Source organism: Oncorhynchus keta, chromosome 28 (genome assembly GCF_023373465.1).
Source record: "Oncorhynchus keta strain PuntledgeMale-10-30-2019 chromosome 28, Oket_V2, whole genome shotgun sequence".
NCBI classification, from domain to species: Eukaryota; Metazoa; Chordata; class Actinopteri; order Salmoniformes; family Salmonidae; genus Oncorhynchus; species Oncorhynchus keta.
Genome location: NC_068448.1, coordinates 48,593,359 through 48,665,447, shown reverse-complemented (window position 1 = coordinate 48,665,447; position 72,089 = coordinate 48,593,359). Strand labels below are relative to the sequence as shown.

General features: G+C 43.3%; 1 protein-coding gene across 1 annotated transcript; it reads right to left on the bottom strand.

Annotated features, from left to right (window-relative positions):
• Positions 1-17,174: 17,174 nt before the first annotated feature.
• Positions 17,175-65,706, bottom strand: LOC118360481 (5-hydroxytryptamine receptor 5A-like). Its single transcript, XM_035739730.2, has 3 exons — positions 65,599-65,706; positions 33,774-34,584; positions 17,175-19,909 (listed from the first exon to the last, which is right to left on the bottom strand). The coding sequence occupies exons 2-3, from the start codon at positions 34,497-34,499 to the stop codon at positions 19,577-19,579; spliced, it is 1,059 nt and encodes a 352-aa protein (XP_035595623.1). The 5' UTR covers positions 34,500-34,584; positions 65,599-65,706; the 3' UTR covers positions 17,175-19,576.
• Between the last annotated feature and the right edge of the window lie 6,383 nt (positions 65,707-72,089).

Sequence of the window (72,089 nt, the reverse complement as noted above, 5' to 3'; positions counted from 1 at the left end):
ACAACTGGTACAGGGGCTGAAAATGATTTTCAAGTCCGGACGCGGGGGAAGAAGGCAGGTGGGGGCGCCGAGAACGATTCTGCTCCTTCTTTTTGGTTCTGTTACGCATCTGTTTACGCTCACCTGGAGTCAAACACACATTTAACCCCTTATTTTTGGCACTAAACAGTCTCCATTTACTGCATACTTCCATAAATGTTTTCAACTGGTACCGGGGGACCTGTAGAGGGGAGCAGTGGCAGAAATGTATCATAGTCCAGGAAGGTCTCATTATGATCCTTTTGGATGATTTGATAGGAAGCATTTAAAGATGCCGATAGTCTCATGGAATCCTTATTCAGTTCAAGGCGCTTGGTCATTTTTTACATTTCTTCATGAAGAGTAATTATCCTTTCTTTAGCTGCATCAAGTTCAATACGTTTTTCACAAATTAAGGTATCCATCTGAGCTTTCCCCTGTGACAACTACGAACATGTCACAGATTATACACTTATTAGCATGCGAGTCCCCAGCAGTGTTATCACTGCTGAATGCCCACAGTCCAAGGGAATAAACATTTCCCGGTGTCGCTGGGGAATTAGAAGCACCCTCCATGGCCACGGATGCCCCCACCAGCGCCTCGCACAACTGTGTTGTTGTCTGTCTCTCGTTAAATGTGAAGAGTGAGATTGAAGTGCAGGGGGGCGGGTGATGGCTGGGTTGGTTGTCAGTGGCAGGGCACCGGCTGTTTCTTGCTACGCACCGGCTGGGCTGCGTGTTAGCGTTTGGTGTAGCCTCTCAGAGCTGTGTCGGGCGTGTCCCAAGTGTCTGTAGCAGTATATGACCGGGATGAACCCAGGAGCGATGACCTGCTACGATGACCTGCTACAATCCAATGAGGAGGCTGCCAAGGGCGGAGACCCCAATTGCCGGGGATCAGCAGGAGCAGCAGCAACAACATCAACCGCCAGATCAGAAACCATGAGGGCAGTTCAGCAGGGCAGTTCTCCAGAGAAGTATGGGCTTTGTGCCATCTGACTTGAACAGGAACAATTTGAAGCCTGTTTCAAAACCTCTAAGTTACTAGAAAAGTTTTGGTTAAATTTCAGAAATTGCAACGATTCAGCCCTTTAACAGATTCAGGGCATACCCCCTTTCTGAAACAGAATCCAAGGTAGTTACAGTACAGCTTTACAACGAATGCATCCAGGACTATGACATATAAGTTTGGTTAAGCAGGTTTGCCACGCTCAAGTCAGCTGCTAGGTAGGTCCTGGACAAAGATAATGTCTGGACTGGGGTACGAAAATGGCTGGTCCAGTTAATTAAGACTGGACCCGACCTGAGGCGGAGTCCAACAACTCCCCAGTCCATTACTACTGCATGCCCAAACTGTGCAGGAACTGCGGCCGCAGCCTGCACAGCCATCATTTGTAAGATCTGTAAAGACAGCCATCCCACCTTGGACTGTACCTCCATACGACCCTGTAACCTGTGCGGGAAAGGGGTACACTCTTCAGAACATGTCCCAGTTCCTACGCTGGCAGGGCAAGGGCCAACGCCAATGCCACCGAATGCCCAACACCAACACCCCACCCCTCCACCAAACAACAACGAAAACCCAGAACCAGTCCCAGAACCAGACCCAGACCTTTCCACAGTCACAGTTTCCAAACCCACCACCCAAGATGCCCCAGAAATGACCCCCACCCATGTCGGCACCTCCACCAGCACCCCCTTCCTGGCCACCTACATGCTCACCTCCATACTCTGATCTCTACCTGTGACCCCCCACAGCCCCTGATCCTCGAAACCGCATTCACCCCTTCTAGCATACCCCATCCCACCACCTAGAAAGTTCAGGGGGCCACCAGGCAGTTAGCCAAGACCTGTGAACAGCCAGGAACCACCCAACAACACAAATGACATGCTAGAGGCCCTCATCCACCTCTGAAACAAAATGATCAAACCCGGACCCCCCAATAACTCATCACCTGGCAACGTAGCACTCACAAACAGTTGGTAGGTGTGTTCCGTGTGACTGCTACGTGGCCAGGTGGGCCCTCTCCATCCCTCTACCCCTTCCTCACTCTACACACATCCCTCTCACAGAACCAGAACCAGAACAAAACCAGGAACCATTCATCACCTCACCAGAGAAGGTGTGGAGGAAGGGCCAAAGATCTGCACCCGGTGTGAGAAGGCAACAGGGGAGCACCATCACTGACCTCTGGGTCATGAGCTTTCCAAGTGTGTCTGCTGGCTCTTCAGGTTGTCCATTCTCTACCCTGTAGATGAAACACAAGTCCCAGTGCCAGCACCAGCACCAGCCCCAGAGCACCAGACGAGGTGTGCAGGAAGGACCAATGGTTTACTCATTGATCTCTGGGTCAAGGGCTTCCTTGTGTGACTGCTTGCTCCTCAGGTTTTACTTCCTCCCCTCTACAGACCCAGATCCTGACCAGGTACCTGCAGCAGCCCCAGTTTCCTGGTTCCTGGTTTCCAGTCCCCAGTCCCAATACCAGACCCAGCACCAACCCATGGTTTACAATCCCGGCCGGGCACCAACAAATTTCTCAGTTTCCAGTGCCAGCACCAATCCCTCTCTCAACCCTGGGCAAAGCAGCAACCAGCACAACTGCCACCCCATCAAACTGCTGCCAGCCCAGACGGAAGCCCTCCACCAACAAAAGGACACAGACAGATCATCAACCATTCCACCAGACCAACCACTCAAACAAAAACCCCCAAACAGGCAAGGGAGTTGCTCAATTGGGAGACTGCTGCTTGTGTTGTCCCTATCCCAAATGAAGCTGAAATGTAATATAGTTCAGGTAAGGTTTAGCTGGTTTTGAGAGAGTGTGCTTGTTAGAAATGGAAAAAAGCGTTGTGGTCGCTTTTGATATAAAAAAATATAAAAAAAAACATCAAGACGAAGCAGATGCTTTATAAGTGGGAGGCATTGTTGAGTGCTACATCCCAAGGGGTTTGTGCTGATTGAATGGAGATTGTGACAGCTGGTTAAATGGATCCCTTGAGAAGGCAAGAACAAGATGTATGCCAGAAGTGCAGCATAATCACAAGGAGACGTATACTTAGAATACGGAGGAGGAATGGAGGGAAAAAGAGAGGCAAAGGAGAGAGGGAGATGGATTGTTAAAGAAGAATGGTAGAAAGTGTAAGCAGAGCGAGCTGAAGACAGAAGGAGAAATTGATATTAATGAGGTGTTGGGTGCTGTGGAATCGGTGAGGGTAACCAGATGTGGTCTTGTGATAATTGTTTGTGTTTCTGCTGGTCAGAGGGAGCAGGCGCTCCGTGTTAAATGAATGGGGACAACAGATGTGAATTGTTTGCTCTCAAGAAAAGAGTGCCATTGAAAGGAGTGATTACCGGGGTAGCGGTAAATGTGAGAGTTGACCATCTAAAGGGATCCTGAAGTTTGTGATGCTTGTCATTTGGTCGATGCAGACAGGGTGGCGTGAGTAGTGAAACAGAAGAGTTGTTGTTTGTTCTTTTAAGTTTTGATTATGTTAGGATATGTAAGTTATTCCATACAAGCTTTTGTGACGGATACATTACGTTGTTACAGGTGTCAAGCTCATGGGCATTGGTTACCTATTATTAAATTAAATTAAATTGATTGAATACCCCACTTTAATTTTTTTTTAACTTGATTGCAATTTGAATGATGATTTATGCATAATCAAATAAAATTACATTTGTAAGAGCTTGTGACAATCAAGAGCTGCACTGTTAAAGGTCATGAACAGTCAAAGTCAGGAAATTGGACGATATTTGGATAAAACCAGATCAAAGAATGATGACCAAAGTATGAAAAATGACTGTTGCTTCTTCATTGATGAAGTTTAATTATAAAGTTACTAGTCCCCTCCTCATATCAAACACTTGGATTCAGGAGGTGGGATTATTAGGGGGATAGGGTGACATCACCCTAGCTCTAATTTGAATACACCAATGGTAACATGATATTCTCTTACCTAATTTAAATAAGTACCACCTTGTAACCAAAATCAGCGAAGGCTTGTTTGCTGAGGGGTGTAGTTAAAATACCTAGATAGTTACTCTACTGGTGCCAAAATTTGACTGTAGGATGTCAGCAAATATAATTAAAAGTGTACACTATTCATCTATGGCAAAGATACTTACTATACAGTTGAAGTTGTAAGTTTACATACACCTTAGCCAAAAACATTTAAACTCAGTTTAACAAATCCTGACATTTAATCCTAGTAAAAATTCCCTGTCTCAGGTCAGTTAGGAGCACCGCCTTAATTTAAGAATGTGAAATGTCAGAATAATAGTAGAAAGAATGATTTATTTCAGCTTTTATTTCTTTCATCACATTCCCAGCTGGTCAGAAGTTTGCATACACTAAAATAGTATTGGGTAGCAGTGCCTTTAAATTGTTTAATTTGGGTCAAACGTTTCGGATACGCTTCCTCCTCCAAACTTTTCCTCCTGACAGAGCTGGTGTAACAGAGTCAGGTTTGTAGGCCTCCATGTTCGCACACGTTTTTTGAGTTCTGCCCACACATTTTCTATAGGATTGAGGTTAGGAATTTGTGATGGCAACTCCAATACCTTGACTTTGTTGTTCATAAGCCATTTTGCCACAACTTGCTTGGGGTCATTGTCCATTTGGAAGAAATATTTACGACCAAGCTTTAACTTCCTGACTGATGTCTTGAGATTTTGATTCAATATATCCACATAATTTTTCGTCCTCATGATGCCATCTATTTTGTGAAGTGCACCAGTACCTCCTGCAGCAAAGCACCTCCAAAACATGATGCTGCCACCCCCGTGCTTCATGGTTGGGATGGTGTTCTTCAGCTTGCAAGCCTCCCCCTTTTTCCTCCAAACATAACGATGGTCGTCATGGCCAAACAGTTCTATTTTGTTTCATCAGACCAGAGGACATTTCTCCAAAAAATAATGATCTTTGTCCCCACGTGCAGTTGCAAACAAGCTTTTCTTTGTCGGTTTTGGAGCAGTGTCTGCTTCCTTGCTGAGCGGCCTTTCAGGTTATGTCGATATATGACTCGTTTTACTGTGGATAAACAGTGGGGAGAACAAGTATTTGATACACTGCTGATATTGCAGGTTTTCCTAATTACAAAGCATGTAGAGGTGTGAATTTCTTTTATCATAGGTACACTTCAACTGTGAGAGACGGAATCTAAAACGAAAATCCAGAAAATCACATTGTATAATTTTTAAGTAATTCATTTGCATTTGACATAAGTATTTGATACTTCAGAAAAGCATAACTTAATAATGGGTACAGAATCCTTTGTATGCAGTTACAGAGATCATACGTTTCCTGTAGTTCTTGACCAGGTTTGCACACACTGCAGCAGGGATTTTGGCCCACTCCTCCATACAGACCTTCTCCAGATCCTTCAGGTTTCGGGGCTGTCGCTGGGCAATATGGACTTTCAGCTCCCTCCAAAGATGTTCTATTGGGTTCAGGTCTGGAGACTGGCTAGGCCACTCCAGGACCTTGAGATGCTTCTTACGGAGCCACTCCTTAGTTGCCCTGGCTGTGTGTTTCGGGTCATTGTCATGATGGAAGACCCAGCCATGAGCCATCTTCAATGCTCTTACTGAGGGAAGGAGGTTGTTGGCCAAGCTCTCGCGATACCTGGCCCCATCCATCCTCCCCTCAATACGGTGCAGTCATCCTGTCCCCTTTGCAGAAAAGCATCCCCAAAGAATAATGTTTCCACCTCCATGCTTCACGGTTGGGATGGTGTTCTTGGGATTGTACTCATCCTTCTTTTTCCTCCAAACAAGAGTTTAGACCAAAAAGCTCTATTTTTGTCTCATCAGACCACATGACCTTCTCCCATTCCTCCTCTGGATCATCCAGATGGTTGTTGGCAAACTTCAGATGGGCCTGGACATGCTCTGGCTTGAGCAGGGGGACCTTGCGTGCGCTGCTGGATTTTACTAATGGTTTTCTTTGAGACCGTGGTCCCAGCTCTCTTCAGGTCATTGACCAGGTCCTGCCGTGTAGTTCTGGGCTGATCCCCCACCTTTCATGGAGCCACAGACTGAGGGTGATTGACCGTCATCTTGAACTTCTTCCATTTTCTAATAATTGCGCCAACAGTTGTTGCCTTCTCACCAAGCGGCTTGCCTATTGTCCTGTAGCCCATCCCAGCTTTGTGCAGGTCTACAATTTTACCCCTGATGTCCATACAAAGCTCTCTGGTCTTGGCCATTGTGGAGAGGTTGGAGTCTGTTTGATTGAGTGTGTGGACAGGTGTCTTTTATACTGCTGACGAGTTCAAACAGGTGCAGTTAATACAGGTAAATATCAGGTCTGTGAGAGATGGAATTCTTACTGGTTAGTAGGTGATCAAATACTTATGTCATGCAATAAAATGCTAATTGATTACTTAAAAATCATACAATGTGATTTTCTGGATTTTTGTTTTAGATTCCGTCTCTCACAGTTGAAGTGTAACTATGATAAAAAAATCACAGACCTCTACATGCTTTGTAAGTAGGAAAACATGCAAAATCGGCAGTGTATCAAATACTTGTTCTCCCCACTGTAGATACTTTTGTACCTGTTTCATCCAGCATCTTCACAATGTCCTTTTCTGTTTTTCTGAGATTGATTTGCACTTTTCGCACCAAAGTATGTTCATCTCTGGGAGACAGACCACGTTTCCTTCCTGAGTGGTATGACAGCTGCGTGGTCCCATGGTGTTTATACTTGCGTACCATTGTCTACACCAGAAGTTAATGGTTATCTGTAGGAGGAATGTATATGGTGGATGCAATTAAGCTTGGAATGTACTGAGTGAAGGAAAGATGTAGCAGAAACATGTAGCAGACACTGATAAGGATGGAGAGATCTGGATTAGTGAGGAAGGGGTTTGAGGTTAGGTCAGGTCACCTTATGGGAGAAGCAACAGTTTGTGGAGTGGTACCTTCCTGAGCGGTATGACGGCTGCGTGGTCCCATGGTGTTTATACTTGCGTACTATTGTTTGTACAGATCGCATTCACAGGTAGTATCACATTTTCATTTCATTACAGTACAACGGTTTGATTTGTTTGATCGTAGCTAGCTACATAGCTAGCTACATAGCCGTCTTTGTTTCAAAGATAATTGTGTAGTCTAGACCGATTTCCTAGGTTAGCTAGCCAGCTATTGTCGTTCTTTTAACTCAACGTAACGTAAACAACACTGCTAGCTAGCCAGCTAGCCCCCGAATAGCAGCACTGTAGAAATTATTACACTCAACGGAACGACTTGATTAGTGTAGTGTCAAACGCAGCTACTGCCAGCTAGCCTACTTTAGCAGTACTGTATCATTTTAATCATTTTAGTCAATAAGATTCTTGCTACGTAAGCTTAACTTTCTGAACATTCGAGACGTGTAGTCCGCTTGTCATTCCAATTTCCTTGCATTAGCGTAGCCTTTTCTGTAGCCTGTCAACTATGTGTCTGTCTATCCCTGTTCTCTCCTCTCTGCACAGACCATACAAACGCTCCACACCGCGTGCCGCGACCACCCTAACCTGGTGGTCCCAGCGCGTACGACCCACGTGGAGTTCCAGGTCTCTGGTAGCCTCTGGAACTGCCAATCTGCGGCCAACAAGGCAGAGTTCATCTCAGCCTATGCCTCCCTCCAGTCCCTTGACTTCTTGGCACTGACGGAAACATGGATCACCACAGATAACACTGCTACTCCTACTGCTCTCTCCTCGTCCGCCCACGTGTTCTCGCACACCCCGAGAGCTTCTGGTCAGCGGGGTGGTGGCACCGGGATCCTCATCTCTCCCAAGTGGTCTTTCTCTCTTTCTCCCCTTACCCATCTGTCTATTGCCTCCTTTGAATTCCATGCTGTCACAGTTACCAGCCCTTTCAAGCTTAACATCCTTATCATTTATCGTCCTCCAGGTTCCCTCGGAGAGTTCATCAATGAGCTTGATGCCTTGATAAGCTCCTTTCCTGAGGACGGCTCACCTCTCACAGTTCTGGGCGACTTTAACCTCCCCACGTCTACCTTTGACTCATTCCTCTCTGCCTCCTTCTTTCCACTCCTCTCCTCTTTTGACCTCACCCTCTCACCTTCCCCCTACTCACAAGGCAGGCAATACGCTTGACCTCATCTTTACTAGATGCTGTTCTTCCACTAACCTCATTGCAACTCCCCTCCAAGTCTCCGACCACTACCTTGTATCCTTTTCCCTCTCGCTCTCATCCAACACTTCCCACACTGCCCCTACTCGGATGGTATCGCGCCGTCCCAACCTTCGCTCTCTCCCCCGCTACTCTCTCCTCTTCCATCCTATCTCTCTTCCCTCTGCTCAAACTTTCTCCAACCTATCTCCTGATTCTGCCTCCTCAACCCTCCTCTCCTCCCTTTCTGCATCCTTTGACTCTCTATGTCCCCTTTCCTCCAGGCCGGCTCGGTCCTCCCTCCCGCTCCGTGGCTCGACGACTCATTGCGAGCTCACAGAACAGGGCTCCGGGCAGCCGAGCGGAAATGGAGGAAAACTCGCCTCCCTCCCTGCGGACCTGGCATCCTTTCACTCCCTCCTCTCTACATTTTCCTCCTCTGTCTCTGCTGCTAAAGCCACTTTCTACCATTCTAAATTCCAAGCATCTGCCTCTAACCCTAGGAAGCTCTTTGCCACCTTCTCCTCCCTCCTGAATCCTCCCCCCTCCCTCCTCCCTCTCTGCAGATGACTTCGTCAACCATTTTGAAAAGAAGGTCGATGACATCCGATCCTCGTTTGCTAAGTCAAACGACACTGCTGGTTCTGCTCACACTGCCCTACCCTATGCTCTGACCTCTTTCTCCCCTCTCTCTCCAGATGAAATCTCGCGTCTTGTGACGGCCGGCCGCCCAACAACCTGCCCGCTTGACCCTATCCCCTCCTCTCTTCTCCAGACCATTTCCGGAGACCTTCTCCCTTACCTCACCTCGCTCATCAACTCATCCCTGACCGCTGGCTACGTCCCTCCCGTCTTCAAGAGAGCGAGAGTTGCACCCCTTCTGAAAAAACCTACACTCGATCCCTCCGATGTCAACAACTACAGACCAGTATCCCTTCTCTCTTTTCTCTCCAAAACTCTTGAGCGTGCCGTCCTTGGCCAGCTCTACCGCTATCTCTCTCAGAATGACCTTCTTGATCCAAATCAGTCAGGTTTCAAGACTAGTCATTCAACTGAGACTGCTCTTCTCTGTATCACGGAGGCGCTCCGCACTGCTAAAGCTAACTCTCTCTCCTCTGCTCTCATCCTTCTAGACCTATCGGCTGCCTTCGATACTGTGAACCATCAGATCCTCCTCTCCACCCTCTCCGAGTTGGGCATCTCCGGCGCGGCCCACGCTTGGATTGCGTCCTACCTGACAGGTCGCTCCTACCAGGTGGCGTGGCGAGAATCTGTCTCCTCACCACGCGCTCTCACCACTGGTGTCCCCAGGGCTCTGTTCTAGGCCCTCTCTTATTCTCGCTATACACCAAGTCACTTGGCTCTGTCATAACCTCACATGGTCTCTCCTATCATTGCTATGCAGACGACACACAATTAATCTTCTCCTTTCCCCTTCTGATGACCAGGTGGCGAATCGCATCTCTGCATGTCTGGCAGACATATCAGTGTGGATGACGGATCACCACCTCAAGCTGAACCTCAGCAAGACGGAGCTCCTCTTCCTCCCGGGGAAGGACTGCCCGTTCCATGATCTCGCCATCACGGTTGACAACTCCATTGTGTCCTCCTCCCAGAGCGCTAAGAACCTTGGCGTGATCCTGGACAACACCCTGACGTTCTCAACTAACATCAAGGCGGTGTCCCGTTCCTGTAGGTTCATGCTCTACAACATCCGCAGAGTACGACCCTGCCTCACACAGGAAGCGGCGCAGGTCCTAATCCAGGCACTTGTCATCTCCCGTCTTGATTACTGCAACTCGCTGTTGGCTGGGCTCCTGCCTGTGCCATTAAACCCCTACAACTCATCCAGAACGCCGCAGCCCGTCTGGTGTTCAACCTTCCCAAGTTCTCTCACGTCACCCCGCTCCTCCGCTCTCTCCACTGGCTTCCAGTTGAAGCTCGCATCCGCTACAAGACCATGGTGCTCGCCTACGGAGCTGTGAGGGGAACGGCACCTCAGTACCTCCAGGCTCTGATCAGGCCCTACACCCAAACAAGGGCACTGCGTTCATCCACCTCTGGCCTGCTCGCCTCCCTACCACTGAGGAAGTACAGTTCCCGCTCAGCCCAGTCAAAACTGTTCGCTGCTCTGGCCCCCAATGGTGGAACAAACTCCCTCACGACGCCAGGACAGCGGAGTCAATCACCACCTTCCGGAGACACCTGAAACCCCACCTCTTCAAGGAATACCTAGGATAGGGTAAGTAATCCTTCTCACCCCCCTTCTCACCCCCAACAAGATTTAGATGCAAGTGGCTGTTCCACTGGTTGTCATAAGGTGTATGCACCAATTTGTAAGTCGCTCTGGATAAGAGCGTCTGCTAAATGACTTAAATGTAAATGTAAATGAACGTGGTACCTTCCTGCATTTGGAAATTGCTCCCAAGGATGAACCAGACTTGACGAGGTCTACTTTTTTTCTGAGGTTTTGATTTCTTTTGATTTTCCCATGATGTCAAGGAAAGAGGCTGTGAGTTTGAAGGTAGGCCTTGCACTCCCTTCACAGGTACAGCTCCAATTGACTCAAACGATGTCAATTAGTCTATCAGAACTTCTAAAGCCATGACATAATTTTCTGGAATTTTCCAAGCTGTTTAAAGGCACAGTCAACTTAGTGTATGTTAACTTATGACCCACTGGAATGGTGATACAGTGAATTATAAGTGAAATAATATGTCTGTAAACAATTGTTGGAAAAACGACTTGTGTCATGCACAAAGTAGATGGTCTAACCGACTTGCCAAAACTATAGTTTGTTAACAAGAAATTTGTGGAGTGATTGAAAAACAAGTTTTAATGACTCCAACCTAAGTGTATGTAAACTTCCCACTTCAACAGTATGTCTCCCCTTTCATCTGTGTCTGGTGTTAGATAGAACTAGCTAGCCAGTAACTTCAGCCTACCAAAAGGGGGGAGGTTCGTTCAAAACTCTGACGCAGTTTATATTGTGCTGCTATGAACAGCATCACAACAGATGTTCCAAACAGGAGCTGGCATGAAAAAAAAATGACATCATTGATGCAATTGCGATGTTGTTTGAGTTGCTGTGTGTATCATCAAATTTGATTGAGAGGATTGTACTGCGGCACAGTGCATCCAAGTTTCATCACATAGGTGTTTCCAAGAGCTGTCAGTCAAGATCATCAATACAACCTCCCCATCCACCTAGCCTGTATTTTCAAACTTCCTGGTAGTTAGTCATGAGAGAAAAAATAATTTTTTGAAAATGTTGAGCAATTCTATCCCCCCCAAAAATATAATGGGGGATATTTTATACACTCAAAAGTAAATTTTTACCTGGGAATCAATGTGACATTTCAGGATCTTTAACGAGTTACTGTGTATTTTCCCGCAACTTTATGGTGATTGGTCGCCGGGAAGTTCTTGTTTACATTTCAGTAATTTACGGTCAGCTTGCTGCAAGTAGTTATTGTAGAATTCACAGTAACTTACTGTGGCTGAACTCTGTCACGCTCACTGACCTGATGGTGTGGCAGGAAGGTCAGTTTGCTGCCAACCTAGAGGTTGAGGCCAAGTGAGACTGAGTTCCAAGCGTTTTCACCACAAAGTATGATTACTAGTTGAAGGTAGTGAGCTACTGGCAGCTAGTTGCAAGTATGTTACTGTGCATTTTGCAATAACTTATTGGCAGTTAGTTGTCGGTGAGTTACTAGCAGTTACTGGCTGAGCAGCTAACTTCAAAGCAACGTGCCAAAGTGTGTATCACTGTATCAGAAGTACGTCATCAATGATGCGAGAAAATGCGAGATCCCACTGATTTCTCTGTAGTTACGGTACTTTCCAAGCTGATTTCAAACACTGACCTCTACTGGACACCGTACTTACATATATATAGTTAGGATTTTGTAAGAAAAGTTTATCCAAACCAGTAATTTATCAAGGAGAGTAGGGAACTGTAGAATATTCAGGGATGTGAGGGTATGAGAATCCTGTTGAAGGCACACTATTTTGAAAAATGTTTAATGTGCAACTTCACTTCATGCACTGTTGTTTAAATAATTGTTTTTATTTAGTATAGTATAGCATCCTAAATAATGCCATAGATTCCATTTAAAAAAATAGTCAACTTGAAGGCTATAAAGGGAAGCATGATGTAAGATGCAAACCTGGTATTCCTATTGATTATAGACAACTACAGCCAACAACTTACCACTGCGCCACAGAGTTTTGACAGAAACAGTGGAGAAAAAAACATCTATCTAATAATCACATGCTGCTATTTATTGCTGACCAGCAGATGTCACTAATGTGCATTGTGAACAGATAGTGATAATGAGTTTTGAATCATTTTTCAGTGCAATTTGGTTAAAGCCTCAAGTTCTCATCACTACTGGCTATTAAGTTACTGTGACTTTTACTTACCGACAGCTGGTTTCCATTCAGTAATGCAACATTCAGGCAACTAACTTCCATTAAGTTAGTGAGACATGCACAGTAATGTCTTAACTGTGCTGCTCTTTATTGACACACCAATTGAACAACAACAATGTTAAAATAGATACTCAACCATTAATAACATAACCAGCAAGCACTTAAATTGGTACTACACTTCAGCTGACGGTTGGCACAAATACATATATTAGACAATGGCCCCAAATATGCAAATGAGCACCACCGGTACATTGCCCCCACCTACATTTCAAAGCCCAGTGATGATTGTACCTTATATTCAAAATATTGGGTAGACAAATGTACCATTATACTATATTGTCTGCACATGTACACTGAAAGAAACTGACCAGTACCATCTCAGTTCCTGAAGGTGTCTTATGTGTACCTTTGACCTTTTTGAATCCCAGGGAGCAACAGTGACCCTACACTACTTTTGAGACTGTTCTTGGTAATAAAGATGCACCTGGTGGTGCTGCTGAAATGTTAACTCCCTTCTGCCCAAAAGCTGGCAAGTTCAAATCCCCAAGGAATTTATGCACATTTTATGTCAAGTGTCCCTGAGCGCTGCTATTTTGACTTTGGTGTTGTCAGATAATCAGACAATCATTGACTTGATTATGGCAAATTTGATAAAAGTTCAGAACTGCATTCTTGCCATTAAATCTGTGGCCAAACTCTATCATGCCCACAGACCTGATGGTGTAGCAGGAAATTCAGGTCATAAGGAAACAAGAGGTTGTGAGTTCAACCCCAAGTGAGGTATAGTTTCAATTAAACGGTGTACTATCCTTTAACAGCAGTAACACCTTCATTCAGTTGTAAAAATTCAGGAACTTATTGTTGTGTTAGGTTCTAAATATCAGAGTAAGAAATTGACTGACACTATGAAAGCTCCAACCAATTGTATTCACCCATTGGGTCAATACAGCTGCATAAGACAAAGACATGGTTCCAACAGTGGTAGTATATATACCCCAATTTGGGTGGAGTTTCCTTCTCTCTAAACATTGAATCTTTATTACTAGGCAGGAAGTTAAGTGATGCGGGCCACAAACTGTTCCTTCTCCCTTAACTTCTTTGAGATAGGGGGCGCTCTTTTAATTTTTGGATAAAAAACGTTCCCGTTTTAAATAAGATATTTTGTCACGAAAAGATGCTCGACTATGCATGGAATTGACAGCTTTGGAAAGAAAAAACTCTGACGTTTCCAAAACTGCAAATATATTATCTGTGAGTGCCCCAGAACTAATGCTACAGGCGAAACCAAGATGAAGTTTCATACAGGAAATGCCCCAGATTCTGAAGGCGCTGTGTTCCAATGTCTCCTTATATGGCTGTGAATGCGCCAGGAATGAGCCTGCCCTTTGTGTCGTTTCTCCAAGGTGTCTCCAGCATTGTGACGTATTTGTAGGCATATCATTGGAAGATTGACCATAAGAGACTACATTTACCAGGTGTCTGCCCGGTGTCCTGTGTCGAAATTATTGCGTAATCTTTAGGTCAATGCGCCGTTCCATTTCTTCAGAAGAGAAAGTCAACTGCCACGATGGATTTATCGTCGATAGATATGTGAAAAACACCTTGAGGATTGATTCTAAACACTGCAGCTGGAAAAAGTTTGCGTTTTAATTACTTAATTTTCATTTTTTTTCTTACCCAAACGTGATGAAGAAAACGGAGCAATTTGTCAACACAAATAATATTTTTGTAAAAACTGAACATTTGCTATCTAACTGAGAGTCTCCTCATTGAAAACATCTAAAGTTCTTCAAAGGTAAATGATTTTATTTGAATGCTTTTCTGGTTTTTGTGAAAATGTTGCATGCTGAATGTCAGCTATGCTATGCTAGGCTATCAATACTGTTACACAAATGCTTGTTTTGCTATGGTTGAGAAGCATATTTTTGAAAATCTGAGATGACAGTGTTGTTAACAAAAGGCTAAGCTTGAGAGCAAATAGATTTATTTCATTTCATTTGCGATTTTCATGAATAGTTAACGTTGCGTTATGCTAATGAGCTTATAGATTATAGATAGATTTACACAATCCTGGATACAGGTTTTTTTCGTAGCTAAACGTGACGCAGAAAACGGAGCGATTTGTCCCAAACAAATAATCTTTCAGGAAAAACTGAACATTTGCTATCTAACTGAGAGTCTCCTCATTGAAAACATCCGAAGTTCTTCAAAGGTAAATGATTTTATAGGAATGCTTTTCTGGTTTTTGTGAAAATGTTGCCTGCTGAATGCTAATGCTAAATGCTATGCTAAATGCTACGCTAGCTATCAATACTGTTACACAAATGCTTGTTTTGCTATGGTTGAGAAGCATATTTTGAAAATCTGAGATGACATTGTTGTTAACAAAAGGCTACGCTTGAGAGCTAGCATATTGATTTAATTTCATTTGCGATTTTCATGAATAGTTAACGTTGCGTTATGGTAATGTAATTGAGGCTGTAGTCACGATCCCGGATCCGGGATGGCTCGATGCAAGAAGTTAAGGTGACCTGACCTAACCTCAAACCCCTTCCTCACTAATCCAGATCTCTCCATCCTTATCACTGTCTGCCACATGTGGTTATATTTCCTTCACTCAGTACCTTCCAAGCTTAATTACATCCACCATATACATTCCTCCTACAGATAACCATTCACGTCTGGTGTAGACCCTTGAGACTATGGCCCTCCTCATGTCTCTAGCATAACTAATGATTCATAATATTTCAAGTTTAGAAATCCACATCCATCACCTTTAGTCTCTTAGTGTACAGTACAATTACAGGAACCTTTTAACAGTGTAGCATTTCATGGCACAAAAGGAAAACATCACAGCATTAAAGAACTCTTCCGGATATGCAAAAATGAAATATGCTTCCACATATATGCTTACACATATCAACCTCAACCCTCAACCCTTTTTTTACTATAGAGCCTTCAATCTCAACTCTGGACCTCGAATCCAGTTCCAATGCATTTTGTCATTGTTCCCCTCTAATCAGGGACAGATTTAGACCTGGGACACCAGGTGTATGCAATTAATTATCAAGTAGAACAGAAAACCAGCAGGCTCTGGACCGCTTAGGGTAAGAGTTGAATACCCTTGCTGTAGAGTGTATGCTGGTCTAGCATGGTCCAGCTCAGAGGTGTCAAACTCATTCCACGGAGGGCCTAGTGTCTGATGGTTTTTGTTTTTTCCTTTCAATGAAGACCTAGACGGCCAAGTGAGTGGAGTTCCTTACTAATCAATGGCCTTATTCATCAATTAAGTCCAAGGGAGGAGCAAAACCCGCAGACACTTGCCCCTCTGTGGAATTAGTTTGACACGTGGTCAAGCTGGTCTGCAAAACCATGCCCATCATTATCCTTGACTTGTTTAGAGTTTGGCACATTCTCTTCCTTTACTGAACAGTTTGTATTGACCAAGACCAGAGAGTAACTCTCTGGATCCCCTCTCTTTAATAGTCTACTGTTCTGTTCGGAAATGCCTGAGTAGTAGAGGACACAAATACCCCGGTACAGGATTTAGACAACCCAGACATCTCTCCCGTCCGTCATTCCACTTTACCCAAGGAGGAAGTGCCGTATCCCCTTTGAAGTGATGTGAGGGAGTGTTGTCGGAAGGAAGGGCCAGTGGTGGGTCACCCCTTATTCCTCTCTTTGTCACTCTCACTCTCGCATGCGCCCACACATACACACCCACCATGCAGCTAATATTAACCCGCCCCCATACTATGAGAATCGGTTGTAGCTGGGATGGCTCACTCGGCTGACTGAGGTGTTTTGCATTTTCAACTGGGGATCGGAGAGGAGACATGGGAAGTGAATTATCAGCCATCCCGGCGCAATGTGTGGAGCCCCTGAGACGTTTGCTTCCCCTCTCTCCATCAACAATGGCTCACTCACACCTATTAAAATGGAACTAGCTCAACCAATTCATCGGTGGAGGACAGGGTCAAAGACAACAGAGTACAATGACTGTCATATTCAATATCATATGTTATAATCCATTAAGATCCAGAATAGATATCTCTATAACACGAAGAAACCTTTTTTATTCATTCGGTAGGGAGACTAAATACTGTTTAGTTTAAATGACACTATGGTGCCTAGAAATACATTGCTAAAGTAGTCAAATATTTAGTAGGAAACGACTTTGCCAGCATTATCATGTTGTCAAATTCACTTTAGACAGATGACAATGTTGTCATTAGCTAGCAAAGTTTGTCAAACATAGCTGGCAATGCTAACGTTAGCTGGCTAAAATCTGGCGTCCTCCCTTCAATCTTAGTTAACTAATTTAACGTTGCACTGCATCTAAAGTCAATCTGGCGACATCAAAATGAAGACAAATGTCATTGTATTTCCAAGCCACTGTAATGCACTTTTTATGAAATCTTCATCAGCGCTCATTGATGATGCATTGAGTAGAAGGCTTAGTCGGGCATCCGTCCAAAGCGAAGGTTCAAAACAATATTGTTTTGAAACAAGCAATCCGGGAATAGTCTCAAACAAGTGAGAGTAAAGATTATGAACACCCCCCTTTTATTTTCATGCATTTATTTCAATTTGATACAGTATAATCTTATTTGGATACAGCAACCTAAATCTGTACTTTCTCAAAATGGTGTAGTCAATTACAAGATGATCACAGTTATGTTTGATAACTTCGGTTTGAGGACAACAATCTTTTCTATTCATGTGGTGAATCTATGGTTGTTAAAAAGCTTCAGAGTGAATTGATGGTTGTTAAATCCACGGATTGTAATGTAGTCCCTAGATTGTTATCTACTTGTACAATGTAGTCCACAGTTTTGTTGGTTATATGCATGCGAAAACACAATGAAGGCTGGAGAATGGCGTCGGAGGGGATGGCTGCTGTTAAACGGGCTCCTAACCAATTGTGGGTTTTGTAGATGTCTATTTACCACCACAAACCGATGTAGGCACTAAGACCAAACTCAATGAGCTATGTAATGCCATTCACAATCAAGTGAATGCTCACACAGAAGTGGCGCTCCTAGTGACCGGGGACTTTAATGCAGGAACATTTAAATCCGTTTTTACCTAATTTCTACCAGCATGAATGAGGTAAAAAGGCTGGTCATGGTTCACATCAACACCATCATCCCAGAAACCCTAGACCCACTACAATGTGCGTACCGGCCCAACAGATCCACAGTTGATGCAACCTCTATAGCATTCCGCACTGCCATTTCCCACCTGAACAAAAGGAACACCTACGTGAGAATGCTGTTCCTTGACTACAGCTCAGCGTTCAACATCATAGTGCCCTCAAAACTCATCACTAAGCTAAGAACCCTGAGACTAAACACCTCTGTCTGCAATTCGTTCCTGGACTTCCTGATGGGCCACCCCTAGGTGGTAAGGATAGGCAACAACACATCTGCAGGGGATCAACACTGATCCTCAACTGCCACAATGATCCTCAGGGGTGCATGCTTAGTCCCCTGCTGTACTCTCTGTTCACCCACAACTGCGTGCCAAGCACGACTCCAACACCATCATTAAGTTTGCTGACGACACAACAGTGGTAGTCATGGACACTGACAATGATGAAACAGCCTATAGGGAGGAGGTCAGAGACCTGGCGGTGTGGTTCCAGGACAGCAACCTCACTCCTAATGTGAGCAAGACAAAGGAGCTGATCGTGGAGTTTAGGAATTGGAGGGCCAAACAGGCCACATTAACATCGACGGAACTGAAGTGGAGCGGGTTGAGAGTTTGAAGTTCCTTGGTGTCCACATCACCAACAAACAATCATGGTCCAAACACACCAAGATAGTTGTGAAGAGGGCACAACAACTTTTTCCCTCAGGAGACTGAAACATTTGGAATGGGTCGCATATCCTCAAAAAGTTCTACAGCTGCACCATCGAGAGCATCCTGACCTGTTGACTGGTATGGCAACTGCTCGGCATCCAACCATAAGGCGCTAGGGTAGTGCACACTGCCCAGTACATCACTGGGGCCAAGCTTCCTGACATCCAGAACCTATATACTAGGCGGTGTCAGAGAAAGATTGTCAAAGACTCCAGTCACCCAAGTCCTAGACTGTTCTCTCTGCTACCGCATGGCAAGTGGTTCTGCGACGTGGAGTCTAGGACCAAAAGGCTCCTTAACAGCTTCTACAACCAAAGCCATAAGACTGCTGAACAACTAAACAAATGGCCACCCGGACTATTTACATTGACCCCCCTCCTTTGTTTCTACATTGCTGCTACTTACTGTTTATTATCTATGCATAGTCACTTTACAAATTACCTCGACTAACCTGTACCCCTGCATATTGGCTCGGTACCCCCTGTATATAGCCTCATTATTGTTATGTAAATTAACTTTTTGATAGCTTTTTCAAATTTGTGACAAATAAAACTTGATTTGATGTAAAAACATCGTAAAAGTTCTGAAAGTCTTTCAACAAGCTGATTCGCAAGAACTTGGTTGATGCAGAGTTGGGAAAGGAGACGCTAATAGAGCCTGTGCTGGTTTGTCAGATTTGCTCTCTAGCTCTGATTGAACTAGCCTCCTGGTGAAGTGGCTGTTCGTGTGGTTCAGCTTGAGCCTGAGCCTCAGCCCCATTCTCTGCCTCTGCCTTATCCCCAACCTTAGTCTCGGCCACAGGAGCCTGCTGAGGGGAGCATGGCTCATAATTATGGCTGGAATGGCACGAATGTAAGGGCATCAAACACGTGGACACCATTTGTTTGATGTATTTGATACCATTCCACTTATTCTGCTCCAGCCATTAACCACAAGCTCGTCCTCCTCAATTAAGGTGCCACCAAACTCCTGTGGTCTCAGCCTTAGTCTCTGCCCTGGCCTCAGTGTTAAATGAAACAAAAATTATGGCCAATGTTCTGTGGTCAGAGACGATAGGACCCGCTGATTTTAACCGTTATTTTACACTGTCAGTTTTGTCCTCCAGCCCTCGTCCTCCAGCCCTCATCCCCAGGCTTAGTGTTGGCGGGAGAACAGGTTCTTCAGGGCGTTGTTGTAGTTCTTGTTGAAAGCTGTGTATATTAGTGGGTTGAAGAAGGAGTTGGAGTAGCCCAGCCACAGGAAGATGCTCTTCCAGATGGGCGGAATGTCGCAGTGGCACAGTGGGATGATGAGCTCTGTGAGGAAGAAGGGGATCCAGCAGAGGACGAAGACACCGATCAGTATGCCCACCATCAGCGCCGCCTTCTTCTCCTTCTGCTCGCGCCACGTGTCGCCGTCCATCTGAAAGGTCACCGTAGCGTGGCGCACAGTAAACACCATCTGGGGCTGCCCCGATGCCTCCTTCACCTGTCAATCAAACAGTCAGCCAATCAGTTAGTCAATCCAATCAGTCAACCAATTAAGAAATTAAAGAACCGACCAATCAATCTGTTTTTAATAGCAGGCGTTCAGTTTTACATCTGTTCATTTTACATAAGCCATAACTTATTTTTTTCTCAGTCAATTAGTCACTTAGTCAATCAAACAGTCATCAAATTGATACTCATCAGTAAAAGAACAAGCCAATGAATTAGATAATTGAACCTTGTGGGCAAGACAATAAACGTATCAATCAAAAACAAGCAAAATAGTGTCTGATGAATCAATCAGCCACGCTACAGGTCATAAACTACAAGCCCTGGCAGAACTCAAGCAGCAAACCTGGTTTCAAAAACAAATAAAGAAACACCTCATGGCACAACGCCTCTCCCCCATGTGACCTACTTGTTGTCTGTATGTAAAGTATTTTGTCTGTAATGTGTTTTCGTTATATGTCGGAGCCCAGTAAGACTAGCTGTCGCCATTGGCGTCTGCTAATGGGGATCCTAATAAATCAAATGAAATCAAAAGCCATCAGCCTCACACAGAATAAATGGAATGAAAACACCATCCTTCAATCTTTCCGCCCATTTCTCCTCTCCAGGCACCCGCCCTGTTATAAGGAGCCTGATGAAATAGTGATTGTCTCTACACCTGACCGCTGCAGGTCATCATGCATGAGCTGTTTACAAACCTACACTTTCCTCCCAGCAGATCACATCTGGGTTGCGCGTCCCAAATGGCCCTCTATGGGCCGTGGTCAAAAGAAGTGCACTAAATAGGGACGCGGTCCCTGGTATATTAAAACTAGAGTGGCAGGTAGGCCGGCAGCCTATTGGCAGCAACAACACCAGGTGCTCTAAGACTGAAATGTAGAGATGTATAGAGCTTAGTCAGAATTAGTTGTCGTCGGTGTGAAAAAGTACATTCTTACAGAAATCAATAAGGGTCAGGAGGCCAGGGAGACAAATGGAGAGATTCATTCCATTTGCAGGAGAGGATATGGGTTAAAAGCACAGGGTCTAGGGGGAAGTTGCTGAGGCCAAATTGAAGGGTAGTGTATAATGAACCCTGAGGTACTGTGGAAAAAGGGGTTGCAGTTTGAAGGGGAATCTGGGCCAATTAGTGTGCTTTGATGAAATATAGCCATTCATTCTTGAAAAATATAATTTATGCCTCACAAACTTAGTTCAACTGTCTTACCACATCACCACACAAGATACATTGTGTACTTTTATCTCATTCATGGCCAGTCCTTGCATCCATAGATCTGTCTGTGAATTTGATATTGGTTACATTTCTCTAGTCCCATCCCTCAGTGTACACTTTGTTGTTGTTTGAATCCAAGATTGCCTCTTTGACAGTGTATATGGATGTAATACTTTAAGTACAGATTTCGGGCCCAATAATTCAATGGACACAGAAGAGAGAGAAAGAGAGAGCAATAACGTGGTGCACATAACCGCACATACAGTGCCTTCGGAAAGTATTCAGACCCCTTGACTTTTCCCACATTTTGTTACATTAGAGAATTATTCTTAATAGTTTATATATTTTTTTTAAATCCTCAGCAATCTACACACAATACCCCATAAAGTTTTTTTTTTTTTAGATATTTAGCAAATGTATTATAAATAAATAACAGAAATACATTATTTACATAAGTATTCAGACCCTATATTATGAGACTCGAAATTGAGCTCAGAGTGCATCCTGTTTCCACTGATTGTCCTTGAGATGTTTCTACAACTTGATTGGAGTCCACCTGTAAGGGTTTTCTCCTCTTCGTCTAAAGAGGAGGTGTAGCAAGGATCGGACCAAAATGCGGCGTGGTAAGTGTTCATGGTTGTTTATTTAAACACTCAATGAATACAAAACAATAAACGTGAACAAAACCGAAACAGTACCGTGTGGCGAACAAACACAACAAACACTAACGACACCTGCCTCTGATTGAGAACCATACTAGGCCGAACACAGAAAACCAACCTAGAAACACAAAACATAGAATGCCCACCCAACTCACGTCCTGACCAACTAAAACAAACAAATAACCCAAGAACTAGGGTCAGAACGTGACACCACCTGTGGTAAATTCAATTGTTTGGACATCATTTGGAAAGACACACACCTAAGGTCCCACAGTTAACAGTGCATGTCAGAGGAAAAACTAAGCCATGAGGTTGAAGGAATTGTCTGCAGAGCTTGGATTGTGTCAAGGCACAGATCTGGGGAAGGAGACCAAAAAAATTCTGCCGCATGGAAGGTCCCCAAGAACACAGTTACCATCCATCTCTTCCTAGAGCTGGCCGCCCAGCCAAACTGAGCAATTGGGAGAGAAGGGCCTTGGTCAGGGAGGTGGTCAACCCCAATGGTCAACCTGACAGAGCTCTAGAGTTCCTCTGTGGAGATGGGAGAACCTTCCAGAAGGACAACCATCTCTGCAGCATTCCACCAATCAGGCCTTTATGGTAGAGTGGCCAGACGGAAGCCACTCCTCAATAAAAGGTACATGACAGCCTTCATGGAGTTTGCCAAAAGGCACCTAAAGACTCTCCGACCATGAGAAACAAGCTTCTTTGAATGCCAAGTGCCACATCTGGAGGAAACCATCCCTGCGGTGAAGCATGGTTGTGGCAGCATCTTGCTGTGGGGATGTTTTTCAGTGGCAGGGACTGGGAGACTAGACAGGATCGAGGGAAATATGAACGGAGCAAAGTACAAAGCGATCCTTGAGGAAAACCTGCTCCAGTGTGCTCAGGACGACAGACTGGGGCAAAGGTTCACCTTCCAACAGGACAACGACCCCAAGTACACAGCCAAGACATAGCAGGAGTGGCTTCGGGGACAATGAATGTCCAATGAATGTCTCTGAATGTCCCTGAGTGTCCCAGCCTGAGCCCGGAACACCCAATCTAAAGACCAACTTTACCTATTAACGAACTAAGAGGAAATGTTCCTGGTAAACCTCAAAATGTCTCCTGAATTCTGAAAACTCTCAGGAATTAGCTTTAAAATTTTAAATATATATAGAAAAATACAATAAGATGCTTTTCATATTAAAACATATAATCATAAAGATGTAAAACATTATCCCAAGAAACTCATCCAATTATTGAATATCATTGATAAGCTAAAGCTGTTTAATGCTTTCTTCTTCTCATATGGTTTGAAACAATGCTCAATGCTCTAAAAACCATTACACAAATGAACAAACCGAATCGAACATCTCTGGAGAGACCGGAAAATAGCTGTGCGTCCAACCTGACAAAGCTTGAGAGGATCTGTAGAGAAGAATGGGAGAAACACCCAAATACAGGTGTGCCAAGCTTGTAGCGTCATACCTAAGACTGTAATTGCTGCCAAATGTGCTTCAACAAAGTACTGAGTAAAGGGTCTGAATACTTATGTCAATGTGATATTTCAGTTTTGTAATGCTCCGGGTGTCGTGGGTGTGGAGTCAAAATGCAGGAGACAGAGTTCAATGCTGTGCGTCTTTTACTAGCACCAACGCACCACAGGGTGCTCACAAAAGTAACGTTCCCAAACACAGGGGAAAAAATACAATGGAAAAATACACGACTAGGCACGAAACACGTACCTCTACAACAGAGCCGAAGGTTACAAAGAAAATAATCCCGCACAACAACCAGGCGGGCCGGCTGTCTAATAAAGAAAAACTAATTAAACATGAACAGGTGCTACCACTAAACATACAAGGAGGGAGAGGAAAAACAATCAGTGGCAGCTAATAGGCCCGGTGATGACGACCGCCGAGCGCCACCCGCCCGGGAAGGGGAAACACCCTCGGTCGGACTCGTGACAAGTTTTTAATTTTTAATACATTTTCTAGTATTTCTAAAAACCTGTTTTTGCATTGTCATTATGGGGTATTATGTGTCGATTAGGATAAAAAAAAAATTATATAAAAAACAAAAACAATTTTAGAATAAAGCTGTAACGTAACAAAATGTTGAAAAAGTCAAGGTGTCTGAATACTTTCCGCATGCACTGCATGTGACATATTACGCAATTCTCCGGGCCCACTTTTAGCCTATGAGTGCTACTTTTAGAACTACTGGCTATAAAGTAACCAAAAGTACAGGAGAATCTCTTGAAGACATGCAAACGAAAGTAATACACAAGACATAAGCAATAACAACCCTGTTTGATATTGCTTGATAGTCTCAACTGGATTAAACATAGCTGATTATTTTTATTATTATTTATTTATCCAAGTAGCAGTAATCTAAATATCCATATCATTTCCTACTAGAACACAGTGGTTCTACTCTACTGAGCCATACCAGGGGGTTTGGGATTGCGTTTAAACATGGTTTGAAAGTAAGCCCGCTTGAAGTGCATTCAAAAGATACCCTACCGGACACAGTCACGTTTAAAAAGGTGTTGCAAGTACAATAATTACACACTAACAAATGTCATTGTACCACGTAAACACAAGTATTCAACCTGTATTTGTGTTCAGAAACCCCTGAAAAGCTAGCGTTTGTTGTTCCTAAATACATTTAAAATGTATTGGAAACAGGTTATCAAGTTATGCCATGGAACATGTTAGGATGTGTTAATGCTGTATGCAATTTCCAGTAGGGCTCCTACCGCGGTCTGCGTGCTTCCTTGTGTTTAGATGTTATCACGCCTAATATTCACGACTCCTTTTGTACACGCTGTTGACTGGGCTGACCTTGATCCAAACACCCATGTATACAAACTATCATACCACAGATAAAACAGCCTAATTTTCTCCATAGAAAATGAATTGACTAAGCTAATTCAGCTGAAATACCACAGTTCTAGAGGGTGATAGTTGACTGTCTAATTAATTTATGTGAAAACTAGAGGGAGTGTTTACTGGGGGTGTATAATGGTGATAAATATTCATGCTAGGTGCCAATTAGTTTCTATTGTTTGAATGCGGTATAATTTAATAAAACATACAAAAGCTAAAGGCTATTTCCCAATGACCTACCAGTCTATAAGAAGTCATCATTCAACCATCTCCAAATCAGTGAAATAGCCGCAATACATTTGAGCTGTTTTGTAGCAGCCAATTCTCTTAAAAAACCTGTGGAACTTAAAAGTGTATGCTGCTGTTTACTTCTTGAATATAGCCAGAGAGAGTAGAGGCCAGGGTTTGGGTCATTTCCACAAATTCAATTTAAATTCAATTCCCTCTCCCTATACATTCCATCAATTCTAAGTCAAGAAAAAAATACAATTCCTAATTCAATATTCTGCCACAACAATTCACCTAATTAAAATCCTTCCCTTCTTTCAACTCAATCCAAACTGAACCCTACTACCTCAATTCATGGCAGATTCCAAAGACCAACTTTACCTAATAACGAACTAAGAGGGATTCCTGGTAAACCTCAAAATGTCTCCTGAATTATGAAAACTCTCAGGAATTAAGGGAATTATCTTAAAATGTTAAATATATAAAATAAGACAATACGATGGTTTTCATATTAAGACATACAATCATAAAGATGTAAAACATTATCCCAATTATTGAATATCATTGACAAGCTAAAGCTGTTAAAAAATGTCTCTGAATGGTTTGGCACATTGTGGGAAACAATGCTCCATGCTGTAAAAACAATTACACAAATCACCAAACCTTTTTTTTATGAGATAGGGATACACCTAAAACACATTTACAGTGGGGCAAAAAAGTATTTAGTCAGCCACCAATTGTGCAAGTTTTCCCACTTAAAAAGATGAGAGAGGTCTGTAATTTTCATCATAGGTACACTTCAACTATGACAGACAAAATGAGAAAAAAAATCCAGAAAATCATATTGTAGGATTTTTAATGAATTTATTTGCAAATTATGGTGGAAAAAAGTATTTGGTCAATAACAAAAGTTTATCTCAATACTTTGTTATATACCCTTTGTTGGCAATGACAGAGGTCAAACGTTTTCTGTAAGTCTTCACAAGGTTTTCACACACTGTACTCCTCTAGAGCAATGATGTTTTGGGGCTGTTGCTGGGCAACACGGAATTTCAACTCCCTCCAAATATTTTCTATGGGGTTTAGATCTGGAGACTGGCTAATGCTTGTGTTTGGGATCATTGTCATGCTGAAAGACCCAGCCACGTTTCATCTTCAATGCCCTTGCTGATGGAAGGAGGTTTTCACTCAAAATCTCACGATACATGGCCCCATTCATTCATTCCTTTACACGGATCAGTCATCCTGGTCCCTTTGTAGAAAAACAGCCCCAAAGCATGATGTTTCCACCCCCATGCTTCACAGTAGGTATGGTGTTCTTTGGATGCAACTCAGCATTCTTTGTCCTCCAAACACGACGAGTTGAGTTTTTACCAAAATGTTCTATTTTGATTTCATCTGACCATATGACATTCTCCCAATCTTCTTCTGGATCATCCAAATGCTCTCTAGCCTGTTGCGACTCTAGGGGCAGTATTTTAATTTTTGGAAGAAAAAAATGTTCCCGTTTAAAAAGGGATATTTTGTCAGGACAAGATGCTAGAATATGCATATAATTGACAGCTTAGGATAGAAACACTCTAACGATTCCAAAACTGTAAAGATATTGTCTGTGAGTATAACAGAACTGATGTTGCAATCTGGAAGTGCCTCATATTTTGAAAGCACTGCATTCCAATGAGTCCCTATTGAGCTGTGAATGTGCTATCATCCAGCTTCCCCAAGGTATCTACAGCATTGTGACGTAGTTTTACGCATTTATGTTGAAGAATAGCCGTAGGCGGCTACATTGCGTAAGTGGTCACCTGATGGCTCCCAGGGTGACTCTCGCGTAAAATACAGAGGTAGCCATTACTCCAATCGGTCCTATTGAAAAACGAATTGTCCCGACGGATATATTATCGAATAGATATTGGGAAAATACCTTGAGGATTGATTATAAACAACGTTTGCCATGTTTCTGTCGATATTATGGAGCTAATTTGGAATATTTTTCGCCGTTTTCGTGACTGCAATTTCCGGGCGATTTCTCAGCCAAACGTGAAGAACAAACGGAGGTATTTCACCTACAAAAATAATATTTTGGGAAAAAAGCAACATTGGCTAGCTAACTGGGAGTCTTGTGAGTGAAAACATTCGAAGTTCATCAAAGGTAAACAATTTAATTTGATTGCTTTTCTGATTTCCGTGACCAAGTTACCTGCTGCTAGCTGGACAAAATGCTATGCTAGGCTATCGATAAACTTACACAAATGCTTGTCAAGCTTTGGATTTAAAGTATATTTTGAAAATCTGAGATGACAGGGTGATTAACAAAAGGCTAAGCTGTGTCGCAATATATTTAATTTGTGATTTTCATGAATAGGAATATTTTCTAGGGATATTTATGTCCGTTGCGTTATGCTAATTAGTGTCAGGCGATGATTACGCATGCGGGATGGGGAGTCAGCAAACTTCAGACGGGCCTGGACATGTACTGGCTTAAGCAGGGGGACACGTCTGGCACTGCAGGATTTGAGTCCCTGGCGGCGTAGTGTGTTACTGATGGTAGGCTTTGTTACTTTGGTCCCAGCTCTCTGCAGGTCATTCACTAGGTCCCCCCGTGTGGTTCTGGGATTTTTGCTCACCGTTCTTGTGATCATTTTGACCCCACGGGGTGAGATCTTGCGTGGGGCCCCAGATCGAGGGAGATTATCAGTGGTCTTGTATGTCTTCCATTTCCTAATAATTGCTCCCACAGTTGATTTCTTCAAACCAAGCTGCTTACCTATTGCGGATTCAGTCTTCCCAGCCTGGTGCAGGTCTACAATTTTGTTTCTGGTGTCCTTTGACAGCTCTTTGGTCTTGGCCATAGTGGAGTTTGGAGTGTGACTGTTTGAGGTTGTGGACAGGTGTCTTTTATACTGATAACAAGTTCAAACAGGTGCCATTAATACAGGTAACGAGTGGAGGACAGAGGGGCCTCTTAAAGAAGAAGTTACAGGTCTGTGAGAGCCAGAAATCTTTCTTGTTTGTAGGTGACCAAATACTTATTTTCCACCATAATTTGCAAATAAACTCATTAAAAATCCTACATTGTGATATTCTGGATTTTTTTTCTCATTCTGTCTGTCATAGTTGAAGTGTACCTATAATGAAAATTACAGGCCTCTCTCATCTTTTTAAGTGGGAGAACTTGCACAATTGGTGGCTGACTAAATACTTTTTTGCCCCACTGTATTTATATTCAATGTAACATTTACACATCATGTTATTAAGTGCTTAAATACTATTTTGGAACAAGATTCATGATAGAAGTGAGAGAATCTTGTAGAGCTGTGGGCATGTTTGGCAACATTCCCTGCAACAAGCATATGTGTTCTCCCCCAGAACAGGGTTCAGTTCCTGTCTCCACCTTTCGTAATATGTGTATGTCCAAATAAAGCAAAAATACTAAAGGTAGAGTGAAATTCCTTCTCCATAAATGAGAGATTTATTAATTCAGGATTTAAATTAACACTCGGTGCTGTAAAAGAACCTGAGTGTTGGTGTTAATAACCAGATTTGAATGGAATTCTTACTCTGTATAGAGTTAAAGGTTGCGTAAGTAAGAAATGTGTCCACAAATATTCCCGAAATCTCATTATATGTGATTAATGAATGCCATAATGTTGTTATTTTGTTAGGTACTTCTCCCTATTAGCTGACATTTTTCAAAAACATTTGACCTGTCACGCTAGCTGCTCGGTTCATACAGTTTCACAATTCATGGGAATGTAGTGCAATACAGACTGACTCCCTCTGAGGCACATGTTGCTTGGCAACCCATCCGCGGCTAAAACCAGTGTGAGAAACATGCTAACAAACGTTTGTGCTATGAAACAAAATAAATACTCCACTCTGACCCACAAAACTTTTTCGCTAGAGTTATGATGGTGTTGTTCGACAAAGCAGGAAAAGTGAACTTCAAAACGAGATGTAGTTTTATTGGAATTTGCAGCTCTTGTTGGTAAGTAATGAATCAACTAGCTTCTGACGTGACTTAATTCATGTTTAAACACGGAGGAACTCAAAACCACACCCATTATTATTATATTTCCCAGCGTGCTCTATTGTAGGTAGGTTTTTTAAAAAATGGTTTGTTTCAATATTTGTGTATTTGCATGTACATTGATTAATTGATCTCATGCTATCCAAAGATAAATAACATATGTTTTTCTAAACTAATACAATCCGTTAGTAGTTGGATTTATTGAACCCGTTGCTGAGATAGTTGTTCCAGTTTAGATGCTTAAATTGGTCTCCTTTGTATAATTAACTCTACCTTAGAAATTATTCTTAATGCAGGTTGTGGGTAAATTAGTAATTTACGTGTGTAGTACCTTAGCCTATTTACCAGCCAAAAGCCCTTGACCTGTCTGACGGCCAATGAATGTGTTTTGCTTCACTGAATGTTAATCTGTGTAATTGACTAATTTAACTCTGGCTTCGTTTGCTAGTCTACCACTGATCAGACACATTTAGCATGCTATAATGTAGCATACATCAAGTGTATTGTTTTGCTATTGGCTCATAGGCAACGTGAAAAGCCTGTTGATGTTGTTAAATATTGCTATTATTTTGTGTGTATCATGATGAAGATAGTCCTAATTTAAAACCCTACGCCCGTCTCTACTAGGCGTAGAAGGGCTTACGCCCAGGTGGCGCAACAGGTATCATTTTTAGGTCCAATGTAGAGCGCATTTAACATCTGATGTAGAGTTATGACCCACTTGTGACCAACTGGTGCAACCGGCCCCAGTTGTTGGATATGCTAACTCTGTCTGGATTCCAATAGGAACTACATATCACTTTGCAAACCAGCATAATGTGACTTTCCCAATGTGGCCTACAAACCAAGACTTTCAGACCAGTATGTTATGGTAAAACTAGGCTGTTGAGGTACAGCCTTATATGATATGTGATGTATTGTCATAAAGGGTTTGATTTCATGGATAAAATATTAACTTTAGGCACCCAGTGAAGGGGAATTGAATGAAACAACCATGTGTATCACAAGCAGACACAGTGGTAATTATGAAGTTCACTCTGAAGGCACACTGGGATTTATGCAAATATGTGTGTGTATTTGGACAGACGTTAAAATTTTCACCCATGATTGTGTTTATTAGTGACAAAGACTAGGTCATTGGATTCACCTTTTTCAGCTTTTATCTAGGGTTCCATAAAATGATGTGTTCATAAGTGTGTTGAAATACCAGCAGGTCTGTCTTTGATTATCTGTTATATCCATATCACAGCAATAAGAAATCATTTTATTTGCACACCACATCAGGCCATTTTATGAAATGATGATGACCTTCAGGCTGATGTTTAATTCCAATTATACAACTGGTGGTTTAGAATTCCCATTGTTAGAGCCTCTCCTGCCCATGATAAATGAGAAAACATACACATGGCCACGTTCATTTAAAGTGGAATCTTTACGTCGTTACCGAGCAACGCACTACCACAACTACTTTTACAACTACTAGTCTTAGCACCTGTAACTCATCATGGATGATTTTAAAGTTATTCTTGATTTGTTTTATCCACTAATGTTTAATGAATGGTGCCAACAAGAAGAGGAGGAGGACATTAATGAAATTAAACAAGAAGAAGAGCAAGTTGACCAGCAACCTGAGCTTAGCTTTAACGTTAGACATCTGTAATGTTAGCCCTGGTATAGACAACATAGAAAAGGAGCAAAGTGAAGAAGCTAGCTACATCAAGACAAACCAACTGGGCAGTGAAGTGCTTTCTGGAATGGCTGTCAGAAAAGGGTATACACATCGATCTGGTAACTGTTTCAAAACAGGAGAATGATAATATTCTCTGGAGTTTATACGCCACCTACTGAATAAGGTGTGGTTTGATTTGCAGTTGCACTTTTGCCAAAGACGCAATGAAGGAAATCACAAACTGAAGCCAGACTCATTCGTGATAAAAGACAAAAATGAAGAAACCAAGAACCACAAAAATCCAATGGAAAGAGAGAGAGAATCGTCGTGGCTGCATTTATGAGAACCTAGGAGAATGAGCTCTGCCTTGTGGAAATGTGCAATTCAGTATCATAAATTAATAGCTGTCGGTGCTGTGACTATATGAAAATAATTGTCATTATGGTTTCTATTCTTATCTGTTGTTGTAATGTCTTTGCTACAATGTTTCAGTGCTGTTTTCAGAACCATGGACAGCTCCCCTATACAATGTTTTGATCCGTTATTCAATTTTCCTATGCATAGACCAGACGTGCGCTGTTTTCAGAACCATGTACAGCCTCCCTAGAAACCAAAGTTCTGGAACTATCAACCAGCGCTCGGGTAGTTTTGCTTTACATGGCAGTCAATATGAATAGAACTAACGACCAGAGAGCGCCTAAAATGTCACTTGACATCCAGTCTCAGTGAATGTAGCATCATTTTTTTTGTAAAAAAAAAAAGATGGTTTGGGAAATAATCTTGATTTTAATGCTGGTAACCCATTGTATAAAAACTGTAATACAGTTGAGCCGGTTTCGCCTCATGGCTATGACCACATCACAGCCATGATAAAAATGTCATAACACATGGCCTCTCATGTATTATTGCTTAATTGATATCCAGCCAAATGGCACATTTACAAGATTTGGAATAATTCATCACCCACCTTTTCCATTCAGACTGATTATAGAAGATAGTGAGCATAAAATTGGTAGGACAACCTAAGCTATAAATAAATAAATCCAACTACTAACAGATCAGAGTAGATAAAAATAAATGTGCAAATGAATAATTTATACATGCTGGGAAGTGTTAATCAGCCCCCTGAAACCATTTCAAACGTATTTTTCCAAAGCTAAAATGTAAGCAATAAAGAATAATTTAGTAAACAATACTGGAATTAAGCCCCGATACACAGAGTTACCAAACATTAGAAACACCTGCTCTTTCCATGACAGACTGACCAGATGAATCCAGCTGAAAGCTCTGATCCCTTATTGAGACAATTGAGACATGGATTGTGTATGTGTGCCATTCAGAGGGTGAATGAGCAAACAAAAGATTTGTGCCTTTGAACGGGGGATGGTAATACTGTAGGTGCCAGGCATATCAGCTTGAGTGTTTCAAGAACTACAACTCTGCTGGGTTTTTCACACTCAACAGTGTCCTGTGTGTATCAAGAATGGTCAACCACCCAAAGGATATCCAGCCAACTTGACACAACTGTGGGAAGCATTGGAGTCTAGATGGGCCAGCATCCCCGTGGAACACTTTTTTTTGTAGAGTCCATGCCCTGACAAATTGAGTCTGTTCTGAGGACAAAAGGGGGTGGAACTCAATATTAGGAAGGTGTACACTCAGTGTATATTAACAAGGCATCCTTAAGGGATAGTCCACCCAAATTACAGAATTACAATGTTGTAGTTCATAGACTGCTTAAGGGTAAGGAAACCAAAATGAAATTTGGGTGAAATATCCCTTTAATGGGACCAACATAAATACATTGGAAACATATTGCACATCCTCATTAGCAAACATTTTAATGTAATGCATATACAGTACTGTATATAGTTATAAATACTTGATCAAACATTGTGTTCACTTAATTATTTCAAACAACATGTGCATTCAATTTCAATGCTAAATACATCAACTCCAGTAACTGGAACTTGCACGATTATAATACAATTGAAGTTTTACAATTCTAAATTCCAATCCAAGGATGTTTTTATTTTACAATTCAAATTCAATTCCAATACAGACAGCCTAAATGGCAATTCCATTTCAATTCCATTCCAATGATGGTTCTTGTTCAATTCCTGATCAATTCCAATTCAGACAGTCTAAATTCCGATTAAATTCAAATTCCATTCAATTTTTGTTTTACAGTTTAAATGTAATTCCAATTCAGACAGTCTAAATTTAAATTCAATTCCACTTATATGTATTTTTACAATTCCAATTAAATTCCAAGTAAATACTCCACTTCATGCTTGAATTCCAGAATTTAGAATTATATAATTTTTTTGGAATTGACCCCAACCCTTGTGGAGGCAACATGGAGGAAGCTCCATTTGAACAAGCTTGGGCACTATAGCCATTAATACCAGGCCCTTCTTCACTTGCCACTGCTTCTTGATTATTCCTTGGATTAAATGCCATGGATTAAATGTCCGTCTGTGTGGGGAACACATTATCTCCCACCCGCTGTGTGTATATTTGTGTGTGTGTATTTGTGTGTGTGGATGTGCATGTGTGTGGGCCTATGTACAAACATACTTGTGTACGTACATGCCTCCATGTGATTTGGTCTGTTGAATATGAGATACAGTACACACACGCGTTAGAGAGCAATACACATCCTGCAGCACCATCACAACACCATCAGAACACAGCTCAGAATGTGTTGTGGAGATGACATGGTTTTCTACTAATTGCCCAGCAACCGATATGAGAGCAACAGCATATCCTCATCAGTCGATAACAATGTGATATGCACCTCAGGAGCAGATATGAGAAAGGTATAATGACACTGATATAATTGATGTATATTCAGATAATGATTCAGATTTTGTTTGAATGGGCAACCATTATCTGAACATTGATCAGGGTTGATTAGGTCTGTCAAAAATGCCAGAGGAGCTTTACGAGTGTGTCAAAGTAATAATAAGGTAATGAAATCTGGTTATTAATGCCATGCTAGCCTACTGGTAGTTCATCATGTGGATCCCACATGGAACAACCAACCATCCAGCGGGCAAAACTAGTTGAAAAATAAATAATTACAACCAAAAACTGTTTGGATTTTTTTTTACAAATGTAATTCTAACCAGTTTTACCCGCCTGGCACGGGGTAAGACTATGGTAACAAAAGTACCTCAATCACCTCAGCCATAGGCGTGATGGTGTTGGTCTTGCACGAGCCGATGCGGAACTTGGCCGCCTTGTAGATCTTCCAGTAGACGAAGAGCACCACGCACAGCGGCAGGTAGAACGCTCCGAAGGTGGAGAAGATGGTGTAGGAGGGTGCCTGGCTCACCTGGCACTCCATGCCCTCCTCTGAGTAGGTCTCACCCCAGCCGAACAGTGGCGACAGGGAGATGACTGAGGACAGCAGCCAGGTGAGTACGATCATCACATTGGAGATCCTCTTGCGAGTCTTGAGCGTGTATTCCAAGTGTCTGGTGATGGACCAGTAGCGGTCCAGGGCGATGGCGGTCACGTTCCAGATGCTGGCCGTGCAGCAGAGCACGTCGAAGGAGATCCACACTTGGCAGAGCACGCGGCCAAGCTTCCACAGCCGCCCATTGAGCTCGTGTACCAGGCTCAGTGGCATGACCAGGGCAGCCACCATCACGTCTGAAATGGCCATGGAAGCCACCAGGTTGTGGGGCACACGGTGGAAGGTCCGCACCCTCAGGATGGTGAGGAGAACCAGGAGGTTCCAAACAAAGGTGGCCACCACCAGCATGGCTAGCAGGGTGAGGGTTAGCACGCTGAACACCGAAAACGGACGGTAGAAGTTCCCTGTTCCATACCCCAGGTTGTCGCTCCCGGCCCCGCTGATGTTGGTGGTCACTAGGCTCATGTTGGGCTCAGTCATGTTCAACAGTGTTCAGCAGTGGTCACACAGCCCAGCTGGCTTAATATGGTCAGACAGGTCCGTCACAGGGAAGGCTTCTGATATCCTGCAGTGTAGAGAGAGATAGAAGAAGAAGCTTATTAGGTGCTCTATTCATCTGTATCGCTGAAGAGTTACAAATTGCATGATAGAAATGTAAAAGGTCATTTCCGATTGAACCGACATATGCAGCGTTTACCATGAATGCAGTCTATGCCAACTAGGGTAACAAAGGGTCAGGAAACTTTCCGGTAAATGTCCAGAATTCTTCTGGAAATTTTCCATGGGAAGTTAAGCGAGGGAATTTGGGAAATTTTGCTTAAATTCATCTACAAAGTTAGCTTGTAACAGTGAACCTTTTTTGTGGGATACACATAAGGCAATTCTAGGTCTTGTGGCATATTTTGGTTAAACTATCCCCAATCCAATGGAATTGCAATCCTCTGCATTCACAGTGCACTCTTCCATCACATATACAGCTGATTCTCAAGATCTTGTACACTAATGAGATGCTATTGAGCCCACACTACTACACTGTCTGAGCCAAGGACTACATGCTTTCTGGTAAGTTTTGATTACAATACTGGATGGTGTGAATATATTTTATACGAAATACATACTTTTTTGTTAACTAGTAAATAGTAGTCTACAGCAAAGTGTGTTTAAATAATTTATAACTTGTTAACCATTTCTGCTAGTTCATTTTTGCTTCCATGTGGGTTTTAGCTTGCTTGAGCCTGCTAACTGAGGAGTGTCAATTCACCTGTTTCCATACATGTTTCATTTTAAAACATGTATCTTACAAAGGAGTTGTTTAACTGTTTATCTATTTATCTATACATGGAATTGTATTTGTTTTTTTTTTACAAAATAAATTATATTCAGGAAAATGCCTCGGGCGCTATATGATGTGTGGAGACATTTCACTGCAGCTTATATAGAAGGAAAAGCTGTGTACATTTGCAAATACTGTGCCAAATCATATGTGAAGAATGCAACAAAGATGCAGAATCATCTGGCCAAGTGCATAAAGTTCCCTCAGCGCTCACAACAAGCAACCTCTGACAAAAGTCCCTCTACTTCTATTCGAGGTGAAAATGATGAATCAGACACCTTATCGATAGCAGCAGCTCATGGTCCTCCTGGAATCAGCCATTTTTTAAAACTCAATGGAGGAACGTAGTCAGAGAAATGCTGATGAATGTCTTGCTCGAGTTGTGTATGCAACTGGTTCACCTCTGATGCGCACAGGCAATGTGATTTGGAAGAGATTTCTGAATGTTCTTTGCCCAGCATACACCCCTCCAACCAGACATGCTTTATCTACTCATTTGCTGGATGCAGACTTCAACAGATTACAAGTGAAGGTCAAGCAAATCATAGAGAAAGCACACTGTATTGAGATAATCTCTGATGGGTGGTCAAATGTTCATGGGTAAGGAATAATGAACTACATCATCTCCACCCCTCAACCAGTATTCTACAAGAGCACAGACACAAGGGACAACAGACACACCTGTCTCTACATTGCAGATGACCGTGGACCACAGAAGGTATTTGCACTGGTGACAGACCATGCCACGAACATGAAGGCTGCTTGGTCTAAAGTGGAGGAGACCAACCCTCACATCACACCCATTGGCTGTGCTGCCCATGCATTGAATATGCTCCTCAAGGGCATCATGGCACTGAAAACAATGGATACACTCTACAAGAGAGCCAATGAAATGGTTAGGTATGTGAAGGATCAAAAAGTTATAGCAGCAATCTACCTCACCCAGCAAAGTGAGAAGAATAAGAGCACCACATTGAAGCTGCCCACCAACACCCGTTGGGGTGGTGTTGTCACGCTGCAGCATACATGCTGGACCACAAGTATGCTGGCAAGAGAATCCTGTCTGGTGCACAGATCAACAAGGCCTATGGTGTCATCACTACTGTGTCTCGTCACCTTGGCCTGGATAATGGCAAGGTTCTTGGCAGTCTGGCAAAGTACACTTCCAAGCAAGGACTTTGGGATGGAGTTGCAATATGGCAGTTTTGCCAACATATCTCATCAGCCACCTGGTGGAAGGGACTTGTGGATCTGAGGCTCTTTCCCTTGTTGCGTACATCATCCTCCAAATCCCACCAACATCAGCCGCCTCAGAGTGCAACTGGATCTTGTTTGGGAACACACACACCAAAGCACACAACAGGCTGACCAATACAAGGGTTGGAAAATTGGAGGCCATCCTGGCAAATGTGAGGCTTTTTGAGCCTGACAACAAGCCACCCTCAACAAGGTTGGAAAGTGACAGTGAAGATGAGGCCCCAGAGTCTGATGTTCAAAAAGTGGACATTGAGGTTGTCCAGGGAGAAGACAAGGAAGCCCGAGAGGAAGACAACCAAAGCTTTAGTTTGACTATCACTTTACAGTTGTATGTTGAAAACGTTTTTGGATGATGCGATGTATCAAATCATTTGCAATTATTGTCTACTTATGATAAGGTAAAAGGTTTCTGTTTCTGTCTCCATATGATATGGTAAATATATCCAATGCAAAACACATCTACATTTAAATGGTATTAATTTGCATATATTTCCATTAATTCCCATTAATTCCCACGGAAGGTTCCCACCTCTGAATATTCCCCAAAATGTGCAACCCTACCGCCAACGCAGGAACATTGCCTTCAGATTTCAATTGGGCTTTAGTGCTGAACTTCCTACGACATGCATTGAATAGAGCCCTAAGTCATGCCAACAGAAAACATGGTTCTTGGTAGTTTTGACACGTGACAATGGTCACAACCATATCAGTTGAAGAATTGAAGCTACAAGCAAAAGAAACTGTGAAGGGCATTTTACAATTTTGTTCACTGGATTTGCACATTCCCTGTGAAAGCACTACTTTATTCTGGTGTGTTATAAAGACGCTGTTTGGTAAGTGGCTCACAACAGCAGAAAGCTGGCCGAGAGGCTCATTTAAACTGACAAGTAATCTGCCTGCAACTTTCATACTTGCTTGTGATATCCAGTTAATAAGCAGCTGAGGTACTCCACTACATCCTTGATTCTGACTAAGAACATAAGTATTCAGTTCCAACGCACAAACTCCAACATTCTTTCTCACATAAATGCATCACATATGAAAAGATCTACAATGGAACACACAATTTAGTGTTTGTAACTTTTGAAGCTCTAACAAGGCTTATGCACGAGTATGAGTGCCTCAACTGCTTATGCATATCCCACCATTTGGATAGTTAACACTTTATAATAGTTCAATAATAATGTTATTATATTTACATGATCATATATCTTTAAAAAAATCAAATAATTTATCTTTCAAATACAATTACAAATTCAGTGCCTTACGTTTTGCATAACATGGATTTATACAAACAGTATCAAAAAGTACCGTAACCATATAAAAACCACAATTTAAAAAAAAAGTGCTGTTCTGCAGAACCTGACCAGTACCTATATATATATATAATGCAAAATAATAGTCAACAAAATTCAATAATTCAGTTTCTCTAATGTTTTTACTTATGATTAACATGATTAACATTCAAATAGGTGCCATTAATACAGGTAATGAGTGGAGGACAGAGGAGCCTCTTAAAGAAGAAGTTACAGGTCTGTGAGTGCCAGAAATCTTGCTTGTTTGTAGATGCCCAAACACTTATTTTCCACCCTAATTTGCAAATAACATCATTAAAAATCCTACAATGTGATTTTCTGGATTTGTTTTCTGATTTTGTCTGTCATAGTTGAAGTGGACCTATGATGAAAATTACAGGCCTCTCTCATCTTTTTAAGTGGGAGAACGTGCACAATTGGTGTCTGACTAAATACTTTTTTGCCCCACTGTATATTTAACAGAATGCCAGCTTAGGGCACACAAAACACTTTTAATATGCAGTCTCTTCTTGTTGCATACTGAAATCATGAGTTCAATTAGTACTTGTCCAAAATGTCTTTCTTGACGCGCAAGGGAAACAATGGTTTATCCTGAAGACCTAGTTGCCAAGTTTGATTGAACAGGATTCCAAACATCCCAATGTTCTGACACAAGGATGTTATGTATTTGTCTTCAGGCACCTTTTATTCATCGTTGATGACTCTGGTATGAACCTCCATCTTTTTTTATGGATAAATAAGATACACTTGCTCGTTGGTTCTTAAAATGCAAATGCTTCCAAACCGTCAGTCTACTGCACATTCAATGAGTGAGTGAGAGAGGTAAGGAGGTTTTTAATGGAGAAGTTACTGTTGGATATCTCAGGCCATATGCTACTTTCAGGTATAACAATGAATCTCTCTGGCCATCTTTTCAGTTGAAAATAACAGAGGAGACTGAGTACCATGCAAACGAGTGAGGCAGATGTGTCAAGCAGGTTTAAAAAATAGCAGCTTGGTCCCCACTCATAGGGGTCACGACAGGCTAACCTTAGGATAATGTACAGCAAAGTCACCACACCATACTGTTCATGTGTTGTTACTGGACATAACACACACTTGGTTATCTTGACCCAGCCATTTGGGTTGCATGAATAACCTGAGATGTTAGGGCTGTGGCTTTCAGATCATTATTTTGGGCCACCCGTATGTGTAAATGTCATTCCTACTCATCATCTTATATTTGTACACTGGACATTTTAACTGTCCCTGAATATTTTTTGCACATTACGCATTTGAATACAAAATTCATAACATTATTATTTACATATACTACAGTGAGATAAGAACTTGTACACTTCATAAAAGCTTCAAAAGTGTCAGTGTTTAACCTGACCATATGATATAAAATACAACAAAACAGATTAACTGGAAAGACATTTACTTTAATGGTTGGCCAAAAATAGCTAACTGTAAGCCACACATGTCATTGATTGAACACAACCACTCAAAATTGATTTAACCTGTTTCAAATGATGCGACACAACCAATATAAGCCAGTTCAGAGAGCAAACAGGTTGTTGAAGGTGGGAAGGAGAAAGTCTGAGAATGGATAGAAGAAACAATGTGAGAGGTCGAGGACGAGTGCGTATGCGAGGTAGGCGACAAGGAGGAGGAGGGCAAGGAAGAGGAAGAGGAGGACGAAGAGGAAGACAAAGAGTGGAAATATCTGATGAAATTCGAGCAACAGTTATAGACCATGTTCTTGTCCATGGACTGACAATGAGGGAAGTAAGACTTAGATTGTGTCCACCATAGTAAGGACATTCAGAGAAGAGAGCAGGTACAGGATACTACTGTATTTTTGTAATTACAAATTTACTGTACTACACTATATGCAGCTGTTTCAATAGACATTTGTAAAGTTAACACTGTATGTATTGTACTGCATGAATATGTTTTGTAACTGCACAACTACTTTTTGTAGAATTGCAAGGCTGCCACATGCAGGTGGAAGGACAGCTATATTCACTCAGGAGCAAGAGGCCGTTATAGTTGGCATGGTCCTTCAAGATAATGCAATACGACTCATAGAAATCCAGGAATGAGTGATACAAGAGAACACACACTTCCTAAGAATCGACAGTGTGAGCATTTCCACAATTGACCGTGTCCTCCATTGTAACAGGATGCGAATGAAACAAGTATACAGAGTACCTTTTGAGCGCAACTCACCAAGGATGAAAGAACTGCGAGCTCAGTATGTGCAAGTAAGTGTACATTCAGAAACATTTACTGTAATCGAGATTGTCTACAATACTAACACATACTATGTGAATGACATTACTCTTCAGTACATACAATGTATGTGAATCAGAAACCTAATTGTACTCTACAGTATAGCACTGTCTCTGTACGACTTACACAATCCTACATACAGTATATTGTATTTCTACACAGACAATATTTGACTTGGAATCCTTGGACAGACCCCATGAGTTCATCTTTGTCGATGAAGCAGGCTTCAATCTAACAAAGAGGAGAACGAGAGGCCGAAACATGATTGGACAGAGGGCCATTGTTGAAGTCCCTGGTCAACGAGGTGGCAATGTCACAATCTGTGCTGCTATCAGCAACCATGGTGTTCTACATCACCATGTTATACTCGGGCCATATAACACCTTCTAAGATTTATTGCCAATCTAAGAGATATTTTATTTGAGCAGCAGGTTCAAGGGCAGCAGGGTCAAGAGCTAAATGAGAATCCCATTCCCACCTATGTGATAGTGTGGGACAATGTCAGTTTCCACCGAGCTGCTCAGGTAAGGGAATGGTTTAACATCAATGGGCAGTTTATGAACTTGTACCTCCCTCCACACTCGCCTTTCCTGAATCCGATTGAGGAGTTTTTCTCCTCTTGGAGATGGAAAGTGTATGATAGACAACCCTACACCAGAGTAAATCTGCTGCAAGCCATGGATTTAGCCTGTGGTGATATAGGCGAGGAATCATGTCAGGGCTGGATACGGCACACAAGAGGCTTCTTCCCCCGTTGCCTCAGGAGGAACAATATTGCTTGTGATGTCGATGAAGTGCTCTGGCCTGACCCAGCCCAAAGACAAGAAGAAGCACATTGATCACATGTTTACTCCTTTGATTTTTGTCCCTTTTAGTATTGTATACTTTAGTACAGTGCATTGGTAGGCTGAATACTGTACAATGGACAAATTGTATGGCCCTGAACATTGTGCTTTCCATTTATTAACAGTGTTGACTGCTCAATAGATTTTTGACTGGTTGCAGGTTCATATCAACAAAGAACAAGAATTACAGTAAAAGGACACGTTTGTGAGATGCAGGGTACAGTACTGTAAAAAATAGGGGTACAAGGAGGAGGAAGAACAAAAAACAAAATTGCAAAGAGCAAAGCAGAGTAGTAATTTCTGATCAATTTTGAGCTACTATGATAGAACTTGTTTTCGTTCAGCAAAAGAATGACGGAAAAATATGAATATTTTTTTTAGATTAAAAATGGACTTCTCCCTGAGAATTGTATGTTTTGAACAATGTGTTTTCCATTTTTCGGTGTATTGTTTTCTGACTGCTTGAGAGTGTATATCATGTTGATCACTTTGTTTCTGATTTGAGAGCAGTGTTTGATTTTGAAAACAGGTAAAACTGTTGAGGCGAATGTTTCATTTTGCGAGAGGAGTCAGAGGTTATGTAAATAGTGCTTGAAGATGAGGTTTTGTGTTTAATGTTTTCAGGAAATGGAGCAAGGTTTCAGAAATTGTGTTTTAGCAATTGAGAAAAACGGTAAAATAATACATTATTAATCTATGGGAAAGATACTTCTATATTTCCCCTTTCATCTGTGTCTGGTGTTACCGTAGCTAGGGCTGGCTAGCTAGGGCTTCAGCCAGCATGGTACAAAAGGGTGGAAGGCGTCGCTTAAAACTCTGACGCAGTTGTCATGTCAACACATCTGTCAATGCTGCTGTGAATTGTGTCCTTAAAGACTTTCCAAACGGGAAATGTATGAATTTTTGTTTTGTTTTACATCTTTGATTCAATGTTGCTTTATGTATCACCTAATGGTTCACTGCATCCCAGTTTCTTGACAGAGGTGTTTCAAGGAGCGCTCAGTCAAGATGAGTTCATAAATTGAAGCTCCCCTCCCACTCAGCCTGTTTTTTCAAACTTCCTGGTAGTTAGAAATTCTGAGCATTTCTATCCCCCCAAAATAGTATGGGTGATATTTTACTTACTCAAAAGGCCATATCTTATGGGAATCAGAATGACTGTTTGAACAAGAAAAAAAAACAGCATGGAAGTAAATTAAAACCCAATTTATGTTTAAATTAACCCATGTTTGGGTAATCAGGTTATTTTCAGGTGTGGCTTTCAGTTGTTTTTGGCCACCCTATGGGATTAAGTGCAATTCTAGTTCATCATGTTAAGTTAATTTAACTTTTCCTTAAATATTTCTGGATATCACTTATCCTAATATCAAACGAATAATACTATATAAGTATTATAACAAAGTGGTATCTCCCCCAATATTGGGATATGCATAGGTTCTTAACAAACTCATAGTCATACTTCATTTTTTGATAAACTTTCCAAATTGCACCAAAACAAAATAAGCTAGACAAGGTGGTCTGTAAAATTAATTATGTGAGAAATGTTGGTGGAAACTATTTATTCTCAAATAATGATCTAATAACTATCATATAGAAGTAAACTTTGAGTCACGCGATGACATGTTGTGTGGTCCTCCCACTTTGACTCACTGAGAAAGCATACAGTTTATCAGGCTACAGATGAGAGAAATTATCATGTAAAGTATTTTTTTTTTAAACTTTAAAGTACTACTGAAGTAGTTTTTTGGGGGGGTATCTGTACTGTACTATTTCTATTTTTGACAACATTTACTTTTACTTTACTACATTCCATACATTTTCTCTGACACGCAAAAGTACTTGTTTTGAAGGCTTAGCAGGACAGGAAAATTGTCCAATTCCCCCCTCAACAGAACAACCCGGGTCATCCCTATTGCCTATGATCTGCAGACTCACTACACACAAATGCTTTGTTTGTAAATGGTGTCTGAGTGTTGGAGTGTACCCCCCCCAATTTTAAAATAAATAAAATAAAAACATTGTGCCGTTTGTTTTGATTAATATAAGGAATTTGACATTATATCTATATTTACATTTACTTTTGATACATTTCAGCAATTACATGTATTTTTGATACTTATGTATGGGTGATTCTGCAACTTCGGGCACTTTGACCCTGCAAGCTTTCAGAAATTAAAATGTATTGAAAAAACAAACATTTTACCAGTATTATAATTGTTTTTGATTTGTCTAGACATAATATCTGATAATGGCTGCGATCGTACTATTTAGGAATTTATATATTTTTGTCATTTTTATCAGACAGCCATAGACAAATATCATATACAACATGTATTTAAACATACATTTTAGTTGAAAATGAAATATCATACAATTAAGTTATATCAAATTTCTTATACCTTTGTACATTAACTTGCATTGAATGCTATTTTCTGGGGTGGCAGGTAGCCTAGTGGTTAGAGTGTTGGGCCAGTAACAGAAAGGTTGCTTGATGACAAGATAGAAAAATCTGTCTTTCTGCCCCTGAACAAGGCAGTTAACCCACTGTTCCTAAGCCATCATTGTAAATAAGAAGTTTATAACTGTCTTGCCTAGTTAAATAAATAAAAATGTAAGTACTTTTTAAGGTTAATTCGACACTACGCCTGAATGTATAAACTTGCCTTTGTGACAGCTGAACACATGTATTTATTATACCACCCAACCTATTTGTGAGATTATGATAACTGCCATATGATTTCCCTATTTAAAACAGATCAATCAATGTAATTATACATAATATACGAATTTACCCCCCAAAATATGGGTGTGGTCGAAATGACAAGGTGTGGTGGAATTGACATCTATGGAAAAAAATGGGGGGGAAAAATGGATGAAAACAACATTTTGAACAACAACCATTATCTGAAATTAATTAAATGTTTAACAAAGTAAGATTCCAAAAGTAGACGATGGGCAGAGCTCAAGGAAGTAGGCCAGTGTTTTTGAGAGATGAGCCCAGATTGCAGAGGGGTCATCCGCATAGAAGAGCTCAGTGAGCAAAGTGACAAAAATGACAAAAATGCTAATTCAGAATGTGGGCGTGGTCAATATGCACGATGATCTCTTTCTGCAGATTCTCTTTTAATGATCTCAATGTGCCACACACCTTTTCTTTAACTGTCAAATGTACAGGGAACTTATCCATGTTTCCCCCCTTTTTGTTTTCAGCTTTGTTTTTCCACTCAAACCACCATGTCTGCTCACCAGCATCAAAGTCAGATGTTTTAAGCTCTTTTGCTTGGCAAAAGGGAGCACTCTGTGTCCATGCACTCTTTCTTCAGGTTCTCACAGCACAAAGACTTAGTTAGCTTCTCATTGTTTGCTGCAGCTGATCACTTTGTGATGCTGTAGTTTGTCTGCCGTGAACTGGAGGTTGGCATGGGTTTTGCAGAGGTATGTATCCCTATCCTGGACTGTTGGCTTGACAACCCCAAAAAATACATATTTTGCAGAATTCATAGTAGGACATTTTAATCTCTGAATATTCCCTCTTAAAATTCTGATAAAGGTTGTGAATTGTGCCATTCAAGAAGTGCTTCTGCTTTTTCTTTTCTTGTGTGTCCTTTTTCCCTGATTTTCTCTTCTGTGGCTGTGCTAAGTATGTTACACTGCTTTTTCCTGGAGTATTGAATACTTGTTGGCCTGTTTTCATTTGCCCTCATTGCTTTTGCTGAAAATCCTTGACACTGCGCATTTTTCGGTACTTTTGCTTTAACTCTGTAATGATGGCATTTTGAAACAAGTTCTTCGGGGTGTTCCCTTCATTTTCTATTTTGCCTTTGTCTTTGGGGAATATTGTCTCTCCATTTTCTTCATCAGTTGATCATACCTTTTTTTGTATTTCTCAGTTTTCTGTTAAGCAATTATCAAGTTTGACATTTGTAATGGAAAGATCTCTATGTATTTGAGCGACCTCTTCCAACCTTTTTCCTTCCAGCAAATATTCAACTTCTCATTCCTGTTGCAGATGATGGGGAAGGGGTATCAGGGCATGCATCAGGAGCAGGTAAGTTAGGCGCAGGTATGATGGCCTCATGTTCTGGCTACAAGTCATCAGGTGTCTCTGCCTGATAGGTTGGTCGCAATTGCAACTGTTCTCTTTAAAGTCTGTCTTCTATTCCATTGTTTGCATTTCCATTGCCATCTCTTGCTTCTTTGGAAGCTCAGAGATAGATTTCACTTCTCCCTTCAAATGTTTTCTTACAGTATCTCTCACTGTCCTTTTGCAGATGTTCCTTGTATCGTATAGGATCATTTTTTATTTTGCTTCTAAGTCTGTGACCTCTGTGCGTTTTATGTGGCATCTTCTAAAAACAAAGAAAAGTACTATTTATGGTGGGGAAAATGTGCTTATTGTTTTCATGTGGATTACTGAATATTCACATTAAAATATGTCTCCAATTGGGTCGAAACCTAGCTACTGTTCCATAATTTAAGAGTTGCTTTGGGAGTAATACTAATCACCCATAGGTGATTCTACAGAAGTAGTGCGAATTGTGTAATGAATACTCAGGGAGAAAAAGGTATAGATTCACGCGCAGGACGCAGCAGGTGTTTATTTCACCTTCACAGAAAGCAGGAATTTGTAACAGCGTTGGTCTGTTGACAGAGGAGCGGACCAAAATGCGGCGTGGTGGTTACTCATGTTCTTTAATGGAAATATACGATACATGAAATAACAATAATATATACAAAACAACAAACGAAACTCAAAAACCTATACAGCCTATCTTGTGACTACAAACACAGAGACAGGAACAATCACCCACAAAACACACAGTGAAACCCAGGCTACCTAAATATGGTTCCCGATCAGAGACAACGAGAATCACCTGACTCTGATTGAGAACCGCCTCAGGCAGCCATAGACTATGCTAGACAACCCTACTCAACCACAATACCTACTAAACCCCAATACAAAAACACACCAAAATAAACCCATGTCACACCCTGGCCTGACCAAATAAATAAAGAAAACACAAAATACTAAGACCAGGGCGTGACAGAACCCCTTCCCCCAAGGTGCGGACTCCCGGCCGCACACCTAAACCCATAGGGGAGGGTCCGGGTGGGCGTCTGTCCACGGTGGCGGCTCCGGCTCGGGACGTGGACCCAACTCCAACCAAGTCTTAGTCCCCCTGTACCACGTCCTTTGATTGGCGACCCTCGCTGCCGACCTAGGCCTAATAACCCTCACCAAGGACCCCGCTGGACTGAGGGGCAGCTCGGGACTGAGGTGGAAGCTCGGGACTGAGGGGAAGCTCGGGACTGAGGGGAAGCTCGGGACTGAGGGGAAGCTCGGCACTGAGGGGAAGCTCAGCACTGAGAGGAAGCTCAGGCAGGTAGTTGGCTCCGGCTGCTCCATGCAGACTGACAGCTCAGGCTGCTCCATGCAGACTAGCAGCTCTATGCAGACTGGCAGCTCTGGCTGCTCCCTGCAGACCGACAGCTCTGGCTGCTCCATGCAGGCTGACAGCTCAGGCTGCTCCATGCAGGCTGGCAGCTCTGGCTGCGCTGAACAGGCAGGAGACTTCAGCAGCGCTGTAGAGGAGGAAGGCTCTGGCAGCGCTGAACATGCGGGAGACTCCGGCAGCGCAGGAGAGGAGGAAAGCTCTGGCTGCGCTAAACAGGCGGGAGGCTCCGACAGCGCTAGAGAGAAGGAAGACTCTGGCTGCGCTAAACAGGCAGGAGACTCCTGCAGCGCTAAACAGGTGGGAGACTCCGACAGCACTGGAGAGGAGAAAGGCTCTGGCTGCGCTAAACATGCGAGGCGCACTGAAGGCCTGGTGCGTGGTGCTGGAACTGGTGGTACTGGACTGAGGACAGCTGCCACCGGAGGACTGGTGTGTGGAGGTGGCACTGGATAGACCGGACCGTGCAGGCGCACTGGAGCTCTTGAGCACCGAGCCTGCCCAACCTTGCCCGGCTCGATGCCCACTCTAGCCCGACCAATACGAAGAGCTGGTATGTACCGCACTGGGCTATGCACCCGCACTGGAGACACCGTGCGCTCCATAGCATAACACGGTACCTGACCAGTCTCTTTAGCCCCCCGGTAAGCACAGGAAGTTTGCGCAGGTCTCCTACCTGGCGTAGCCATACTCCCTGTGAGCCACCCCCCAATACATTTTTGGGGCTGACTCTCAGGCTTCCATCAGTGTCGCAATGCTGCCTATTCGTTATCCAGCGCCTCTCCGCTTTTGCCGCCTCCAGTTCTTCTTTGGGGCGTCGATATTCACCAGGCTGTGCCCAGGGTCCTTTTCCGTCCAATATCTCCTCCCAAGTCCAGAAGTCCTTTGATCGCTGCTCCTCGCGATAAACAGGGGGAGTTGGCTCAGGTCTGAACCCTGACTCTGCCACACTCTCCCCGAGCCCCACCCCAATACATTTTTGGGGCTGACTTTCGGGTTTCCTTGCCAACCGTGTTCCCTCGTAACGTCGGCTCCTCTCTCCAGCTGCCTCTGCTCTCCTAAGTGCCTCCACCTGTTCCCATGGGAGGCGATCTCTTCCAGCCAGTATCTCCTCCTAAGTGTAACAACCCTTGCCATCCAAAACGTCTTCCCATGTCCATTCCTCCTTTCGCTGCTTCTGCTGTCGCTGCCTGTCACCACGCTGCTTGGTCCGGGTGTGGTGGGTGATTCTGAATCACCTGACTCTGATTGAGAACCGCCTCAGGTAGCCATAGACTATGCTAGAAAACCCTACTCAACCACAATCCCAATACCTACTAAACCCCAATACAAAAACACACCAAAATAAACCCATGTCACACCCTGGCCTGACCAAATAAATAAAGAAAACACAAAATACTAAGACCAAGGCGTGACAGAATCGTGGTCACAGGCAAGCAATGGTCATAAACAGGTAGGCAAACAGGCAGGTTTTGGTATTTATGTATTGGATAACTGCACAATCATTTCTTATTCTGTTTTGGTCTTGGGCTGATTAAATGTCATTAAAACCTTTTGTGACTAGGGGGCAGTATTTTCATTTTTGGAAAAATAACGTTCCCGTAGTAAACGGGATGTTTTGTCAGGACAAGATGCTAGAATATGCATATAATCGACGGCTTAGGATAGAAAACACTCTAACGTTTCCAAAACTGTAAAAAATGTTGTCTGTGAGTATAACAGAACTGATATTGTCGTCGAAAGCCTGAGAAAAATCCAATCCGGAAGTGCCTCATGTTTTGAAAGCGCTGCGTTCCAATGCTACCCTATTGAGCAGTGAATGGGCTATCAACCAGATCACTTTTTCTCTGTATTCCCCAAGGTGTCTACAGAATTGTGACGTAGTTTTACGCATTTATGTTGAAGAATACCCGTAAGCGGCTACATTGCGCAACTGGTCGCCTCATGGCTCCCAGAGTGATTCTCGCATAAAATACAGAGGTTGCCATTATTCCAATCGGTCCTACTGAAAAACCAATTGTCCCGGTGGATATATTATCGAATAGATATTGGAAAAACACCTTGAGGATTGATTATAAACAACGTTTGCCATGTTTCTGTCGATATTATGGAGCTAATTTTGAATATTTTTCGCCGTGTTCGTGACTGCAATTTCCGGGCGATTTCTCAGCCAAACGTGAAGAAAAAATGTGCATCTTTTGCAAATAAATTCATAAAAAAACCTACAATGTGATTTTCTGGATTATTTTTCCTCATTTTGTCTGTCATAGTTGAAGTGTACCTATGATGAAAAATATCCGAAACATTGAACATCCCACGAAGCACCATTAAATCCATTATTCAAAAATGGAAAGAATATGGCACCACAACAAACCTGCCAAGAGAGGACCGCCCACCAAAACTCACGGACCAAAGATAACCCAAAGATAACCCTGAAGGAGCTGCAAAGCTACACAGCGGAGATTGAAGAATCTGTCCAAAGAAACACTTTAAGCCGTACACTCCACAGAGCTGGGATTTATAGAAGTGTCCAGAAAAAAAAAAAAGCACATTTGGTGTTCGCCAAAAGGCATGTGGGTGACCCCCAAAACATATGGATGAAGGTACTCTGGTCAGATGAGACTAAAATGTAGCTTTTTGTCCATCAAGGAAAACGCTATGACTGGCGCAAACCCAACACCTTTCATCAACCTGTGAACACAATCCCCACAGTGAAGCATGATGGTGGCAGCATCATGCTGTGGGGATGTTTTTCCATCGGCAGGGACTGGGAAACTGGTCAGAATTGAAGGAATGATGGATGGAGCTAAATACAGGGAAATTCTTGAGGGAAACCTGTTTCAGTCTTCCAGAGATTTGAGACTGGGACAGAGGTTCACCTTCCAGCAGGACAATGACCCTAAGCATACTGCTAAAGCAACACTCAAGTGGTTTAAGGGGAAATATCTATTTTTTTTGGAATGGCCTAGTCAAAGCCCAGATCTCAATCCAATTGAGAATCTGTGGTATGACTTAAAGATTACTGTACACCAGCGGAACCCATCCAACTTGAAGGAGCTGGAGCAGTTTTAACTTGAAGAATGGGCAAAAATAGTTATGCACGCTCAAGTTTCCTATTTTTTTGTCTTATTTTTTGTTCTTTCACAATAATCTTCAAAGTGGTAGGCATGTTGTGTAAATCAAATGATACAACCCCCCCCCAAAATCAATTTTTAATTCCAGGTTGTTAGGCAACAAAACAGGAAAAATGCCAAGGGGTGAAAAGTTTGGCAAGCCACTGTACACTCTGAACCTAATTGCTTACTTGCATATTCAAATAACGATTGATATATTGTCATTCAAAATTTTATTTTGACGAATTTATTCATTCTATTTAATCCTTCCACAAGATAGTCCCGACACAAATCTAGGGTTGCTACCCAAGCCTGCTGGTCTAGGGTTGCTGGAAACGCGACCCAGTCGTTCAGTCTTTTTGGTCTGTATCTATGAACGCGACCCAGTCGTTTGTCCTAAATGTTCCATTGCCATAATAGCCGGCAACGTTCTTAGCCCCTTCCATGCCTGGCGCATGAGGGTGCCAGGCTGCCCTGCATCACGTACTCCTGCCATCTATTACGCACTCCTGCCTTCCCTTGTCACCAGCGATATTGGACTCACCTGGACTCACTCATCACCTGTTAATTACCTCCCCTATATTTGTCAGTTCCCCTGCTCTGTTCCCCACTGCTGCGTTGATAGTGTTTTTGTCTGTGTTACTTGTTTGCTGACGGTGTTACTGTCTCGTTCCATGTCCGTTGCATACGAAATGTATTACTCCTCATACCGGCTTCGTCTCTCCAGCGTCATCCACGTGACAGAATGCAGCAGCCTACCTACGAACCATCGGGGAGTACTGGCATTCCGGTTGGTGCTGACATCGGCTCTGGGCAGCCGCTGATGGACCCGGGGATGCCTAGCCAGCACGTCAGGCTTCCACGTCCTAGCTGGCTCGAGAGGTTCTTGCCCCAGTTGGCTCGGATGGTGCCCATCTCACATTCTGTAGGTTATTGACAGTCTTTGCTGTTGTCATCAACTCCAGTTCGGCTGGCGGCATGGAATATTCTCATCCTACTTCATGGTGGATTGATACTGCAGTTTAATAAATAGCATAGGCTACAGTAACGAGAGAAAGCGACTGTAAAAACATCCTGTGTATACTCAATAAGTGTTGCCAGTCAACATTGTTGTAATTGGCTTCAACGAGTATAGGCCTTCACGCATCACACTTAAATAAAGAAATACTATAACTAAATTTTATTCTCAAATTTGAATAACCTATGTTTGGTCGCCTTCAAGTCGGTGCAGTTGCTTCTCACCAACTGCACCATGCAGCTATCACCTGCATTCTGGGAGGTATAATTTAGGGTGTTTTTGTTTGATCCACAACAACAAGGCAAAAGACGTGACCGAAAAAGGAAGCAACTTTGCCTCGATTCTAAATGGGTCATGTCTCGGAGGGATGCCGCTAATGTCCAAGTGACGTCAAAACTTGCATATTCGAGTTGAGAATTTGAGCATTTTAGCTAACCATTTCCTAACCTTAAATAATGTAGCAGGTTAGGAGAATTTGGTTCTTCACCTGCTGTAAAAGTTATCCTAACCTGCTATGGAAACTCACTTCTGATATTAACGGCATCCCAAATGAAAGTGATATTTGAGACATGCTGTATTTCTAAACAATTAATTGTACATACATTATGTTTTCAGTTTGTGAGTGTGTGATATGGGCATATAGAAATGATTATTTGAACATTTGTACAGGCATCACTTTTATAAACAATATGTTAAGTTAAGGTAGTCCATCGTATCCGATGATGACTTCCACTTCTGAGTTAACAGTGACTGTAGAGTCCAATCTGAATCCACAAACTTTATTGCAGGTGGGGCATATGCAGCCTGCGTTGGCGGGGGCAGTCATGGTTGTATGTCTCCTGAGTTGTTTTTGCTGTTTCTTTGTGCTCCTCTCAACCTCCCACCTCTGTGGCAGAGCTGCCGCCAGATGGACCGGTCAGCAGCAGCATCCTCCAGGTCTGTGGGTTTGATGTTCTTCTTCTTCAGCGACGTTTTCAGCTGGTCATTGAAGCGCTTCATTTTCCTCCCTGCAGACCACCGGCCAAGATGTAGCTGGCCATGCAGGATCTTCCGCAGGAAGTGCTCCTGAAACCTTCTAATCACATGCCTAAGCCAGTGTAGTTGGTGTTGGGTGAACAAGGCATCCATACTCTTGCAGTTGGTCTTAGCAAGTATTTCTGTATGGGCACACAGTCACACTAGGTGATTCCCAGGATGCGCTGCAGGCATCTTATGTGGAATCGCTCGAGCTGCTTGTTGTGGTGACTGTAAGTGGCCCCAGGCTTCACAGCTGTAAAGAAGTGTGGTGATGTAGACGACTTTTTAGACAGCGACTCTGGTGTGGAGGTGGAGATGTTTTGGAAGACCCTGCGTCTGAGTTTCCCAAATGCAGCTGATGCTTGCTTGATCCTATTTTGAATTTTAAGGTCGATTCTGCAGTCCTCTGAGAGGATGGTGCCCAGATAATAGAAGGACGGGACTATTGCCAATGATTTGTGTTCAATGGTAAAGACAGGCATGGTGTGTGCAGGGCTGGATCTCCATTGACAGACCACCTCTGTCTTGATGGTGTTGATAGACAGTCCCAACCTGCTATAGACCCTCACAGCCGCTACAAGGACGGACTGAAGGTCTTCCGGAGTATGGGCCTCAAGAGCACAGTCATCAGCATACTGCAGCTCAAGAACCCGCTCCATCAAAACCTTGGTGGTTGTTTGGAGACTCCTGATGTTGAATAGGTTTCCATCCAGCCTGAAGTCCACCGCAACCCCACAGCTGTCCTCATGCTCCTTGTGGAGAAGCTGGGTGACACATAGGAGGAAGATGTTAAAGAGTACAGGTGCCAGCACACACCCCTGCCTCACACCGATGCTTACTCCAAAGGGAACTGACTTCTGCCAGGACCTTGCCGGCAACAGCCAGGGATATCCCACGGCTGTTACTGCAGATAGACTTTGTCACTCTTGTTCTTATAGATGGTGACAATATTTGCATCCCTCCACTGTTGGGGAATGAAACCAGTCCCAAACCTCAGTTATGCACTGGTGAATCGTTCTGGTGCAGAAGTAACCTAACTGGTCGAGGTCTTGAATGGGTGGACGGACAGGCAGTTCTTCCAGGATGCAGTGGTCTGTAGGAGAATGCTGATTGAGTAGTGCTTCAAAGTGGCACACTTCATCAGGATCTGGTTTTGGTCCTTCAAGAGAGTCAAACCATCAGCTGTTTTCAGGGGGGTGATGGAGCGACTTCTAGGGCCATAGATGGCTTTAGTTGAGGTGCCGAATTTGTGCATTTCATTTTTGTCTGCATAAATGTGGATTTCCTGTGCCTTATTCATCCACCATTCGTTCTGCAGAGCATGCAAGATTGTTTGCACTTCCTTGCGTGATGCACGTCATTGCTGGCGGAGGGTAGCAGATGTGGGGCTGTTGAGAGTAGCCCTGTGCACTTTGTGCATATTGTCCAGTAAGGCTGTGATGGTGTCAGAGTTCTCATCGAACCAGTCCTGATGTTTCCTACCTCTGAAGCCAATTGAGTGGAACTGATAAAGCACTGAGCAAATAGATACCCACTTCTGGTCCATGGGGTCCTCTGCACTCAGAAGAGGATCAGTCTCCCTCAGTCGTTCAGCGAGAGAGTACTTTTAGCCCCTTTTCATGATATCCAATTGGTAGTTACAGTCTTGTCTCATCGCTGCAACTCCCGTGCGGAACTGCAACTCCCGTGCGGACTTGGGAGTGGCGAAGGTCGAGAGCAATGCATCCTCCGAAACACAACCCTGCCAAGCCACACTGCTTCTTGACACACTGCTCGCTTAACCCGGAAGCCAGCCGCACCAATGTGTTGGAGGAAACACTGTACAACTGGTGACCGGGGTCAGCGTGCATGTGCCCAGCCCACCACAGAGGTTGCTAGAGCACGATGGGACAAGGACATCCCGCCGGCCAAATCCTCCCCTAACCCTGATGACCCAGGGCCAATTGTGCGCTGCCTCATGGGTCTCCTGGTCTTAGGTGCCTGCGACACAGCCCGGGATCTAACCCGAATCTGTAGTGATGCCTCAAGCACTCCGATGCCTTAGACTGCTGTGCCAATTGGGAGGCTCAAGTCCTCCACTGTTTATTACCCAAGAGAGAGACAAGTGGCCCAGTTTGCAGATTATCTCTGTTATTGGGCCTCCTCCAAAAACTTTGCCTATGCTGTAAAAAAGCTACAGAGGAGCTTAACAGAGATCGAGAACCGGGTCAAGCTCAACCCCCTGACAACCCAGTGCGTCCTCTTCTCCAGAAACACCAAAATAACCAAGCAAGTGCACCTTAAACTGTATGGACAGGCACTCCAGATAACCCCACATGGTGGGCTTGGAGTGCCTGGAGAGGGAGGGAAGGAAGTCATTGAACCACCTGAGGGTACTCTGCAGAAGAAAACCACTTTTAAAACAATTTTAGAGGTCATATCTGATGCATTTTATTGCGATTTTATCCACTCTTACTCCGGCTGATAGGCACGGCAATAAAAGCTGACATTTTAACAACCTAAACGCAGGTTTTATTGCACTTTAAATCCATAAAATTTTGTTTGAATAAAATCAAGTTGAGAAAAAAAATTAAAATAAAGGAGAACTCCACCTTGTACCTTGTACCTTGCCAAACCTGACCTTCGCCAGACCGAGCCATGAAGAAGAGGGTTAGAAGAGGACAGGAAGCCCTACCAGTCCCAAAGTTCCTCGCTACAGGTCATAGAAAAGAGCAGAAGAGCTGAACTATCCGTTCAGACGGCCCGCCTACCTATTGTAACTTTCTAATGGTGAAAGCCCCACTGTTATGCCAAAGATAATAAAACAAAAACACTTTAGTAAATAATACTGCATGTCCACAAAAATACTACAGTAAATACAACAGTTTGAGAAAAAAACTACAGTATATACCGAAAGAATAACAATAATTTCATACCTTGATTACATTGAGACACAATCACCTATGTCTCATTTTTAATTCATGGGAATACTTGCTGAACAGAATTCCTAAATTAAACTAATTTTTAGCTAAATTCCTGGTGATTTGAGTCTTTTTAGTGAGTTTTGTATTTACATATTTTTTGCTAAAAACTTTGGGGGGCAAAATAAATCACTCGCGGGCCGGTTTTGACCTGTGGGCCATCTGTTGCCGACCCCTACATAATACAGTCATGTCCACAACACAACAGTAAATAATACTGTAGTGTTTTTGTAGACTATAGTATTTATACAATAGTATACTATAGTATGTTTTATGTTAGTATATTTTAATGTGGATAATTGACCAATCACATTGCTGATCCGAAGTCGTCTTGCATCTATGCCGCGGCCCCACACCCTGGCCTTCGTGCTCTGAAAAGTGAAGTAGAAACTGACAGCCTGAAGAGAGCCTCAACCAGCCAGCAGGATGAATACGAAACAAGAACGAAGTGACCACAGTAGACTACTGGCACCTTAAAGGACGGGCTCATGGTAATGGCGTGGTTTCCATGTGTTTGATGCCATTCCATTCGCTCCGTTCCAGCCATTATTTTGAGCCGCCCTCCCCTCTGCAGCCTCCACTGGAGGTGACCATTTGAGGCTAATGCGGCGCGGACATGGCAACATTTTAGCCCTGATTTATACAAATATCATGTGTCTCAGACAAGTTTTCAAGAAGTTAGGCTAGTTAGGCACATTTTTACCATATTCATTATCATTATCATATTTCCCAGCATGCTCTACTAGAGGTTGAGTTTTTAGAATCGTTTTTATCTGTGTTTTTGCATGCACATTGATTGATTAATCTCATGCTACACAAAGATAAATAACATACATTTCAGTTATTTAGTTGTGTTACAGCCTGAATTTAAAATGGTTTCAATTGAGTGTTTGTGTCACGGATCTACACACATTACCCCATAATGTCAAATTGAAAAGTTTTTTTAAATGAATAAAATATTAAAAGCTAAAATGTATAGAGTCATTAAGTACTCAACCCCTTTGTTATGGAAAACCTAAAGAAGTTTAGGAGTAAAAATGTGCTTACAGTTTCCCCCAATTGTTTACACACTAAAATTGGAACTTGAAATGCAATCACCGAAACCTGAAACTCATATACCAAATCTCTAAACCAACTCTGCAAAATTGCAAGCACAATTCCTGCTTTACACTCAGTTTTCAATCCTATATCACACTTTTTGCAAAACACTACACACAGTTCTCTACATTAGGCACAACACTCACAAATTGGAAAGCAACACCAATCACAATGCCAAGCTTTATACACCAATTGGCAACACCCACTCCTCACGGGTGTAAACACTCGTTGCTGAAATGTTCACATAGAAATCAGAGCTTTAGCACTGTAAAAGACCACAGATGAGCGCTCCTGTTTTGGAGGGAAAAGGAGGTCAATGGTGAAGCAAGAGCTAGAGGTGATGGAGTGAGAGGAAGAGGAGGACGAGGAAAGACAGTTGTCTCAGATGAGATCAGGGCCACATTGGTTGACCATGTGCTCAACCATGGATTGAGTATGAGGGAGGCTGGGCAGAGAGTTCAGCCCAACCTGAGATACACGTTTGTGTCACGCCTTGGTCTTAGTATTTTGTGTTTTCGTTATATATTTGGTCAGGCCAGGGTGTGACATGGGTTTATTTTGTTGTGTTTCGTATTGGGGTTTTGTAGGCATTGGGATTGCGGCTGAGTAGGGGTGTCTAGCATAGGCTTGGCTGCCTGAGGCGGTTCTCAATCAGAGTCAGGTGATTGTCGTTGTCTCTGATTGGGAACCATATTTAGGTAGCCGCGGTTGCACTGTGTGTTTTGTGGGTGATTGTTCCTATCTCTGTGTAGTTTCACAAGATAGGCTCGGTCACTTTGGTTTTTCTTTTTTCTTGTTTTGGAAGAGAAGAGAACGAGTGCCATTCTTCTTGCGGAGATGGTGCTAAATACATCAACACGGTCGGTCCCTGGGATTGGGCTGACCAATACGATTCGTTTTGCTTGGAAGGAAAAGGAGTTGGAGCCTTTAGGACGGGAATCTTTTGGAAGGATAATATTGATGGGGATTCAAAAGCTGACGGTGAAGGACGTGTTTTGTTTCCAAGGCAACTCGTTGAAGGGAGCATACGACGTGGCACTATATACAGAGGAAAAACACCATGATATCCTGAGAAGGGCAAGAGCAGTGGGAGGTGAGAGGCCGATGTGCCACTACGAAATAACAAGCCTGGCGAAGAATAACTTCAGGGTTGTAACTGTCAACATTTACAACCCTTACGTTAAGGATGAAGAGGTGAGGGCTTTTCTGGGGAGATACATGGATAACGTCTCCTCAGCAAGGCACCTCAAAGACTCCCTTGGGTTTTGGAATGGGAGAAGAGGCTTCCAGGCCCTCCTCAGAGAGGACCCAAAGGGACATGGTGGCTACCTCCATCCTCCTGCTATGTTCTCCCTAGGGGCTGACAGGGGGACGTTGTTTTATGCACGTCAGCCCCCATTTTGCAGGCGCTGTATGGCCTACGGTCACATATTCGCCTCGTGCAGTACAATAATATGCAGATTTTGTGCATCTGAGGATCAGGAGGCGAGAGATTGTGACAAGCCTAAGACGTGCCATGGGTGAGGCTCGTCAGCACACCTGTGGCGGGAGTGCCCGGCCCGTCAGAGGTCATATGCGTCTGCGGCTGTGGGGGGGAGCAGGGGCGGGGGATGGGGGAAGAAGAGGAGGGGAAGGAAGCACGCCTCATGACCAGAGTTCAGGTCCAGAGGGGAAGGCCACAAGGAAGGAGGAGGAGCAAGAAGCGGCGGATGGGAGAGAGAAGGAAACGGAAGGCACGGGAGTAGGAGAACCAGGAAAAGCGGCGGAAGAAGGCAACCGAGTGGAGGAGCATGAGAGAGAAGAAAGCGAGGGAGGAGTGGAGGAGAAGGAGACGGTGGAAGAGCAAGTGGACTGGGGGGAAAGTGCCCTGGTGGAAGAGATGAGGGGTATGGTGGAGGAGCTGGCGGGGGGCAACCTCTGGGTTGCTGCTGGTTTCCCCAGGCCCTCAACTTCTGTTGGGTGGGGACACACCGAACAAGACTCAGGACTGGGTACAGGAGGAGGTGGGGAGTTTTTTGTTTGGGGACTCAGCCTCCCCGATTTTTTTCCAAACCAGCTGCAACACTGGGGAGGGGGAGGATTGCGGGGGTAGACCCAGGGTGCAGGGCACCCCGGAGCCAAACACTATTCCTGCATCCTGGGATGGTGTGATGGAGGAAGAGGGGGGGATGTCGGGAGTACGGATGGTGTTCTTACCGGTAGATATGGTGCAGGGGAGCATCGGGTGAGTCTCCTGTTTTTTTTTTCTGTCTGGGTTTAGAATTTGAGTGTATTACATGTTTTTATTTTTTCATGGAGTCTAATTTTACTTTTGTTAGTTTAAATGTAAGGGGTTTAAGGGATTTTGTTAAGAGGAGGGTGGTTTTTAGTTATTTGGAGGGTGTGGGGTTTGATTTTTGTTTTTTACAGGAGGTTCACCTGAGGGATGGAGGGGATGTTAGTAGGTTTAAGAGGGAGTGGGACAAGGGGGAGTCGGTTTGGGGTGTTGGGGGGGGTGCACTCATCAGGGGTAGGGATTTTGTGTGGGCACAGGGAGGTAAAAGTGGGGGATTCTTTTGTGGTAATGCAGGGGAGGGTTATAGGGGTGGATGTCACGATAAGGGATTGTAAATTTAGATTAGTGGTGGTGTATGGGCCACAGGTGGTGGCAGACAGGAGGGAGATGGTGGACTGTCTGATGCCCCTGTGTGTCACAAATAGGAAATTAGTGATAGGGGGGGATTTTAATACAGATTTAGGAAGAGGGGGGATAGCAGTGCAGGCGCCATTGCCAGGCTAATGGCTTGCCATGGTCTGGTAGATGGTGGTCTGCACACTACTCCGAAAATGGACGGTCCTACATGGCGCAACTCCAGGGGCGTTGAGCGGAGGCTCGACTATATTTTTGTACCCAGGTCTTTGGGTAAGTTGTCTGGGCGGCTGTTGCCTGTTTTCTTTTCGGATCACGACGGGGTGCTCCTGCAGGTGGGGTCGCCAGTCTGCCTCTTTGGTAGGGGGTACTGGAAGCTAGATCGGGATGTGCTGGAGGAGCAGGCCTTTGTTGACGGGTTTTATGGTTTCTTTTGGAGGCTTGAGGGCCTCCAGTCCATGTGCGAGGGGGTGTTAGAGTGGTGGGAATTAGTTAAGGTGAGGATTAGGGCTTTTATAATAGGGTATTGTAAGAGGAAAAAAAGGGAGGAGAGGAGGGAGGTGGATCGTATCCAAAGGTTAATTGAACTCTAATACGAGGCAGGCAACCTCGGCGGGTCGTTTGACTGGGAGAGATCCGCAACCCTAAAGGCGCAGCTCAGGGAGTTGCAGGAGCGGAAGGCTCGAGCTTTCCTGGAGCGTGCGCATAGTGGCTTTCTAGAACATAATGAGACTTGTTCTGCTATGTTCTTTAAGTTGGTTAGGGCCAGACAGAGTAGGAAGGTAATGCATGGTGTTAGGGAAGAAGATGGTAGTATAGTTAGAAAACCAGAGGATATGGTCAGGATGACAACTGATCATTTCCAAGGTTTATTTAAGGAAAGGGAAATAGATGTAGAGCAGGGAAATGTGTTTTTAGAACACTTGTCCAGGCGGTTGCCGGAGGACATTAGAGAAGTGATGGAGGCCCAGATCTCACTGGAAGAGGTTGAGAGCGCTCTTAGGAGGATGGGAAAAGGGAAGGTGCCTGGGATGGATGGGCTGCCGGCTGAGATTTATCTCAAGTTTTGGGGTATACTTGGTCCAGTGGTCCTCGAAGTCTTGAAGGCCATCCTTGAGACGGGGGTCCCGGGGGGATCAATGGCTGTTGGTGTGCTGTCACTTTTATATAAGAAGGGGGAAGCAACAGACCTTGGCAACTGGCGGCCGTTGACCATGCTGTGTGTAGATTACAAGCTACTTGCAAAGGTTTTAGCAGACCGGTTGCACACAGCCCTTCCCTAAGTTGTTCATGAGGATCAGACGTGCGGGGTAGAGGGCCGCTCTATTAGATGGAACCTACAGTTAATCAGGGAATCCATCGCTTGGGTTGAAGATAGAGGACTGCCTTTAATGGTAGCAGCGCTAGATCAGGCGAAAGCCTTCGATCGCGTGAATAGATCCTTTTTATTCAGAGTGTTAGGTCGATTAGGATTTGGGGAGAAGTTTATAGGATGGATTCGTACATTATATGTCGGAGCGGGGTGCCGAGTTAGTGTAAATAGTCACTTGGGTGACGTTTTTGACCTCTCGTCTGGGGTCAGGCAGGGGTGCCCACTCTCGGCTCTCCTCTTCGTTCTGTACATGGAGCCTCTGGGGGCTGCCATTAGGGCAGACACAGGGGTGGAAGGCTTGCTGATCCCTGGAAGTGGTGGGCTGCGTGTTAAGATGACGCAGTACGCCGACGACACTTCCTTGCTGTTGTGCAAGGACTCGTGCCTGACAAGGTCCCTTGCCATCTTTGGGGATTTCACCAGAGCGTCGGGAGCAGTTCTGAACCATGCAAAGTCTTCCGTCAAGTTTTTCGGAAGATGGCGATGTAAAACGGATGTGCCTGGGGGGTTATCTCTCTGTGAGGGGGCCCTGAGGATTCTCGGGGTCCATTTTGAGACCTCCGGCTCAGCGACGCTAAACTGGAACATGCGTATCGCAGTGGTACAGAGGAAGCTAGCAATGTGGAAAGCTAGGTATTTGTCTTTTATGGGCAAAGTCCTGGTCCTAAAGGTGGATGTGTTGCCCTCTCTTTTGTATTTGGCATACATCTACCCATTGCCGGCTTGTCTGAGGAGGCCTCTAGTGAGGCTTGTGTTTCAGTTTATGTGGAGTGGCAGGTGCGAGTGGGTCGCCATGGCACGCATGATCTGTCCCATCGGGAAGGGAGGTAGGGGGGTACCACATTTCCCCCTCAAGCTGGACACAATTTTTGTTTCTTTCTTGTTAACGGAGCTTGCTCAGCCAGTGATACACCCGTCCGGTTACCTCCTGCGGGTGTTTTTCTCGTATCAGGCGAGAAGCATAATGATGTGGTCTAACACGGGTCCTCGGGCGGAACAGCTGCCGTGGCACTTTGGTCATGCGGCCAAGTGGCTGCGTGCGCACCCTGAGGTTGAAGTTGCCCGAGTAGGTTTAGATCACAGGCACCTGTACGCGGAGGTCAGAAAGGCAGGGAGTCCGGCGCCTGTAGTGGGCATCTCGGAAGTGGTCTGGGAGGGAGTGCAGGCGCGGGGTCTGGACAACAGGCTCAAAGACCTGAATTGGTTGAGCCTTCATAAGTGTTTGCCGGTACGTTCCATCTTGTACCGGTATAGTTTGGTGCAATCCCCCACCTGTCCAAGATCCTCTTGTGGCAGGGAGGAGACTGTGCGCCATGTCTTTTGGGACTGTGCCTTTGCCGGAGTAGTATGGGCTAGGGCACGGGTGTTGTTAGGTTTGGTAAAGGGGGATTTTGTATTGATGTGGCCCAGGTTAGAGAGGGGTGTAGGGAGAGCGAGAGGGACGGATAGGGACAGGTTTCTGCTCTGGCTTCTCATGAGTCTCTTTAAACGGGGGCTGTGGGAAGCAAGGCAGAACATGGTGAAGACAGGGAGAGATTGGGAGGTGGAAGGGATAGTGAGGAGGGTGGAAGGAGATTTGAGGGGGATGATGAAGAGGGAGGAGAGGAAGTGGGGGCAGCGTGGAAGGGGGGTTTAGGGCTGGGTGTCATTTAGATTTGTAAGAGGATAGATTAGGGACGGGGAGATAGGGAAAGGTATTTTGTAGGGTGACGGGGAGGGAAGATGCTCCCCTGAGGTTTTGTTTGGGGTTTATGTTTAGTTTAATTAGTTTAATTAAAATACCATTATTTGAGTATGTATGTAAATTATGAGTTGTAAAGAATGAATGGTATTGAAGATAATAAATTATTTTTTATAAAAATAAAAAAAGATAGGCTGTATAGGTTTTCGCGTTTCGTTTGATGTTTTGTATATATTTAGTTATTTCATGTATCGTTGTTTTTTTCATTAAAGAACATGAGTAACCACCACGCCGCATTTTGGTCCGACTCTCTTTCGACAGACGAACGCCGTTACAGTTTGCATCTATCATCCGTACATTCAGAAATGACAACCGGTAAGTTACCTACCAACTACACTACGCTCTTTATGTATGTATACTGTAGTATACTGCAGTCTGACATGTCAGTAGGCCTATGTTACTCAGTGATTGTTGGCCAATGTTACAGTAATGTCATTTCATATCGATAGAAAATAGATTATTGTAGCTTACTGTAACCAATCATATATTTGTGGATCTTCTGCAGAACTGAGATATGGCCAGGCCATGTTGGAAGACACCGGCTGTTCACACCAGAACAGGAGACCGCAATTGTGAACATGGTGGTGGCAAACCATACCATTAGACTAGGAGAAATCCTGAACCACATAATTTCAGACAACACAATATTCAATGACATTCAACAGGTGGGCTTGTCTACATTGGGCCGTGTATTACAGCGCAATCCAATCTGGATGAAACAGGTCTACAGGGTGTCATTTGAGCGAAACCCAGAGAGGGTTAGAGAACAGCACTATGAATTGACTGTATGTTTGTTTATTCCATGTGTAACTCTGTGTTATATGTGTCGGACTGCTTTGCTTTATCTTGGCCAGGTCGCAGTTGTAAATGAGAACTTGTTCTCAACTTGCCTACCTGGTTAAATAAAGGTGAAATAAAAAAATGAATGTGCAAATAAGTACTATACTGTGAATATACTATCATATCAGCACTGTGTAGACACAGTACTGTAATCCAGTCTATTGTGCCTCACCATATTGACTGCTCTAGGTCGATGTCACATGTTTCGTGTTTCAGAGAGTCTTGGAGCTGGATGCCGCTGCAATTCAGCACATTTATATTTACATGGATGAGGCTGGCTTCAACCTAGCCAAAAGAATGGGATGGAACATTATTGGCCACCGTGCCATGGTGAATGTCCCTGGACAGTGTGGAGGGAATATCACCATGTGCACAGCCGTTAGCCAGCAAGGCCTCCTCCATTACCATGCCAACCTTGGTCCCTACAACACCGCCATTCTCATCACATTCCTGGACACACTACATGGCATCGTCATTACAGCCGAGCAGAGGGGTGGAACCAGAGCAGCCCAGGTATGTTGTCATCTAGGACAGTTTCCACCGTGTTGCTCTGGTCTGCAACTGGTTCATCGATCACCCACAATTTGTTCTATACCTCCCACATTTCCCATTTCTGAACCCAACTGAAGTTTTATTTCGGCATGGTGATGGAAGGTGTATGACCGCCATCCCCTCGCACGGATGCCTCTTCCCCAGGCAATGGAGGATAAATGTGGTGAAGTTGATGTGGGGGCTTTCAGCGGCTGGATCCATCACTCCAGAAGATTCTTTCCCCACTGTTTAGCCGGGGAGAACATCGATTGTGATGTTGATGAGGTGCTGTGGCCAGACCGAAATAGGAGGCAGGATGCAGCCTAATGTCTTGTTTTCTTACATTTTTCATGCGTTTGTCTTTGGGTTTAGTTTTGAAAGAATGAGCCACTTTCATTTTGTCTTGTACAGAAAACCCTTTATCTTACTGAATGCTTTTCCTTGTTTTCTCCTGTTGGGTAAGGAAAGTGTTCCATACAAAACACAATGTTCAAAAAGACTGGATTTTGGAAATGAATGTTTTGTTACTGTATTGCATTTGTGTGTGTTTCTGTATATTTGAGTAGGTATACATTGCTGTAACAATTTTTTACAACCGACTACAGTGTAACACTGAACAGGCATAAACCTCCTGGGATACTCAGTGTTGTGTGTTTAGCACATCAGTGTTATAGGTTGGTAGACAGATCTATTCATATGACGCGTGTGTTGGTTTGATGCAACAAACATTTTGGAAAGCGCTAAAGCAGTGGTTGCTTTTGCTAGAGATTTGTGGAGTTTTGCATTTTGTTTAGAGTTTTGTGAAAATGGCTCAAAGATTCAGCAAACAATTGTGGAAATCTATAACAAATCGCATAATAAGTTACATGGACTCATTCCGTGTTAAGCATACGTACAATTATCTCCAAGGTCCCTCAATTGAGTAATGAATTTCAAACAAGGTAGCAGGGAGGTTTTTCAATGCCTCTCGAAGAATAAAAGCAGACACTGAATATCCCTTTGAGGATATTTTGCATCCTGTTTGCAACAAGGCACTAATACTGCAAAAAAATGTAGTAAAGAAATTAAAGTTATAAAAATAATTGTTTGGGGCAAATCCAACACATCTGAGTACCACTACACATTTTCAATCATAGTGGTGGCTGTATCATGTTATGGGTATGGATTGTCGTCGGCAAGGACTAGGACTTTTTAGGATAGAAAATAAATGGAATACAGCTATAAGCACAGGCAAAACCGTAGAGGAAAACCTGGTTCAGTTTTATTTCCAACAGACACGGAGACAAATTCACCTTTCAGCAGGACAATAACCTAAAACACAAGGCCAAAACTACACTTACCAAGTTGCTTACCAGGAATTTTCGTGAGTGGCCTAGTTAGTTTTAACTTAAATTCAGCTTGAAAATGTATGGCAAGATTTGAAAATGTCTGTCTTGTAATGATCAAGAATTAACAATAATGCACAATCCAGGTGTGCAAAGTTTAGAGACTTACCAAAAAAGACAAGTCAACAAATTTGATATTTCAATCAGTAAATATGCAAAAATGTAAATAAAAAACATTGACTGTCATTATGGGAAATTGTGTCCATTTTTTATTCAGGCTGTAACACAAAATGTGAAGTTAGTTGAGGGGTAGGAATACTTTCTGAACCCACTGTAGTCTCTCACGATGTTCCTAACCCTGGCAGTCATTCTGAATGTAGGCTGCAGGTGAATAAAAATGTTGGATATCCCACTGGCTGGATTCCAATTGGCATTACGCTTCACTTCGCAAGTCAACATATTGTGACTTGCAGGTAGAGTTGCGAAATTCTGACAACTTTCCCCAATTTCACAGGATTTCCAAAAATCCCAGTTGGAAACTTCCTGAAAAATAGACTAAATAAGCAGGACATTTTGGGAAAGTTACTGGAATTTTGCAACCCCATTTTCAGGCTGGGTGTGGCCTGCAAACAATGAGTTTCAGGCCACTGTATAAGACTAAGACTAAGTCTCAAAATGTAATATGAACTGCATTGTCAGAGTTGCTTAAGAGCTCACACGGGGATTGCGACAGGACTGAAAGATAACAAATTCAACAATCATGTCTCTGCCACTAACAAATAGTCATTGCTGGTAACTACACTGCCCCCCTAGGCTACCTGCCCCCCTAGGCTACCTGCTGCCCTAGGCAGGGGGGATAAATGCAAGTACATTTTATTTGTATGAGAACATACTAAATCCATTTATTGTAATTAAACTTCAGGCCAGTCAAATACAGATTACAAAAGATATTGAAATACCTATATTAAATACAGAAATACTGCTCATTGTTTGCACTAGCTGCCTGCACTGTGAATATGCAACAGTTTGATAACCACTGTGCTTCCAGTAATGCACTGCAAATTCTATAAATACACCATGTTGCTGTAGTCAGTCAGGTGTTACAGTAATATTCTGCACGTTTGTGTTTCAGTAAAGTTCCTGTAAAGCTATAGTAATTTACTGGCTTCTGTGCTGCCAGTATTATTTCCAGTGTAGCATACAACATAATTGCAAATACCAACCAGAGACTGTTGAACGGACGTTTGCCTCACCCAGTGACCGCAAATAAAACAGAACTAGACTTATTCGACAGAAAGTCAAACTGCCCAACCAGATTTTCCTCTGACAATGGCTAGAAGTTTCCCATCATATAAACTAACAATATCAGATTTTTTGATTGGTGAAAAGCGCGTTATCTTGTTAGAATAGAAATCCAAAGACGCATTCAGTAGGCTAGATAAGATTTGACTTACCCCACATCTCAGAAGAAACGAGTCCTACATGGGAAAAGAACGGACTTCTCGCTCAATCTTTTGCTTTTCCATGTGTTCACTTTGTTGCTCTTCGTGTGGACCTAGAGCGAGTGTTTATGATAGCAGCGACAAATAGATACAGCGGCTTCGGGAGGAACCATAGCCAAAGAAAGGGGGAGATAAGTCCATCACAGCGGTTGTCCACAATCAGAATATATATATATTTTTAAACGTTTAATCAGTATTACTTATATGTTAAAGCCTACGGTGGTTATCATTTGGAAGGGTGTTTCTTTATTGCATAATTTGTACACAATGTAATTGCATTGCCAGTTATTCCCTCCCAATATCCAAAGATCAATAAACTGTATATCTTGTGAGATTAATAGCCTATATCGTGCTTGAGAGGAACGGTGGTTAGAAGTTTGGAAATGCCAAGGAAACGTGACCACCTATGGCCCCTTATCCATCCCTCACCAGGACTCATATTACATCATTTATTTATTTTCGCACAAAGGCCATTTTCATTTAATTTGTCTCAACACACGTGGGTGAATGTCATTTATAATCACGTTTCTTACTACAACAACGAAATTAGGCTTCTCCAGCGGGACACCTCTCCCGCCCTCCTGGAAATGGTTTAAATCTCTCTGGATGCTTAGTTGAATTAAATCCACCTAATTCATTACCAGCATTCACCTTTCAAAATACAATATGGACTGAAAGCTTAACATCACAAGTTATCAGGTTTTGAATAATCCGGTTTTGATTATTGATCAAGCACTCAAAGTGTATCTTATATTGTTACTTTGTTTGACAATGCCATGTACTTGTCAATCCACATGGTTTCAAGGCGGCAAAACACCGGAGCTTTGAGTTGAACATGGTTGAGCGACTCTGTGAGTAAAAAACGCTCGAAATAGGATGTGCCGCGGGAGGCAAGCAATCAGTCAGAGCGTTGCTGTCTGTTCAGCACCACAAGCAGACGGCTTTGTTAAATCAGCACCATGGACAGCAACCACCCGGTCTCTCTCAACAACTGCCCTCTTTATGGAAATTCTGCAATCCACTTGGCAGCATGCAAGCTATAACGTGTTAACATACAACGATATATATTTTTGGCCACTCTTAAACTTGGGGAGGAATTGTCTGGTGAACGAGATGACTCTTAGGCCAACCTCTGCCATTTATGCTCCCCGGTTACCACTTTCACACTCTCTAAGTTCTACCCTACAGCACTGCATTAAACGCCCTACAGTAAGTGGCTTCCAGGATCATGTAGCTTCATGGAACCTAGGGTATTGCTGTAAAAGGCCTCCAGCAAGTAATTGCCCATTTATTCTACTCCTTTCACTGCGGGTGCTGAGGCTCCACTTTGGACTAGTTGCACACGCTTTGTTCTTTTTTTTAACACATCCATGTGTCTAGTTAGGGACAACACATGTTGTGTTACATTTAACATGATTTGTGTACATTTATCAACACATTTTGTGTCAATTCCTGCAATAAATGTGTTAAAAGCTGACAACCATACAACACAACCTGATGTTGTGTTAGATTATTGTGTGTTATTTTTTAACACAGCTGTGTGTCTAGTTAAGGATGACACATTGTGTTACTTTTAACACGATCACTGTCTTGGCACATGAACACATGATCTGGGTACATTTTTCAACACAGTGATTATGTTAATCTTTTACTGCAGTGGGCTAAATCAGAATCAGACCGAGTGTTTCTTGGTAGTCTTAAACAAATTTCAAAAGCATATACCTCACACACATGGTTATGGGCTTAAGAAAAAGAAGACACCTTTACCAAGTCAGATATAGAGTTGAAATCTATTCAATGTTGAGTTTGCATCCCAAAATTACACTTGATGTACATCACATAAGACTGAAAAAATAACACAACCATTTGACAGAGAAACACCAGATTTTGGGCTGGTTATTAAAAATAATGTTTTTTAATCCGAAGTCGCTTAAAAAATGTTGTGTTATTTTTTAAATATTTTTTAACACATCTGTGTGTCTAGTTAAAAATGACACTTGATGTACATCAACCATTAACACAACCATTATTTATTACAAATCATGTTTTTTAATAATGAAATAATGAAATCCATGAGGCCACAAGTTATTTGACTGCAGGAAACGACTACAGTAATACGACGTGTGTCATCCATAACTATATACACGGATGTGTAAAACAAATGGTGTTGTTTTACACATAGTGTTGTAATCCACTTTAAAATGATGTAAATGACAGGGGAAGAAGTGTAGATTTTTTTTATTTAGAAGGTCATGAACAGTCAATCATGTTTTTCGGGAATTCTGATGATATTTGGAAAACCAGATCAATCAATGTATGATGACCAAAGTATGAAAATGACTGTTGCTTCTACATTGATAAAGTTCGATCATAAACTTACTGGTTCCCTCCCCCATCTCAAACACTTGGATTCATATTTAATATTAAACCTCTTCAATGTAACTAAATGTAAACGAAAATGTCATCTACATCATCTCCAAAAACAATGATTTATAATTTTTTATTTTATTTATTTTTATTTCACCTTTATTTAACCAGGTAGGCTAGTTGAGAACAAGTTCTCATTTGCAACTGCGACCTGGCCAAGATAAAGCATAGCAGTGTGAACAGACAACACAGAGTTACACATGGAGTAAACAATTAACAAGTCAATAACACAGTAGAAAAAAAGGGAGTCTATATACAATGTGTGCAAAAGGCATGAGGAGGTAGGCGAATAATTACAATATTGCAGATTAACACTGGAGTGATACATGATCAGATGATCATGTACAGGTAGAGATATTGGTGTGCAAAAGAGCAGAAAAGTAAATAAATAAAAACTGTGGGGATGAGGTAGGTGAAAATGGGTGGGCTATTTACCAATGGATTATGTACAGCTGCAGCGATCGGTTAGCTGCTCAGATAGCTGATGTTTGAAGTTGGTGAGGGAGATAAAAGACTCCAACTTCAGCGATTTTTGCAATTCGTTCCAGTCACAGGCAGCAGAGTACTGGAACGAAAGGCGGCCGAATGAGGTGTTGGCTTTAGGGATGATCAGTGAGATACACCTGCTGGAGCGCGTGCTACGCATGGGTGTTGCCATCGTGACCAGTGAACTGAGATAAGGCGAAGCTTTACCTAGCATGGCCTTGTAGATGGCTTGGAGCCAGTGGATCTGGCGACGAATATGTAGCGAGGGCCAGCCGACTAGAGCATACAAGTCGCAGTGGTGGGTAGTATAAGGTGCTTTAGTGACAAAACGGATGGCACTGTGATAAACTGCATCCAGTTTGCTGAGTAGAGTGTTGGAAGCGATTTTGTAGATGACATCGCCGAAGTCGAGGATCGGTAGGATAGTCAGTTTTACTAGGGTAAACTTGGCAGCATGAGTGAAGGAGGCTTTGTTGCGGAATAGAAAGCCGACTCTTGATTTGATTTCCGATTGGAGATGTTTGATATGGGTCTGGAAGGAGAGTTTGCAGTCTAGCCAGACACCTAGGTACTTATAGGTGTCCACATGTTCAAGGTCGGAACCATCCAGTGTGGTGATGCTAGTCGGGCATGCGGGTGCAGGCAGTGATCGGTTGAAAAGCATGCATTTGGTTTTACTAGCGTTTAAGAGCAGTTGGAGGCCACGGAAGGATGGCATTGTATGGCATTGAAGCTCGTTTGGAGGTTAGATAGCACAGTGTCCAATGACGGGCCGAAAGTATATAGAATGGTGTCGTCTGCGTAGAGGTGGATCAGGGAATCGCCCGCAGCAAGACCAACATCAATGATATATACAGAGAAAAGAGTCGGCCCGAGAATTGAACCCTGTGGCACCCCCATAGAGACTGCCAGAGGACCGGACAGCATGCCCTCCGATTTGACACACTGAACTCTGTCTGCAAAGTAATTGGTGAACCAGGCAAGGCAGTCATCCGAAAAACCGAGGCTAGTGAGTCTGCTGATAAGAATATGGTGATTGACAGAGTCGAAGGCCCTGGCAAGGTCGATGAAGACGGCTGCACAGTACTGTCTTTTATCGATGGCGGTTATGATGTCGTTTAGTACCTTGAGTGTGGCTAAGGTGCACTCGTGACCGGCTCAGAAACCAGATTGCATAGCGGAGAAGGTACGGTGGGATTCGAGATGGTCAGTGACCTGTTTGTTGACTTGGCTTTCGAAGACCTTAGAATCAGGGCAGAATGGATATAGGTCTGTAACAGTTTGGGTCCAGGGTGTCTCCCCCTTTGAAGAGGGGGATGACTGCAGCAGCTTTCCAATCCTTGGGGATCTCAGACGATATGAAAGAGAGGTTGAACAGGCTGGTAATAGGGGTTGCGACAATGGCGGCGGATAGTTTCAGAAATAGAGGGTCCAGATTGTCAAGCCCAGCTGATTTATACGGGTCCAGGTTTTGCAGCTCTTTCAGAACATCTGTTATCTGGATTTGGGTAAAGGAGAACCTGGAGAGGCTTGGGCGAGGAGCTGCGGGGGGGCCGGAGCTGTTGGCCGAGGTAGGAGTAGCCAGGCGGAAGGCATGGCCAGCCGTTGAGAAATGCTTGTTGAAGTTTTCGATAATCATGGATTTGTCGGTGGTGACCGTGTTCCCTAGCCTCAGTGCAGTGGGCAGCTGGGAGGAGGTGCTCTTGTTCTCCATGGACTTCACAGTGTCCCAGAACTTTTTGGAGTTGGAGCTACAGGATGCAAACTTCTGCCTGAAGAAGCTGGCCTTCGCTTTCCTGACTGACTGCGTGTATTGGTTCCTGACTTCCCTGAACAGTTGCATATCGCGGGGACTGTTCGATGCTATTGCAGTCCGCCACGGGATGTTTTTGTGCTGGTCGAGGGCAGTCAGGTCTGGAGTGAACCAAGGGCTGTATCTGTTCTTAGTTGTGCATTTTTGAACGGAGCATGCTTATCTAAAATGGTGAGGAAGTTACTCTTAAAGAATGACCAGGCATCCTCAACTGACGGGATGAGGTCAATGTCCTTCCAGGATACCCGGGCCAGGTCGATTAGAAAGGCCTGCTCACAGAAGTGTTTTAGGGAGCGTTTGACAGTGATGAGGGGTGGTCATTTGACTGCGGCACCGTAGCGGATACAGGCAATGAGGCAGTGGTCGCTGAGATCCTGGTTTAAGACAGCGGAGGTGTATTTGGAGGGCCAGTTGGTCAGGATGACGTCTATGAGGGTGCCCTTGCTTACAGAGTTAGGGTTGTACCTGGTGGCTTCCTCGATGATTTGTGTGAGATTGAGGGCATCTAGCTTAGATTGTAGGACTGCCGGGGTGTTAAGCATATCCCAGTTTAGGTCACCTAACAGAACAAACTCTGAAGCTAGATGGGGGGCAATCAATTCACAAATGGTGTCCAGGGCACAGCTGGGAGCTGAGGGGGGTCGGTAGCAGGCGGCAACAGTGAGAGACTTATTTCTGGAGAGAGTCATTTTCAGAATTAGTAGTTCGAACTATTTGGGTATGGACCTGGAAATATGACATTACTTTGCAGGCTATCTCTGCAGTAGACTGCAACTCCTCCCCCTTTGGCAGTTCTATCTTGACGGAAGATGTTATAGTTGGGTATGGAAATCTCTGAATTTTTGGTGGCCTTCCTGAGCCAGGATTCAGACACGGCAAGGACATCAGGGTTAGCAGAGTGTGCTAAAGCAGTGAGTAAAACGAACTTAGGGAGGAGGCTTCTGATGTTGACATGCATGAAACCAAGGCTTTTCGATCACAGAAGTCAACAAATGACGGTGCCTGGGGACATGCAGGGCCTGGGTTTACCTCCACATCACCCGCGGAACAGAGGAGTAGTATGAGGGTGCGGCTAAAGGCTATCAAAACTGGTCGCCTAGAGCGTTGGGGACAGAGAATAAGAGGAGCAGGTTTCTGGGCATGGTAGAATATATTCAGGGCATAATGCGCAGACAGGGGTATGGTGGGGTGCGGGTACGGCGGAGGTAAGCCCAGGCACTGGGTGATGATGAGAGAGGTTTTATCTCTGGACATGCTGGTTGTAATGGGTGAGGTCACCGCATATGTGGGAGGTGGGACAAAGGAGGTATCAGGGGTATGAGGAGTGGGACTAGGGGCTCCATTGTGAACTAAAACAATGATAACTAATTTGAGCAACAGTATACAAGGCATATTGACATTTGAGAGAGACATACAGCGAGCATACAGTAATCACAGGTGTTGAATTGGGAAAGCTAGCTAAAACAGTGGGTGAGACAACAGCTAATCAGCTAGCATAACAACAGCAGGTAAAATGGCATTGACTAGGCAACGGGGCCGACAGATAAAACAAACAAGCAGAATGGAGTACCGTGATTAATGGACAGTCCAGCGTGCATCAGCTATGTAGCCAAGTGATCAGAGTCCAGGGGCAGCGGTGGATGGGGCAGGGGGCTGGATTGGCGAGTGTTATCCAGGTAAAAAAAACTAACAATGACTAAATAGCTTGTAGCTAGTT

Coding starts and splice junctions, on each gene's coding strand:
- LOC118360481 (XM_035739730.2), bottom strand. CDS start 34,499: ATGACTGAGCCCAACATGAGCCTAGTGACCACCAACATCAGCGGGGCC. Junction 19,910..33,773: donor CTATGGCTGAGGTGATTGAG/GTACTTTTGTTA, acceptor TTTGATTGACAG/GTGAAGGAGGCATCGGGGCA.